At 44.2% G+C, this 71894-nt stretch overlaps 3 protein-coding genes and 2 long non-coding RNA genes across 7 annotated transcripts in view; 1 reads left to right on the top strand and 4 right to left on the bottom strand.

The window, feature by feature from the left end:
- Positions 1-15787: 15787 nt before the first annotated feature.
- LOC124648464 (cytochrome P450 89A2-like) lies at positions 15788-17152 on the bottom strand. The gene is made up of 2 exons (XM_047188230.1): positions 16197-17152; positions 15788-16097 (listed from the first exon to the last, which is right to left on the bottom strand). The coding sequence occupies exons 1-2, from the start codon at positions 17150-17152 to the stop codon at positions 15788-15790; spliced, it is 1266 nt and encodes a 421-aa protein (XP_047044186.1).
- Positions 17153-28427: 11275 nt separating this feature from the next.
- On the bottom strand, positions 28428-62798 carry LOC124707362. Of its 2 annotated transcripts, none has more exons than XR_007004811.1 (2): positions 62698-62798; positions 28428-28594 (listed from the first exon to the last, which is right to left on the bottom strand). It is a non-coding gene; the product is annotated as an uncharacterized LOC124707362 (long non-coding RNA). The 2 variants fall into 2 exon arrangements; XR_007004810.1 differs by lacking the exon at positions 62698-62798 and adding an exon at positions 28673-29833.
- LOC124707359 (ABC transporter G family member 48-like) lies at positions 30668-39915 on the top strand. Its single transcript, XM_047239018.1, has 17 exons — positions 30668-30788; positions 34055-34107; positions 34191-34481; positions 34567-34657; positions 34767-35667; positions 35763-35923; positions 36042-36145; positions 36264-36429; positions 36764-36879; positions 37014-37346; positions 37455-37661; positions 37866-37949; positions 38133-38266; positions 38419-38646; positions 38759-38930; positions 39310-39564; positions 39646-39915. The coding sequence occupies exons 1-17, from the start codon at positions 30668-30670 to the stop codon at positions 39913-39915; spliced, it is 3687 nt and encodes a 1228-aa protein (XP_047094974.1).
- Positions 62799-64143: 1345 nt separating the features above from the next.
- LOC124707361 lies at positions 64144-65976 on the bottom strand. 2 transcript variants are annotated; one of them, XR_007004809.1, is made up of 6 exons: positions 65799-65976; positions 65468-65705; positions 64837-64928; positions 64616-64708; positions 64293-64538; positions 64144-64195 (listed from the first exon to the last, which is right to left on the bottom strand). It is a non-coding gene; the product is annotated as an uncharacterized LOC124707361 (long non-coding RNA). The 2 variants fall into 2 exon arrangements; XR_007004808.1 differs by having other exon boundaries at positions 65791-65975.
- A 4612-nt stretch (positions 65977-70588) lies between these two features.
- Positions 70589-71894, bottom strand: part of LOC124649956 (DNA-directed RNA polymerase III subunit rpc3-like) — a 10796-nt gene continuing 9490 nt past the window's right edge. Inside the window, exons 13-14 of the mRNA XM_047189524.1 lie at positions 71358-71507; positions 70589-70726 (exon numbers count right to left, since the gene is read on the bottom strand). Of these exons, the coding sequence (XP_047045480.1) occupies positions 70589-70726; positions 71358-71507 (288 nt within the window). The remainder of the gene's footprint in view (positions 70727-71357; positions 71508-71894) is intronic.

Below are 71894 nucleotides of genomic sequence, written 5' to 3'. Positions count from 1 at the left end.
TTGTCGTGCAGGCTGCGGCCACCGATGAAAGCGTTCTGGTTCTTGCTCACAAGGCTGTTGAGCTTCGGGGCCAGCCTTAGCGATAGCACCTTCGCGACCACTTTGCCAATCAAGTGCACGAGACTGATGGGACGGTAGTCGCCAAGCGTCTGGGCATCTGGGCGTTTAGGTAGCAGGGTGAGCAGCGCTTGGTTGATCCTATGGAATCCCCGTCCGCGTAGATCATCGAACCGGTGGAAGACGGCGAGCACGTCTTGTTTGACCACGGGCCGGCATGCGCGCAGAAATTCGGCGGTGAATCCGTCGAGGCCCGGGTGCTTTGCGTGCGGGTAAGCGCTTGATCGCAGCCCGGATCTCGTCCTCGGAGAATGGCTCATCGAGCTCGGCTAGATCAGCGAGACGGCGTGATCAGGCTGGTCGAGGTTTAGGGTGCAATCTCGAACAAACTCCGTGCCAAGCAGGTCGTCGAAGTGCGAGAAGGCCGCCTCAGCCATCTCGGCAGGTTGGTCGAGCACGCGGTTGCCAACCGTGATACGGCGTATCCTATTCTTCTGCCGGCGGTATGAGCACTGCTGGTGGAAGAACGCAGTATTGGCGTCTCCATCCTTTAGGTTAGCGATACGGTCCCGCTGGCGTGCGATCGTGCGATCGAGCGACGCAAGGCCAAGGTGGGAAAGCTTGAGAGCTTTGTGCAGCCACGATTCGTGTGGCGTCAGCGTACGGCCCTCCCTGGCCTTGTCAAACCGGAGTATGAGCTCACGGCAGATTGCCAGCTTGTGGCGCACGTTCCCGATCGACTTGGCAGCCCAGCTAGTCAATTTCCTCGCAGTGGCCTGTAGTCTCAGCATCATACGCTCAAAGGGGTCGACGCTCTGGACCGAGCTCCAAGCCTCTGCCACTGTCACTACAAGAAAAACCTTCCATAGAGACATTTTACTAGAGATACTTCCTACTTTGCCTCATTAAAAATCACATCAAGACACTTTGCATATTGTAGTGGCACTTTTTGAGACACTTCAGAAATAGTCTCAAATGTAGGGATATTAGTTGAGACATTTCTGTAAGGTATTACAATTTTCATTCTATAGACAACTTATGAGACACTCCAAAAGTGTCACAGATAAGTTATCAAGAGGCAATCGATGAGACACTTCATTGTATGTCTTTACTTTTACTCTAGAGGCAATGTCTGAGACATTTTGCTTGTTCTCTAGAGACATTTGTTATATGTTTGGGCCATGGTGGGCAATACTAATTAGAAATTTGTTCCAAGTATCAACATATACTTGTGAAAGGGTGAGATGGTTAATGGATTAAGTCTTAATCATTAAGGTCATGAGTTCGAGTATTGCTTTTCACATGGTTTCTTCACATTTATTTACACTAGAGACACAATATAATGCCTCTTTTATGTCTTCTAAAATGTAAAGACATTATTACTATTGTCCTTAGCACGTAGAGACACCGCCCGTAGTGACACTTTTGAGACAATATCAAAAGTGTCACTATAATTACGTAAGAGCAATTTAAGTGTCTCTACTGGACCAAAATAGTGTCTCTACATGCCAATTCTCTTGTAGTGTGTTTCCTGGAAGCCATCGAGGCGCAGCCAGAACTCCTCAAAGTGGAACCGGCGGTGCGTCGGTGGCGAGGGAGAGCAATCCAGCAGAAGAGGGCTGTGATCAGAGACGACGGACGCCAGGCAGCTTAGGCTGCACTCACCAACAAGTTCCTCCCAATCAGCAGTGCATAGGACGCGGTCAAGCAGCACCAGGGTGGGCGGATCTTGCCCATTAGTCCACGTATAGCGGCGGCCATTAAGGTATACCTCTTTTAGCGCTAGGTCGTTGATGCAACGCCGGAATCTCCCCATCATGCGCCTGTCCAAACGATCATTGTTCTTGTCCTCGTCCCGATATATCGAGTTAAAATCGCCACACAACATCCATGGGCCGGGGCATAGGGGCGGAGGTCACGCAGTTCCCGGAGAAACTCGATCTTGTCGGCGTTCTCTTGCGGTCCGTAGACTATGGTGATCCACCGGGGCATGGTGCCGGAGGTGGTGACCTTGGCAGAGAGGGTGTTGGCGGTGAAGATAGGATCGGTGATGGACACCGTCTTACTCGCCACGCAAGAAGGATGCCGCCACGGGTTCCATCGGCAGGGAGATACGTAAAGTCGTCAAAGTCGGCGCCAAGTGTTTCCGAGGATCGAGGCCCGAGTAGAACAGATCAATCTTAGTCTCTTGAAAGCATACAATGGAGGCGTTAGTGGTCGCGAGTAGAGCGCGGATGGCGATACGGCGCGGCTTGGAGTTCAGCCCACGCACGTTCCGGATGACAATCTTAAGGTTTTCTAACATGGGGAACGGGATCGACGACGAGTGCAAGCAAGCGGCTACATCTGCGGCGGGCAGCCGGGCAGCACCGTGCAAGGTGGCACTGCGGGATCAACGGGAACCTCCCTGTCGACAATGGCGGCGATGGCGCGCAAGATGTCTAGCGGTATTGGCATCGCAAAGACTTTGTCGTAGGCTCTCATAGTTTCCTCCGTGATCTTCTCGTTGAGGTCGAGCAGTCCCAGGGTGCGCAGGACCTGGACGTGGGCACGTCTCTCTGCTGTAGGTGGCGCGGTAGTGCCCGAGGTTGTCGTCGTGCGCCTGGAAGCTGATCGGCCTCGTCTTGGGGAGAAGACAAGGGGGCGGCGGGGTCGCTTTCCAGGGGTCGGAAGGGCAGCACTAAGCTTGCCGGTGGCGGCGGTGAGAAACTCGCCCGCAGTCCGGGAGCTCGGAGGTGCTTGCTGCGGACGCGCGCGCTGGCGGCGGCGCATCACCACGAGCGGGGACTTGAACTTGCCCGGCGTGGTGGTGGTTTCTGCTGCATCCGGGCCATTAGCCGGGGAATGGGCCGGGCTGCCATGGGCCCGGGTCTCCTCCACGAGCGAAGCAAGGGGTGGCGACGTTGCGGCGGGCGATGCGGTTTCGGATGGTGGCTGCATGGCCGTTTCTTCCCGCCCTCCGTCCGTGGGTCGGGGCGTTTGGTCCACGAAGCGTCCAAACCACTAGCGGGCGAGGCACGGGAGTTGCCCGACAAGGGATCAGCCTCGGGTGCTGCAACCGCTCCAATTTGGGAGTACGGTACCTCGCTCACATCAAAAGATGGGGCGGTCTGCACTTCTTCCAGGTCCCGACAAGGTGTGGGCGCAGTGGGATTGGCGCCATCTGCGGTCGGTGGCAGCGTGGGAGTAGAGCTGGTCGGGGAGGCAGCCATAGAGGCTGTGCCATCTGTCCCATGTGCAGCTGCATCCGGGCCCAAGGGTGTACTGGTCGTAGCAGGGTCAGGGGCAGCAGCAGTGTTGGCAGGGGCTGCCACCTTCTTTCGCCAGAAACAGCGATTGCTTTTGCGCTGGCTAGCTGGCCGGCGTGGCCCACTTTGACCTGGCCATGGCTGCATCGTCCGTACACCGGAGGTGGCGCCGGCACGGTGTGTCAATGCCATCTGAAATAAGTCTGTTTAAAATGCGGTTGTTTGTTACTATAGCTTTCCAATATTTGCACATGTGGTTTCAATTCTCCTTCTCCAAAAATCATAAAGCTATATTTGTTTTTCCTGCTCTTATTTATTTGCACTTTTCTATGATTAGAATGTTGGGTCGCTACACTTGGAGGTGGGGCTAGTGAGTCTGGTGTGATGGCACAAATATCAATCTCTTGTGTATCCTATTTAGCCTCACTGATCCCATCTCTAAATATTAATAGTTGTTTCAACCAACAATGTATGAGGCATTTATTTAGTTGATCCTAGTTGGCTCGTATTTGAGTTGGCCATATTTGTTTATTTTGGTCTTTCTTAGAGATAGTGTTGATGATTAGAATATTTGGTCACAATACACTCTGGGGTGGCGCCAGTGAACCTGGTGTGATAGCACAAATATCAATCTCTTGTGCATCGTACTTGGCCTCACTAACGCTATTCCAGAATGTTAATATTTGTTTCGACCAATAAAGTATGAGGCATGATTCTATCTAGTTGATACTACTTGTCTCGTATTGGAGTACGCCGATGATTAGAATGTTTGGTCACCCGTACACTCTGGGGTGGGGCCAGTGAACCTGGTGTGATGGCACAAATATCAATCTCCTGTGCATCCTACTTGGCTTCGCTGACCCCTTCCCTGAATGTTAATATTTGTTTCGACCAACAAAGTATAAGGCATGCTATTTAGTTGATACTACTTGGCTCGTATTTGAGTTGGCATTCTTCGTTTGGTATTTCTTCCATTTTTAGTTCCAATGATTAAAATGTTTGGTCACTACACTCGGGGTCGGTGCAAGTGAGTCTGGTGTGATAGCACAAATATCAATCTCTTCTGCATCATACCTGGCCTCACTTAGACCGTCCCTAAATGTTATTATTTGTTTCAACAAACAAAGTATGATGCATGTTGATACTACTTGGCTCGTATTTGAGTTGGGATTCTTCGCTTACTTTGATCTTTTTTCCATTTTAGTCACTACACTCGGGAGCGGTGCAAGCGAGCCTGGCGGGAGAGAGGAGGTAGTGGAGGAGGGACCGGATGAAGACCACTTTCATCACGTTGATGCTCGTAGTGACTCTCGTCTATTTGTAACTAGAGATGATGAACTTTGTATCAATTAAAACTTGTATAAAAATTTGACACTTGGAACTATATGTATATCGGGTTGTAAGTAATGTGATGATATAGTAATGTGTATGTATAATTCTTGTTTATATTATACATGTATAATTTATGTATAAAACATGTATTTATACATCGGGCAATACAAAAATTGTAATACATGTAACTAATTATGTGACGCACCTATTTTTCTGACGCATCACATACTCATGCGCCACTAAACATAGCTTATGTGGTGCATGGGCTGGTGCGCCACAGAATCACTATTTTAGTGGCGTGAATTCTGGCGCACTGCTCATGGGTCACATAATACCATTTTTAGTGCATCACTGAAGAGCCTTTCCCTACTAATATTAATCAGCACGGGCACCATATTTTCCATATTCCGTGGTTGTGCTTGTTTCAAGCCAAGGAAAATAACCCTGAATCTAACCATGCCGTCATCTCTAGTTTCTCTAGGGAAGACCAAGTAGATAATCAACGAGCCTTCTCAAGCAGTTGAAGTCCCTGACATTTTGAACCCGCCTGGAGGTTTTTTTCGTAAAAGTTGTCATCTTCATCGGAACATTTTTGCTTCTCAATTTTTCGTAAAAGTTGTCATCTTTACCAGAACATTTTTGCTTCTCACTTCCTTTCCAATTTCATAATTCTCAAGAACAACTTCTCTCATCCTCGGTTCTTTTGAGTTGGTATCTTCCTAAATTCCATTTATCATTCCCTTTGTAAATGCCTATTTTTCCGGGTATCTTTATCAAAATGTTTAATCCGATGGTTTTGTCAAGGAAAGGTTTCGCTATACAACAACAATGAACTCACTTCTGATGAAACTAGATTAGCGTCAGTAATGAAAACGGTATAAAAAATATCCATCTGCGAGTCTCGATTAATTTCTTATTCCCTTTAGTCGAGTGGGCGCACAACGGATCCTCCCAAAAACCTCATCGGTACTATAAGAATAAAAGTGTGGTGAGTGTGCTACGGATTAAGAATCTCTCCGCAGCCTCGAGCATTGATCCTGCAGATTTCAGGACAAGTCCAAGATCCAGCCAAGGGAAACAAAGAATGGGAGCACGAGCTCAGGTCAAAATGTAAGCAAAAAAAAATCTATGAGGTGTTCTTCGGTGTCCCACTAATAGAAAATGGGTCTTTCGTTTGGAGCTGCAAGAAGCATTAGTTCCGGCCGTAATTTGATTCAGGACTATTGTTAGCAATAGTCCCGGTTAGTCCCGGTTCCAACGGCTAAAACGCGAGGCAACATCTAGTCCAGTTAGTGACACAAACCGGGACTAAAGGGTCTGCATGGGGTGCGGCGGGTTGCGAGCACCTTTAGTCCCGATTATCCCCAACAGGGACTAAACAGCTTATATTTACGCCAAAACCAAAGACCTTTTATTTGCACCAAAACTAAGTTATTTTTTATATCTGTTGAATATTTGATAAGTGTTTGAATATGAATTTGAATAACTGTTGCATACTTTCGAATATGAACAAACTTTGAACGTGGGAAATATTTGAAATTTGGACAAGCAATCAAAAACTGGGGCGGAACTTCCGAAGATGTCCTAGGGCGCGTGCACCAACGTCATCTTCGAGAAGTTCCGCCATGGGAGATTCCAAAACCTTTCCTCGATGATTTTCTATACACACAACTCATATATTCATATATGATCTTATTCTTTATAGGTCAAAGACAGGTGGGGGACATCCTACCAAAGCCACGCCCATGACATCTTTAGGAGGAATTGTCGGAATTTTGGCTTACGGAGGTCATACCTGAAAACGGAGAATACTATTACCCATTTAACACCTTGTAATTCAATGATCTCCATGTAATAGAATAGATGCATCAACATGTATGATCGTCGAGTTTCCATGGCTACCAATTGTAAGTGTGGTCGTAAGAGAAAATAAGTTATATATATTCATCAACGTGTGCAATATATATATGTATTACCATAGAATATGTAATGAAAAATAATTGATTGAAAATGAAAAACACAAAATACAGGGGCTAGAACCCTAAACCCTGGCATGGACTTTAGTCCCGGTTGGTGTTACCAACCGGGACTAAAGGTCCGCCAGCCAAAGCGGTCCATCGCTGCCACGTGTATAACCTTTAGTCCCGGTTTGTAAGCCAACCGGGACTAAAGGTTAGGGCTTTAATCCCGTTTTGGTAGTCCCGGATGACCTACCAGGACTAAAGGCCCTTCCGAACTGGTGGAGAAGACCTATTCTCTACCGGTGTCTTCCCCTCCGCTCCCACCACCAATAAAGTTGAGGGGATAAGTTAGCCAACGAAGGGGTATCGATAGATCATGGCCGTTCACGGGAAGCTAAAGTTTGCAAAGGGGGTGACACTGAAGGAAAACCTTTTTTTCTATATATTTCATTGCAAAACACACAGTAATACATGTCATCTTATAAACAAACGGTCAATAAAATTTGTATGACATTAGTGGAACTCTATGTGTAATGATTTACGTCGATAATATACATTACAATAATAACATTGCTTGCTGCCTTCTCTTGTTAATACGACTGGGAGTTTGTAGATGCGTGACATATGGAAGGGGATGAGACCTAGGCCTTAACAATGCATTGTACCCCATCCAACTTTGCTCGTACCTCTCGACATGCCATCGGATAGCAAAAAAATCAACTAAGGGGTGCAAGCGGGTGGGAACTCTGCCAATACGCGATGTGTACCTCATACAATCTTGTTTGTACCTTCTATTGGAGCGATCAGAGAGTAGAACGGTAGAGATTGGTAGCTAGACAGAGCACAGGGACAAGGAGAAAAGAACCATCGGGAAAAGGCGATGGTTGGGGTTGTTCCGGTGGGGGAATGCGATGGTAGGAGAGATTCCGGTAAATCTCCGCACCGTCGTGTTTTTAGCTCATCATCACCATATTTCCTTCTCCCTGAGCGAGAGGAAAAAACAGAGAATGCTGCTAGGAGAAGGAGAAAACGTGGAGACTAGGAGAGTAGGGGAAAGGGCGAACAAGCGGAGGGTGCACAAACAGAATAACTGTCCGGAGAACGCCACCTCCCGTGAGTTTCCATTGCATCCAACATGGCTCGTACTCTCCAAAACTGACCTGTAAAGAGGACGGCAAGTGGTGGGCAACATGGAACAGAGTGAGGTGGTGTCATGTTCTAGGTTTTTGACGGCATCCATCACTCTTTCCCGGAGCGATTGGAGAGGTGGACTAATGGTGTTGGCCACTCTAGAAAGTATGGGGCTGGGGCGACATCTTGCAGTAAAAGAAAGGTGAGCAACAAGGGGTGGGCTACGAAATGATGGAGAGACGCGAACCAGACCTAACTTTTATACATCAGATGGGCTAAGTGGCCCCACATGAACCATGGAGGCTCTCCCACCTGGCTTGCATAATGTAGCGCATGTGTATGGCCGTCACACGTGAAACCGAATCATGGCGCAAAGGTGTGACATGCACTCACTCTCTGGAGAAGGGTGCATGTTGAACATCGCTAGAGAGGATACACGAAAGTAGGTCTATCATAGTGGGTTTTGCCCCTTGATAAGGCCCACGTCATGGACCCACGAAAGAACCTTACCGTGAGGACCCACGTACATCCACGACCCGAAGAGGCAACTTTGGTCCGCGTTGAGCACACGGGAGAAGCGAGCTCACGTGGGCTCTGGACTTCTCTCACTGAGAGCACTTCTAACCGCGGTAGATGACATGAGGGTCTGCGTGGAGGTGTGGATGAGTGTCCAGCGTTGCGGGCTTGGGCATATGTGTGTGGGAAAGGCACGGGGGGAATCTCGTGACAGAACGGTTGATGGGCCCAGTTTGTGAGATGGGGTCCCGTCCCAATGGCTCTACCTGCTCCTTGGGATCATCATCAGATAGCGCCCTCCATTCGGGGCATGTGGATAGCCAAAATCACTGAAACATTTTAATACTCTTATTGAATTATATATATTGGCTAACAATTTATCCTTACTCATTAGTAGTAACCAAAGAGGTTTGCATGCCACGGAATAGTGCTATTGACGAAAGTGTGGCTACTAGATGTGGAATGATGATCCCACCCGAGATTCACGTTATTCCATTTATGCTAATCTCTTGTAGACAGTGGTGGTAACTTCGGTTTGCTCTTTCAGGTCCTTTTCTTTGATTCAATTAGATCTTGTAAATACCCACGTAAGTATCGTTAAGGTCTAGCCTATAAATACTATTGAACATGATTCTTATTGAAGTTCTCTGAGAGATTATATCACAACAAATGTCTTTATTATTTTGGACGCTAATGCAAAAATACTATTGAATATTATTCTTAATGAAGTTTTCTCAAGCTTTTTTGGATAAAGTTGATCTTGGCTTCTGGGCAAAAATAAAAAAACACAGCCCCATAGTTTATTAGTATATGTGGCTTAGCACAGGCAAATATACATAATTAAAAGCCATAAAGATGGTTAATTACATGTAAGAAATTAAAAATTGGCGGATAAAGTTCGATAAAACCTCTTTAATAACCAACACACATATGTGTCTCATGGAGTATGGATCAGCACAACAACCAGTTTATAGTACCGAGGCATAGCCTAGTAGGTACGTGTTTTGTGAAAAATCACATCGTTGTGACATAGAAAATGGTCCCACAAAGCACAGCATCCCACATGTATAAGTGATTTCAAGGCTTGATCAATCCTATCAAACCATGTGACATTCTGTTTTTAAAATACTAGTGCGTGGGAAGATAATATATGAAATGCCAAAATATTGTAAGTTATCTTGACTGGATACAAAGTATTTCTTTGAAAAAGGGTACTCTAAGAACAAATACTTTATGGTCTCTTCAAAGTTGTAAGAAACGACATTTTCCATACCATTCTCACTTGCACTTTATTAGATTGTCCCTTTTCAATACAAATATCCAACTTAGGTGCGATTGTTTTTCTTAAATGGGACTTTCATCTCACATTGGAATTTACCATGACATCTAGGAGATTTATCAGAGAGTGCTTTGTACATCCATAATAAAAAGAACTGCCAAATTTTGGTAGTTTGCAACTAAAGGTGTCATCGGCAGCTGATAATTTAACCAATAATTACCGCAATATCCGATCCCACTTTTTGGCGTCGATTATTGGTTAGAATTATCAGCTGCCGATGACACCTTTAAAAACCACAGTTATTTTGTACCATGGTCATCCACATAACATCATGTGTATGTTCAGCTGCATGATGATGATATGCTCACATGCATTGTCCTTCTTCTATTTTCTATGTAATGTTAGGTGTAGATGTTTTGTATACTTACATTTAGTTGAATAGAGCACCATGATGGGCACTTTTTCCTACATTTTGTTTTGTTATGTATGTCAAACAAAAATACTTCAACTTCTTGCGCTGACAAGGTGCCCATGGGGAGAAACGGGACGCAACACTAACCACATGCTTTTATTGTTTATACAAAACACGTTGAAGCCTGATACAGCTAATTCAATTTTAGAGTAAACATGTTGAACGAATGAACCAAACATGTCATGGTCATACAGTTGATGTGTTGCACCTCATTCAAATTTAATTGTGTAATGTGTGTAGGTGGCGACTTTATCTTCTAGCTAGTTGGCTATTTCAAATTTGCAAGGTAGCTTCAACTAGTTACTCCTATTGATCACATGTCACCAATTTATTTTAATTAGCATATATGAGCTAACAGTTAAGGGACTTCCAAACTAGAAAACAAAATTTGTTGCCATCTCCAATTGGAATATGAGCCACTCTTTCATGGATATTTGATTCCTTTTCATATCATGATAGTTTTGGAAGAAACACTTGACTCTAGGGCTGGTTTTTCAATCTAACAATTTTCATTTTCAATAAATATATCTTTGGTCCTGGCCATCATTTTAATTTGTTTGCATACATTATTGAAAGATTGTTGATTATTTCTTACATCTTAATGAGACACCTCTCTCATATTTCTGATCGACTTCGTACTCCTCTATGTAATTTTATAGGCCGCGTCGGGGCCAACTTGAGTCACGCCGTTTAATCTGATCTAGAGGGAGTATGTAATTGGGCCTCTCATTTTTCGGGAGCCAAAACTATTGCTCCTTCCATGCGTGGGGTTAATGCACGATACTAATCCCGATCAAGATGAATGCATGTGGTCCATGCGTGTAAACCAAAACAGACCGGTGTTTATGCCTTTTTTGTACTCTATTATACCGGTTTATTAGGGTACCACACATTTCGAGGCAACGAAAATATTAGTTATATGTTACAAAAATATATATCATTGGATTCATATTTTAAATATGTTTCCAATGATATAATTTTTGTGATACATCACTAATATTTTGTTGGCTAAATAAATAGTCCAAATTTTAACTTGAATTGCATAATACCCTCATAAACTGGTATGGAGGTAGTCCAACGCATTGATTTGATGAAATAAAGAAAGGGTGAATTGGGATGGAGAGATTTACCAACACGAGTTTATACGCTGGTGTAAATGCATTATAATTTAATATATACACGAATTAAAAGATACATCTACACATTCCTCATAAAAATAAATTAATTTCATTTTAAGGAATGTGTTAAACAATAATCTGTGGTTAGTATATAGGAATATAATATTCTAATTTGTAACTCCATGTGGTTATGAGCCATGCCATATCAATCCACGTCTTCAAAATTAATTGGAATATTAAATCCTAATTATACATTAATATTAACCAATATACTAAGTAATCCAGATTATTCCGATATCTCATTTAAGGATTTGGCACTACTAGAAATCCCGATAATACCATTGGATTGTAGCTATTTTATTCTGGACCCGATATTTTTTGCTAGACCACATATTATTGCAAGTGTAATATCATTGTATTTAATTATGCAAACTATTCTGCTAGTACTTACAAAACATGCATTAGTGTTATTTAACCATAATAGAGGAATGCTCATCTAGAAGACAGCAACATCTCTGCAGCTTTTGTCCCTCACTTTGTCTCACACATTGGCAGGTGGGTATTAGATGTATGAAAGTAAATATAACGTAGCTATGTTGGTGGAATCGGATGTGCACAAATATGATACAAGTAAATGTAAGGGTCTGACCTAATCATTGGCCAGCATCGTGTGATTGTGCGCACCTCTTGTCAAAGTTGGCTACGGATTATTATGGGTCACATGTGACACACTATCGGAAATAAAGACTTTTCCATGTGTCCATAAAACACGGAAAAGGTCATTCAGAACATGGCAATGCCTTTGTTGTGTGTCATTACACGGCGAACCATTCACAACATAGATTGTCGTGTGTTTTCCACCCGGAACATGGCAAAGGTCTTTGTTGTGTGTATTTTATGTTAGCTCGACAGAAAAAAGTAATTGACGGTTTCGGGGTGGGTTGACGTTGCCCCCAGTTTTTTTTGTGTACCCCCAATCAACCCATGAAAAAGTTTGAAATATTGTCGTGTGTCTCCTCTCCCCACAGGAACTTCAGATCCGTACGTGAAGGAAGTAGTCGACGTGGCAATAAATCTTTAACGAGTGTCCATTCGGAGACACTCAGCAAAGGCATTTTGTCATAACGGGTCCATGAAGGGTGGTCACCATGGGTGTCAAATCTTTACCGTCTGTTCTTTTTTGTGTGTCTTTGTTGTGTATCTAGTTCTCTGCACCGTGACCAGAATGTTGCCATGTGTGTTCTCTGTTCTTTTCCGTGTTCGTGAGCATTACCGAGGTTTTTCGTCCCCTTCGTATCTTTGCCGAGTTCCGCAAGATTTGACACAAACAAAATACAATTAACCATATTCGTTAACTTACAAATACAATTAACCATATTCGTTAGTGTTTAGCATTTGCTTACATCTTGTACTTCCTTGCATACATGTCTACCTCAACCATACTTTATATATATACACTAGTAGAGAAACCCCCCTTTAGTACCAGTTCCAAAGGGCCTTTAGTACCGGTTTTGGAACCGGTACTAAAGATTCGGTACTAAAGGCCTCCCACCTTTAGTACCGGTTCCTTACGAACCGGTACTAAAGGTGCCTCCACGTGGGCACGGAGGATCCCGCGGGGTTAGAGACCTTTAGTACCGCACGAACCGGTACTAAAGGCTATTTCGTTTAATTTTTTTATCCATTTTTTCTAATTATTTTTCACTCCCTCTTTTATTTTATTTTTTTCACTCCCTCTTTTTTTTATTTTTTTCAGAATTTCTACTATTTTCGTTAGTCTCTAACTACACTTTATCTCTAGTCAAATTACTTACCCGTGGTCAAACTTCCCGGTCGGTCACCCATCCTCACACTACTCCCGCACTAGCACGCTTAACTTCCGAATTCCATCTCGTTCCACTTCCAAGTGCTTCGCGCGCATGTATGTGATACTACTATCATATCAATCCTATTAACATGTTGGTCGATGTCACACTTCTTTATTGTTTAAAATCCAAATATCTTTTAATAAACAAAAGTAATGATGTAATAATAATATTGAATAAATAAATTAAATTAAATTTTATAATTTGTATTATTTTTAATTATTTTTTTAAAAAAATATTTTTTTGCCAAACCTAAAACCTGAAAATTTGAAAATCTTATAATTTGCTAAAAGTAATAGTAATATTTTAGGACTCAAAAAATCTTATAACTAATAATTTTAATTTTTTTAAAAAAATATATAAATTTCTAAATTTTTGGAAAAAAACTAAAATCTTCTTGCTTTCATATTTTCATTTGGAATTTTGAGAATCTAAAATTTGGCTAACCGGGTAAACCCTGGTGAATTCGGATGTAACTTTTTCTCACGATGATTTTGATATATTATACGCATTTTTCCGACGTCGTATGCAAAAATTAATGCGATTTTACCATTTTTCAAACTTTTTTTGCAAAAAAAGTCAAAATTCGAATTTCTTAATTTCACCGAATAGTAGGTTGCATAACATACAAGAATCTGAAAACATTTTATTTTTTGAATTTTCTTTCATTTTCATTTGTATTTTACAAAGCAAAAAAGGCGTGGGGAGCAGAAAAACCTTTAGTACCGGTTCGTGACACGAACCGGTACTAAAGGTTTTCTGCCTGACGCTAACTCTTTAGTACCGGTTCGTGACACGAATCGGTACTAAAGGTCCTTACGAACCGGTACTAAAGGCCTGAGCAGTGCAACCGGTACTAATGCACCCTTTAGTACCGGTTCGTAAGGAAACCGGTACTAAAGGTTTGGGCGCTGGAGCAAATTACTTGCTACTTGTTTCCTTCTCATTCTAATGCGGTGATGCACATGTGCAGCATCCACAAAGATTGCATGCAAGAACACTTGTAATTAGGCTCTTGACCAACGTGAGTCGCTGAGAATTTGACTTCCGGTGTGCTGTTTCAAGGATGCCATGTAGCATGACTTGGCTCATATTGGCCCCATGTTGCATGTTTTGAATAGAATATGTGTTGCGTTTTTGCGTTTAGTTGAACAGAGCGACTTGATGGGCTGTTTTTCCTCCAATTTATTATTTTATATTACGTTCGGCAAAAATATTTTTCCTTCGTTCGCTGACTGCAACAGAGAAGCTGCATGTGGAGGATGCGGGTGTAAGGCTGACAACTATGTTTCATTGTTTATCCAGAAAAAAAGAGTGTTGAAGCCCTGACATTGCCGATTAGATATTAGAATAACCATGTCGTGCGAATGAACCAAACTTGACTTGTTGATGCTGTTGATGTTGCGCCCCTTTCTAAGATATTTTATACATGGACTAAATTAAATTGACTAATGGGAGTAGCTGTCGAGTTTGTCTTGTTGTAGCCTGTTTGAAGGATGCAAGGCAGCATAACCTAAAGATACTTATATTGGCCACGTGTGACAAGTTTTTTTATAAGCATTTATTGCCTAACATCTGATCAGCTTGTGGACTCAATGACACTAATGGCAGGTGATTATATCGAACTTCTCATACAAGAATAACAAATATATGTGGCTTAACACAGGCTAATATAAAGAAGTAAAAGCTACTCATCTGTCAGTAACTCAGTATAATGGAATCGGAGTGTTCCATCTCAAAAAAAAAACTTGTATGCATATGCCACTAGAATATGAATAGCTCTTAAAAAGCCAAAATATCTTAAGGTCTGAGAGAGTTTATATACAAGAATAGCAATATTTACGGCATCAAATAGGTGTATTATTAGCTTAGTTCTCACGTCATCAAATCTCAGTTACAACTTATGTTGCAACTCATGACTAGCACGAATCATGAAGCAAATCTAATGCTTGAGGGCTTTTTTTAGTTGCATCCCCATGTGCAACATAGAAAATCGGAGTTGCAACTTCACTTGAAACTAGAAAAAACTCAGTTCTAACCCAACTTGCAACTCATATGCACGAATCACCATGCAATTGAACAGTGTAGGACTTAACTGAGCGCTAACTTGAGAACTAGAAAAACCAGTTTTGATTTTTTTACACAAAAAACAAGTGTATTGTTATTAAAAATATACTGATTGTGTGCCTTAAATGTTGAGTTTTACTTATAAATTCAGTCAGATTTAAGATGACATGAAAAAAACGAGCTAGATTGACTTTTAGTTTGCGATAGATGGAGTACATCTTAACAAGACTTCTACAATATTTCATGGTTGCCGCAGAGGTATATTTCCATGAACTACACTATAATTCATATATCGAGGTAATGTACCTCAACTAATTTCACAACAGCATGCAAACAGCTGTGCCAGGCTTTTTTTTGTTGGTGTTGAAACTTTCACCGGTGATGTAACTGCAGGACCAAGAGATGGTGGAAAGTGTTGGAAATATTAGCTGCTCATCGATTTCATGTTTGAACAGACGAGCTACCATATATCTGGGTATGAAGGTGTACTAATGCATGCATGATAAACTATGATCCAAACATGAACAGCCCCTGATTTCACTTTGAATATGTATGCATGCATGGGCTCCTTTGGTAGTATACATCATTTTCTGGACCCATGGCAAGAGAGAGCCAAACATTTACAACTGACGTCACATAAACAGAAATTAATCAACCCGCTCTGCTCCACTATAGCATCGCAAGAGAAGGGAAGTTGTGGCTGACCACTTATTTGCTTACCGTAGATAGCTGTTTCTAGGTCTAGGGCAACGCGCGTGGAGTGACGCGCACACGCAGCGGCTTCTTCATCACGTTGTTAAACCCACCCACCTCCGTCAGGTCGACGCCGCAGCTGGGCGGCGCAAACTCAAAGTGTCGCACGAGCGCGGTCAGGAAGAACTTGGCCTGCAGCATCGCCATATTGGATCCCGGGCAGAACCTCCTCCCGCCTCCGAACGGCATCATCCTGATCTCATTCCGCCCTGGCATCTGGCCGACGTCCTCCGCCTCGCCTCCCGGCAGGAACCGCTCCGGCCTGAACTTGCCTGGGTCCGTCCACGCACTCCCGTGCCTTCCAATGTCCCGAACCATGAAAATGATCCTTTTTCTCAGCCTGCCGGTGGCTCCGGAAGCCGCTGCCGCGAGGTCGTGGACGCCGCGCGTGACGAACGGCGAAGGCGGGTGCACGCGGAGGCTCTCGAGCACGACGGCACGCAGGTACGGCATGTCGCGGAGGGCCTTCTCGGATAGCCATGCATTGGCCTCACCTTCCACCGCCTCGTCGATCTCGCGGCGCAGCTTTTTCTGGACCTCCGGCTGGATGGCCAGGTTGGCGAGTGTCCACTCGAGGCAGGCCACGATCACCCCAGTGTTGGTGGCGAGGAACTCGGCCACGAGGCCCAGGATCTCGTCGTCTCCCAGTGCACGTTTGGCGTCGACGTCGTTTGGGATGCGGATGTCGATGAGCGAGTCCACGTACGACTGTCGGGAGTCGGTGTTCTTCCGTGCCCGCGCCCCCGCAATGAGTGGGCGCACCAGCACGCCCAGCGGGACAAACAAGCCGAATAGCCGGCGCAGCGTCCTCCAGTGCGTGATCTTGCCCAGTGTCGAGCCGTCGAACGAGACTGTGTCGTCCATGGCTTGCGTGATGTCGTCCATCACGCGCTGCATGGCGCGCACGCAGCTCTCCTCCACGCCATCACCGAAGCACAGCCGCGTGGCCATCGCAAACATGGCGCGGTCGAGGTGTTCCCGCATGACCACCTCTCCCGCGGACAAGCCGGTGACGAGGTCTTGGGCGGCATCACGCTGCAGCGGGGCGAGGGCGGCGAGGCGTGAGGGGCTGAGGAAGCCGGCGGTGAGGTTGGACCGGAGCGATCGCCAGTGCGAGCCGTAGGTCGAGGTCGATATGGTCTCTGTCCGATCCGGACGGCGAGTCCAGGTCGCCAGAGCAGTGAGAAGGCCAGCGGACGGCCGGTTCGATAAAGCGTCGGCGTTCTCATTCAGGAGGCGGTGGGCAACGGCAGGGTCCCTGACCAGCTGGACGGCAGGACTGGTGCTTCGCCGGAGGACGGCTAGGCAGAAGAGCACGGCGGCTACGAGGGCAAGAGCCTCAATTGTTTCCATTGCAAGGATTGTTGTTTGCGCTCCAAGCTGTTAGTGATCTTCCCAACGCCACCACACCCCGGAACTATATATACAACTCCTGTGCCGTGCGTATGACTATTCCTCAGTCGACATGGGCCAAGTAATCTTGCTGCATGGGCCTTCTTTTTCAATAATGCTACACTTTCCTTTTTCTGCCGATTCTGTAAGAGAAATTCCACTACACCAGACAAATATATAGGATCCAAACCTACTCTCAAAGCAAAGGAGCCAAACAACTCATTTGATAAGATTTCGTGATTCTTTTTTCGAGGTTAAAGGCACGCGTCCGATTTAATAGAAAAGATTGTTATGTACAAAGAAGGTTCAAAGAACCGGTAACACGAGAATCAACCAGAGGTTGGGTGGTTAGGAGGATGGTTGTACCCCCAGCCCACCAAAGTTAAAATCCTAGGTTTGACATCTGTGTGTCTCATAAAGGCGGAACATTTCCCTTAATAGGAGGCGACGTTCTTGTCGACAGCGAGACGCGTGTGATGACTTCGTCAATTTCAAAATCCAATCCGCCAGCTCAGTCTTCCTGAGGTGCTCATAGCTATGGTATGGTGTGCGTGTGTGCGTTCATACGAGTGAGTGTATACGCGTATATTTGAGCGTCTAATTTTACACTGCGTTTCTCACAAAAAAAAAAAGAGCCGGTAACACTCGACATGTCAACCAAAAGAGGAAAATGCCCCCGACCTAAACGCCTACATGGCCGCCTCCACGTCTCCAGGATCCTGAGTGTGGGCCTAAGCCCTTTGCACGATCTCCGTGACGGCAAGAGGTAGGATTGTGGTGTTTTGAAACACTCACTAGTAGAAAAATGTCTATAGGCTCCGGCTCACTGGTAGCATGCCAAGGTTTGGGTACGCTCCTGCTATTAGTGGCAGTGTGCGGAAACTGTATATGCTACAGGTATTTCCATACTAGTAGCGTACGACAACAATGCTAGACGTACGGACAAATCCTAGGGAATTTGCTTACGGACTCATCGTGCAGCAACATGATTGGACTGAACGAGTGCAGTTTGGGTCCACCAAATTTTCACGCAGCAGCAACCTGATTAACACATCAGCACGTAAACTAATTCCGTAACAATCTGTTCCGTAAGTATAGCATTATTGAGCGTACGACGTTGAACCGCATGCTACCAATATATGGTCCCCAGCTGCCCACAGGTTCAAAACTTTATCTACAATGCACGAACCTGCGAGCACACTACCAATATGTATCTATCAGTAGTGTAGGCTCTAGGGGAGCAAGCTGCTAATATATTTGATTCGGGCTGCCGGAGTGGGGCCAACATACTGGTAGCGCACCCTTTTGTGGCATGCTACCGGTGGTATAGTACTGGTAGCATATCATGCTTTTGCATGCTGCCAGTGTTTTAGAGGCTTGTGCTCAAAAGTGGGCCCCGCTTTTTAGATTTTGGAAATAAAATTGCCATGTCAACCTATTTGGGTATTAAAAGATGTTTACAAATGCTTTTTAGTTATCTGTATGTTGCCATTTACAAAAACAAGTGCCTAGGTATCCTGTAACTTAGAATGAACTCTAAAATTTATTCTAAGTGCATTTTTGGTCCTCTACATGCCAATATTTTTTTCATATTTTTCTAAATTTTGTAATGGAGTTTCAAAATTTTTTTTACTGCATCTCCTGTTTCAATGTTTTTCTTTTAGTTACTTAAGTGACTCTTTTGAGTTCCATTAGATTATTTATGGTTCATATGGTGTTGTTAGGTTGTTATCTACTTAATAAAATCTCTGAACATATCAATAACAAATTTATTTGGGATTTTATTCAAAAAGTGCTATGTATATTATTGCCACTAACCTTGCAGAAAAGAGTGTGGACAATTTGTGTAGTGGAGTTTTTTTTCACATGGAATGAAGGCAAAACAAATAAAAGTTCATCCAAGAATGTTTCAAACAACAATCCAGGGGATTCCTCATGCATCCCTCTACAAAAACACAATTCTCACTTTGAAAAACTCCAAACTTTATTTTTTAGCACTATGAGAAAATCTATGAACTTGGAGCGTCTTTTTTGATTATTTTTGTTTTTTGCTTGCTTTTGAGTTGCACCTCTAAACTTGAATAAAGACTACCACCAGTCTATTTTTCACATGTTATAGCTCATAACTAAATTTTTATAAATAAAATTGTTTTGAAAGCTTGGGGAATGTGTAAAATAATGAAAATAAATTAAAAGTGTATTATTTTGTTTTTGGGTATTACTTTTATTATGAATAAAGAATTCTTGCAAATCTTGTCATTTAGTGATAGATCTCTTAACTCAAGGTTATAAGCTACATAATTTATTTTTCATCTAAGAAGGTGACTATCCTAATAAGCAATTTTGCATCATTTAATGTAGAAGATCAAGCCTCCATATAACACAAAACATGAATTCTGCCTATATAGCCAAATCCTTTGAGTGAAGTTAAACATGTATATGAGTCCACTATATCTTACCCAATGGTAGCGGTACCATAACAAGTAAATTATGCATAATACTATGGACTTTGATTCTAGGTTCATTGGTGTGTCAATGTTTATTCTTAGAAAGAGTGTTAGTTACTTTTTGATGTCTTGTACCAAGCTTTGTTTGCAAGGCCCAATGAGCATGAATAAAGTTAGGGCATCCACTGGCCAAATCTGACAAAACACAGTATTTGGCATCGGAACTACATATGGCTACACTTCCACAATGTACCATCACTAAATATCTGTATGGTGGGTCCCGTTACCGAATAAAACCATCGGAAAAAAAGGGTGTTCTCTCCCACATCGGACCCTTCGCGCGAGTTCGTATTCCCCTTTCTCCATCCACTTCCCCTCCATGGATCTGCCTCATCTTTTCTCCCCTTTCCTTCCGCTCTCATATCCGGCAAGGAGTGACCACAGCAGACGATTTGCAGTGGTGGGTGGCTCTACGGCGGCGAGCGAAGCAAGCGCCCTCGTAGCCCAGTCGCCTACTCCGGCCGCAGCCGCTGACCCGCTCGTGCCAACGGTGCTCGACCAGATGAGGAGTACGCGTCCAGGACTCTTGACCAGTCCCGGTCGAACCTGCAGCCAATCTCTAGTCTAGTGCCGCTGAATGTCTGATGCAAATAGCACAGACGCAGATAGCAAGGTTTGCTAATCTAATCTGGTATTCTCGTAGCGTGTTTATGTGTGAACTTTAACAGCGATGAATGCATGCTTCTCTGTGTGCTATTGTTGTATCACTTGCATATAATTTTGTTGAATCACGACTATTCCTAAATTTCTAGCCGTTGGCAGTTGGAAATGAAATGAATATTTTATTGTGAGGGGGAGATGCTACTTGCTCCTGTTCCCAGTTTTCCTAGCTTTGGAACTACCTCCACAATGTAGGGAACTAGTTCCAAAAGCCAAAATACACAAATAGAACTACTTTTAGCTACACATTGTGGATGCTCTTATTGCTTTAATTAAGCCGAGAGTTGGCAAATATAATGCCCGATTCCAATTAATGTACTAATAATAAAGTACTGCTCCAAGGAAATTGAAAGTTGGTGGGTACCCGAAAAAATTGGTTAAGCCGTGATATGTGTTTGAAGGTTGGGAGGAGTACTAAAAATAATAAACATGAGCCACTCTAAGTGAACCTAGCCTGGTTACGAAAGATCGCATATTATTTACATATTCTAGTTTTCACATGAATGTTCCAACATCTAATCTCATGTCTTGTGTATATGTATAAATTTCTACTTCCCTCTACGCAGGGCACATCATATAATACCATGAGTAAAAATTCAATGCTTTTGATCCATTATTGTGACCAAATAATACGAAAAGAAAGGACTAAACACTACACACATACACTTGCACTATTCTTTCTTCATTGCTTATTTGCATACTAATGCTTATGGTGCAAGATATTGTGTGCTGCATAGCATCTTGTTGTTTTATGTAAACTTTAACTTTATGAGTTGCTTGAAATTATTGTTTACTCTTAATATTTTGCATACACGTTGCATATCAACGAACATTAAGATATGATAATGTTAAGAACATTAATGTTCATGATTTTAATCACCTGTATATATGCTCAAAGATGAGCATAGCATAATCTTGGGGATGTTGATACATTGAAAATGTATCCATGAACTTTGGTGATATGGATACAATATTTGCATGATATGTGAGGTTGCCTAGTTATTTTATATTGCTTTATGGGGATTCACAACAAAGTCCACTTTTGTTGGTTTTCAACATTGCAGAAAAGGAAAACATTGTTTTGCATATTTTCGAGTTTCAGGAACCTTACGAACATCAAACATCAAATATATCCAACTTTTCGCCACCCCAGATTTTGAAGAAATATGACCAAAGAAATCGAAATAGAGAAGGAAAGGTCCTGGGGGAGGCCCGGAAGCTCCTTGTTTTGCATATTTTCGAGTTTCAGGAACCTTACGAACATCAAACATCAAATATATCCAACTTTTCGCCACCCCAGATTTTGAAGAAATATGACCAAAGAAATCGAAATAGGGAAGGAAAGGTCCTGGGGGAGGCCCGGAAGCTCCTCCCCCCCCCCCCCCCCACACACACACACACACAAAAAAAATGGTAGAAACAGCAAAACAAAAACGCTCATAACTTTAGCAAAACAAAAAAAATGAATTTGCGCTTGTTTATAATATGCCGACGAGGTCTAAAGAATCATGTAGTGAAACATGCATCATGGTCCAATATAGGAGGAAAAATCCATAAGACGAACAGTTATTCCACTCTAAAAGAGATAAAACAGTAAAACCTCCGAAACCAAAAAACACAACAAGTTTCTCATAGGAAATCCATTTTTGATGAACTAGACCTTGTCATGAGAATAACCACAAGCTCTAAATCACCACGTAGATAAGATCCAAATAACAACCAAGAAATATGTTGATAAGGATGCAGAAGTTTGAGCTCTCTCTGAATGATACAATCAAGATACTCATTCGAGAGACCCTCTTGATAGTACGACATACTATTCTATAAACCAGTCTCTCAATTAACACCGCGATATTGTTAAGAAATGAAACCTATCAAGAACAAATATTTTCCTTGCACATATTTCACTTGAGCTAGATGATGAAGATCTTGACCGCTTCAAGATGGAATACTATTCTTGTTTGTGCTTGCTTGGTGAAGTCTTGTGAATTTCCCCCCCATACTTCACTATGGGATGCATCTTATTCAGCAGATATCCACATATCCATGAACATCATATGGATGGAAAACTTAAAATATGTGATCACTTCTAGATGGCTTAGCTTGAACTTTGCACTTTGTTTCTTCTTTCTTCCATCCTTAGCATGAAAATATAAGTTCAAGCATTGCATATGGATAACTTCTACAAATCTAAGTCAATGCAATCATTAGTCCATAGTGGTTGACATTAATTACCGAAACCACACATGGCCACTCCATGCACTTTCACCCGATCCGCCGATTATGTTCTTGACCTTCTACAATCGCATTTCGTTTTATTCTTCTTTATCTTCTTTAATCGATCTTATATCTCTTTCAAATACATCGTGAGGTTGCCAACTTATGCCGCTGGGATGATACCATGTAGATCGATGACAAGGTTGTCTGCATCACGAAGATCTTCTAACCCCAATGTGATAGAGCCGTGCAAAAGACATATGTGTTCAAGGACTACAAACAAATATACGAGATTTTTCCTAAATAGGGCTTATCTCGTAGTTAGTTTCCTATGTATAAATTTAGGCAGAGGACAAGCACTAAGCTTTAAGGAAATCTTGCATTCAAAGCTCCACCTAAGCAAACTAATGATGAAGTCATCCATGTAATGGAATTCTATATCTTAAAATAATGGATGCAAATGAATTTTATATCTTAAATATTATGAAAGTTACGATTTATATTTAATTCACCAATAAATTATTATCCCTAATTGTAATTAAGTATTTTGCACGATGATGGGGCCTTATTGTTGCAAAATATTTGTGCATCATACCAATTAAGTATCTTGCACGCTAATGGGGAACTAAGTACGGGAATTCATGTTTGATGGGTCATGCGACGTACATATGGTTCTAATATATGTTATCTTTGCTCTGTTAAAAGCATGTGTTACTTCTTTTGGTCATAGAGTCGCCGATGTGTTACATGTTGTTCCTGCCCATCTTGTGCAAGATGCAAGTATATATTTAAAAAGTTCACAAGAGGATTTTAGGAACTTGGGCTCTAAATTATGCACAGTCCGTTATGGTCACACATCATGATTGATCAGTATCAGAAACTGAATAATCCGTATCCCAGGTCCCTGAAGTTTACTATCAAGGAGGTCTTGGGTATTGGATCTTCCTAGGGTGAGCTGAAGGTTAATTCTGCATATTTGCGGGGGCCTTCTTGCAAATGTACCATGGACTTTGACTTATCGACTCCTGCCCGAATGTCAAAAAAAAAAGGGACTTCTGTGGTAGTACTGGAACGTCAAATGAACTTCTCTGGTAGTGGCGGGACGTCCAACTTCATGGGAAAAATCCACAGTGATATGATTTTATGTAGTTTAAACACTCAAATTTTCATCTTTTGGCACGTCGATCGGTCGTTGGTCAGCGTTCCATTTGCTTGGAGGGAGCGGCAAGCTGTATTAATTAGGATCAGCTAGCTTATCTTGGCGCATATATATATCATGTGACGACGAATTAGCTAGTGTGATCAGAGTGCAGATTTTGACTGTGACCTAACTAATATGCTATTGTGCGGAAATTCAATTCGGCTCCCGGGTGCATATGCTCCCTCTATCAAAAAGTTATATTTCGAAATGTCGAAAAATTTTGACAAAAAATTCTACATGTACATCTCCACAATATACGTAAGTTCGTCAAGTTTCAGTCAGGAACCAATATGTTTTGTGGTCTGTGTAAAAGGAGAAAATTTATCTCCCGAAAAGCCTTATTTTCAGCATTGAATTTTGTCTTTTTTACACACGTCACACGACAAGTCGGATTTTTATGAAACAACTTTGTGAGCGTGTAGCACGTGAAGATGTACGTTCGAATTTTTCGTTTCAATTTTTTGAAATTTCAAAATATATGTAACATGCATTTCAAAATAAAGGGAGCATATGCTCCCATGTGCCAAAACACCATTCCCGCTATTGTGTAGCTAATTAAGAGCAATGTGTTAAAAAGTGGTGGACGCGGCGCGGGGCTTTGTCCGCTTTGACAAAGCTGAATATCCTTCCGTAGTTTACTTACCTCGTGCGCTTCGTGCGCTTGCTTATATTGCACCGCCCTCCCATCTAGAAGCTATCAAAAAATTAGGATATGATGCCAGCCATCCGGAGTCAGATCGATAGTGATATGGAAGATCAATCTCCATTCTAATCAGTTCTCACCTCCTTCTCCTCCGTTAGCATAATACTACTAACTACTCCTTCCTTTTATGCACTCTCCTCTGAGCTAGCTAAAACAAACTAGCTAGCAGTGAAAGCAAGCCATGGAGGGTCCGGGTCTGGGGGACACGCTGTCGTCCAGAAGCCGCGGCAGCGGCAGGAGCTGGGGTAGCTCCATCTCGCACTCCTTCCGCCATCAGGGCCTCCAGGCCGACACCGACGACCCCTTCAGGCGAGGCTCCCGGCGGCACGATGACGACGACGAGGAGAACCTGCGGTGGGCGGCGCTGGAGAAGCTGCCCACGTACGACCGCATGCGCCGCGCCATCGTCCTCCACGAGTTCGCCGACGGTGGCCTGGTGGAGATCGAGCACCTGACCAGCGGGGAGGGCGGCCGCGCGCTGCTGGAGAGGGTGTTCCAGGACGACAGCGAGCGCTTCTTGACGAGCCTGAGGGACCGGGTGGACAGGGTCGGTATCGAACTCCCGGCCATTGAAGTACGCTACCAGGATCTATCCGTCCAGGTGGACGCCTTCGTCGGGAGCCGAGCTCTTCCCACGCTCTGGAACGTTACCACCAACTTCCTTCAGGTATCCCATTGTCTCATGCATCATGCTCGGCTTCATCTTAATTTTACGAGTGAATTTCACTTTTTACCTTATAGTTGTGCATTTGTGACACATATCACCCCATTTAATGCAACTTTACAAAAATATCTCATCTAGAAGTTTATAAACATGATTTTACCCCAATTTAGCATTTTGTTTGTTTAGGACCGTATTTCGCCGATGTGGTGCGACAAAATGTGTAAATATCGGAGACCGCATCTACAATTATGTCCAGATTTCTCTTATCCAATTGTTTCATTTCTCGTCCTCGTACTGATATTTTTGAAAGTAGGTAATCACCTCATAGCTTGCCCAATGAATACGCACCAGAAATCGAGGGTCCAAATATTCTAAAATGCATAATCTAGATGATTTTTTATTCAACGGGGCAATTAGTGTCACAGCTGCAAAACTACTACGGGGTAAAAAGTGGAATTCACTCTAATTTTACCGTCCCCTTGTTGTCCGGCAATCTTCAGGTGCCAAACCTATTTTGAATATCAAAGTGTCTTGTTTGGGCCGGCCGGTCACGAGCCTAAAATCGGCTATGTCTTTTCTCTTGTTCGCTTGGGTCAGGTAGCCCAGCAGCTCTGTGCATTTTGGTCCGCTCTCACCTTTTACATTTTTTTTACTATTTCACCAAAATATGCCAAATATATGAAATGAAAAACACCACCAAAATTGAATATAGTGCTAATAAATCACCAATGGGGAATCACATTGTTCATACGTAAATACTACAAAATCAAAGTGCAAAAAGGCACAAGTTTTATGCGAAATAGATAAACTGTGATAGATATGTGCGATCACGCATCACGTTGACTTCTTGATGAGCCTGATGGACTGGGTGGGAAGAGTCGGTGTCGAACTCCTAGCCATTGAAGTACGCTACCGGAATCTATCTGTCCAGGTGGACGCCTTTGTCGGGAGCCGAGCCCTACCCACGCTTTGGAACATTGCCACCAACTTCCTCCAGGTATCTCACGGTCATATTGCCCAAATAATGGCTCCTCGTCCATCTAGAAACCCTTGCATTGGGTCTCCTGCTTGGTCCCAAAGCCCTCATCTCAGATGAAGTCGCCGTCATCTCAGATGAAGTCGTCGTCATTGATCATCTTGTGCATGTAAGCATTATGCTCCTCGGCATAGTAGGCCTACGGATAATTGGACATCACAAACCTACTCTCAAACGCAAGTGGATGAGTAAATAGATGACCAATGGCCATAACTAGTCGGCCGATGTAGGGAGTGGCATTCCCTCGAACACCTTGCGGGGCACGAGCATGTTCTCCAGCGTGATCGCTTGTGTCTTCTGGTGTGCGGTGATGACGATCACGACCAACTTAGCCGAGAGGGTGGAACCTGGACGTGCTAGGCAGGGCATGTTTTTCCTGGCAGTAAAGTGGGCGGCCGCCGTACCACAAGCGGCTTTGTGACCTAGGAGCTGATCGAGCTTGTCGAAGATGTGCCGGCGGCAGCATGGACATGATCGGGCGCCTCGGCGCCGGATCACCATGAAGGCATGGGCGGCAGCTTGAGAGGTGAAGAGTTGAGTGGTGGCATTGGCTTGAATGCCCAAGACAAGCTCAATGTTGGCCTTAGTCGTGGGGTCGGCTTATGTCCGGGGCTTCTTTGCTTTCACAATATCGCGTTGGTCACCACTTCTTAGTCTCGAGCGCCCGCTCGCCTGCATCAGTTATTTCTTTGGGGTCTTGGCCTTTATATTGCGATTGACGACGCGCGGGGGTAGGGGTCATAGCGGGGACGAGGTTCAGGCGGCGGCCTCAATCCCAATCTAGGGATTTGGCGCCACTGAAATTCGAGTAGAGTGGCGGGAGAGGAACTAGCTTATGTGCCACTGGCGATCAGCCCTGCGATTAGAAGAGGGGGACCCGTGCGGACGTGATTGTTATCGATGCTAACAGATTTCCAACCTAATTTAGGCTTAGAATGGGTCGCCATGGACAGCTCATTCCGTTTGAGCCAGGCCGCTGGTATGGAGTTTTTGTGTGCCTCATGTCTGGGCGGAGGAAAATAGACAGCCAATGAACATTTACCTTGAAAATTGTTCATCTTTGCTGAAAAATATTTGCTATATAAATAAGTACATACACTTACCTCTATGGATGTATGCACAACAAATTGATTTCACGGATCTTGAGATCAACGAAGTTATCACATACGCCTCCCTATCGATAGAAACATCGCCTTCCACTAAACAAAATTTCGCTTTTATGAGAACTTAGGGATCTAAGTACAAGTACACACATGTGTCGTGTTTGAGCTAAGAGAAAAGTTTGAGACTCAGTGAGTGTGGCTCTAGATCAGCTCATTTTGTTAGCTTGACTGGATATTGATGGAAAAGAAATCAGCCGACTATGTGTATTTTATACAACTCGACTGAAAAACAAGCTGATTTTGAGCTAACACCAGCTTGCTCGATTTAGCTTGACAGCTCAAAATATGATTATGCATAATATTTTATGATATATATTAAAGTGAAATAAGGTAATTTATTTACTTATTTGTTGCGAATAGAGTTTATTCCTTCCAACGTGGATGGAATTTTATGAAGAAGATTTGGAAGCTTAATTTATTTCTTCTATATGGCATAGATGGGATTTTTCTTCCTCTTATATGCAAGGAATATCAGTTTTCTATTATTTTTCTTAGCTCAAAAGTACATGGAGATTAACTTCAGATTTTTACAGCTCGATCCTTCATTCGAGTCAGTCTGAGCTCGCTAGAATTAATATGGGCTAAGCTAAATCTAGTGTAACCGCCTGAACTTGACTCATTTAAAGAATTACAGCCATTGTAGTGTGCTACTCGTTTGAAAGGAAGAAAAACGAGTGACCTGTTCCGTTGCATACGTGGAAGGCCAACGAATATATCCAGCACGTTCCCTTTTTTTCCAAGACAGCACAGACATCACATTGTATGGCGTTGTCAACAGAAGTCATATATTCTGCATCCAACGTTTGCTTCCCTTCTCATCGATCTCGGTAAAAATGACACAGCCCAATGCAAGAATAAACCCAAAAAAAAACAGTTCGGCAATGGAGGAAAATAAGGGGAAACACACTCATAGCCATAGGTCTCGTACAGATTTTACACTCTATTTAGCACTACATTTAAGCAAACACTTGGCTTGGTATTGTTAACAAAAGTTCCCAGCTTTCCTCGCAAAAAAAAAAAGTTCCCAGCTTCACCAAACAAAAGCGCAGCGCCCAGCTTAATAGAGCAAAAGAACAGCGCCCAGCTTAACAAAGCAAAAGAGCAGCGTCAAACTACATTCAGTTTTGGCGTTGTAAATCAAACTGCACAGTTACAGTTTGCTCCATGAACAAAATAACACAATGACAGTAATTACTAAAAGAGAGGCCTAAAGAAGATGCTCAAGTCCTAAATCAGCAAGCTGACTATGACCCTGCGATGATAAATGAACAAGTGAGCCAGAGAAAAATAATTTTGCATCAAAATTGTCAATTAAACTAGGCTATATTACAGTCAGAAGTTCAATGTAGCTAGTGATGCTACCCATCTCACTGAATTGTTCCAAGTCATCTTAATTGTCGGTACAGCAGGAAAGCTGCATGAAGAAGTGCAACTTGTTATTCTGCGTATGTATGAATAAGAACAAAAAATGGCAAGTTCCTAAAGGAACATACGCTAGATTTAGTAGAAACTTTCTTTTTGAACTTGTGTAATTTGTCAACCCAACTTATTTTTTGTGTCTTAACTTCTTGGTTGAACCTCCTTTTTCTTGAGCCATGCAACACTAGGTAAATCTTATTCTTGTCGAACATCTTGGGCGTTATGTGAGTTACTTGCCATACTTGAAGATGCATTGATTTTCTCCTCAAGCTGCTTAGGAAGACTATTAAGTGCATTATCTACTAACAAGGACACTCCGGAAAGCCGGCTAGAGCATACACCAAGTTCAGACATTTATGTGAGAAACCTATAACAGCATCCAATTTTGGATATTCAACAATGCTTCTTCCTCGATTGTCTTGTATCATTCCACAACGTGCCTCCCTTGTCCATCACTTCAAAATACTCCGTATATTGTTTCAGCGACAACTTGATATTCATCAAGTCAAGAACTTTCAAAGCATGACAACACAGTGTGCCAGTTCTTGTAAATAGCCCACAACTATATAAAGTTATTTGCTCTAAAGGATTACCAACAACAATCCGCTTCTTCTCCACAAAAGCTAAACCACCATCCCCACTCCCAATTGCAACGGCATGTGTTATATTCCTCTAGTACTATTGTGTATGCAGCCATTGATCTTTCATATTGACCTTGAAACGGTTCAAATATGGTGGCAGTGTACAATTTGCTTGTTTCCACCAACATAGGTACCTTAATTCTTATCACATGATCGTATGGGAGATTATTTATCACACAATCTCGGTTGTCGATAACCCACCTTTGCACAAACATATTGACATGAAGTCACCTTGCTATCAGACTTGTTTTTACCTCTAAGCCTACTTGACCTCCATTATAAACCCAAACGGCCAAGCATGATCTAGATTTCTAAATCTTGCACCAACTTGATGTACAGAAGTAGGATTCAGACCCTCCCTATGGAAAATAAACAAATTCTTGGTGTTGGACATCTACTTGCAAGAAAGAACAGAGAACTGAATTTTGAGATGGAAACGTCCCTTACTTAATGTAGTGTGCGATTGAGGATTTATTAAAGACAAGAACTCATGCCATGCTGCAGCCATGAAAAAATCAAAGCAATTTTTCAAATGAGCAGACAAATAGGGAATTAGGAGAACGGGGAAGGATAAGAAAAATAGCAGCAGAACCGACCTGTAAGAGGGGACGCGGGAAAATCAGTAGCCGAACCAGAGGACGAAGTTCACAGGCGCTGGCTCACCTGCGGAGATCTACCTCAGTCTGGAGCGCTCGTCTCCTAGGTGCCCACCAAAACCAGAGCGTTTCCCAGCAAAAATCAGCGACAGTGTGCCTCTCTTCCACAACATGGGCTGACTTGGGCTGATGTTGAAACAGAGAGCTGAAACAGAAGAATGTCAGGCTACGAGTGTGTTTTCCCTCTGTTATTTTTCTCCATTCCCGAACTGGGTTTTTTTCAGCTTATTCTTTGCATTGGGCTGTCATTTGCACTGAGAGCTGAGAAGGGAAGCAACTGCTGGATGCAGAACGTATATGGCTGATGAGATAAGTCAGCCAATGACTTCTCTTCACAACGTCAGCCAATCTGAGCCCAGACAAAAGGCATCTAAATCGGCTGCAAACATGCTCCGAATTTCTCACGTGCTAGTGCATTGCCAATGACTTTGTGCTGGTGCTTCCCGAGGGAAAAATAACTCTTTCTTCTTAGGATGCTACGTCACCCAGATTTCTCAAATTTTTTTTAATCATCAGCTAGTGCTACAAATAGCTTGTCGTTGATAGCTCACCCTTTATTTTGTATGCCGTACCGACTCAATTACTTCTGTATATGCATCATCCTCAAGCATGATTTGCTTACACAACGCCTGGCGTGGCGATCGCAGGGTCTTATTGGACGACTGGGATCCTCCAACAAGAAAACCATCAACATACTTCGAAACGTCAATGGCATCCTCAAACCATCAAGGTAACAAACTACTCATCGCCCCCTTCTCCTTACTCCTTCTACTACTGCTTTATTACGATTAATTATGCCACAAACAGCAGTAGCCATATTAGCAGGTCCATTATTTCTCACACTTGTATCTCATCCATCATGAGCCAATATCACTTTGGCACAAGTGTTTCTAGATAGGCCAGGGGTTCCCGAAAATAAGTTCTTGGTATCTAAAAGAGTATGAGGTTAGCATAATGTGTTGGTTGTTCTATTTTAAAAAAACCAAGGCAAAAGCTTTGCATGTTCATTGATTAAGAAGAAGTTGCCTGGTTAATTGCGGAAAACCAGGCGAAAACCGGTACATCATCAACACACACACCGGTCCCGAGACCATGCACCAAACGAGCCGCCAGCCCTGTCACCCAAGCAACCGGAGACGACACCCTACGCACATGAGCCGCCGCTCCGACACTCACATCGGCCCCGAAGCCGCGCACCTGCCGAGCTGGTAACTCTGGCACCCAAGCAACCAGAGCAACCACCCTTCAAGAATTCAGAGCCACCGCTCCGGCTACAACACCAGCACCACCATCTTTCGTTTGTCACACCGGTGGAATCACAACTCCAAAGACTAAGCCCACAAGAGGCAAAACGACACTGAAATGCCGCCATCATCCGATCGCAATGATCAAGGGTTTCCCCCATAGATGACTTATGGGAGGGACAAGAGCTTCTGTCGGGGTTTTGGTATCTCAAAGGAACATTGATACCTCGGCAAGACCCTTAAGGTTACCAGACCACAGTGGGCTAGAAGCAACACTCCAAGCTCAACAAAGCCATGGCGACGCCGAAGAGAGGTGGTAGCAGCACGACAGAGAGACATAGAGTTACCCAGGTTCAAGGCCCTCACTGTGAGGTAAAACCCCGGCCCTCACTGTGAGGTAAAACCCCTACGTCTTGCCATGGAATGGTATTGATATCTCTCCGAGAGGGAGTATGGTGTTACAAGGTGGTGGCTTGGTGAGATCTCCCCTAGATCTGGATCTGCTCTGCTCTAGGTTGAAGATGAAGTTGGGGAAGGGAAATGGTATCAAAAGAGGGATCAAACTAGCATCGGCCGAAGATCCTTTCTACTAGGCAACTGCCCCTCTATAACCTTTTATAGAGGCACCAACCCTCCTCCCCAAGGAAACTTGGCGGAGGGGTAACCACAGGCGTGCCCAAGGAGGACGCCAGCTATCCCTGACTATGCTCGTGGACTTGGTCCATGGTCACACCAAGCATCTTGGTCTACAGGGAGTGGTTGTGGACGATGCCAACACTCCCTTCTGTACTGCGCCGTCCACCCCTAACCTTTAGGGAAAGGAGCAACGGCCACCCATGCAGGCAAACTTGGGGCTTCTCTTATCTCCTTGTGCGCGTCATGGCTTGCGTCATCCTCCTTAGCTTCATCCCTACGCAACTGGCTTGTGGAGGGGTTTCGTACGGCATCTCCTGGTGCCAGGCGCACCCCCTCGCGAAGGGAAGCCCCACGAGGTCTTTGCGTCCTCTGGAAATGGCTAAGTCTTGGACCCCTCGCGAGGTACTCCCCCCACCCCCACCCCCACCCCTCGCAGAGACCTCCTGTCTCGTGGAGAGGAGAGTCTTCGTCTTTCGTAGATGGGCCGCCGCGAGGGCCCAACAGCAGGTGGATCGTGGTACCGCCGGTGCCACTACACCAACACCTTCACCACAATGACGTCTCTAAGAAGGAAACGGCGCCCAAGGGCGTCGACACCGTTGACTCTGGCCACCACCTGAGACAGGGTTTTCACCCGGATCCAACTCGCGAACCTCCACCCATATGCCTCCATCGGACTAAATAAGCTCCACACGCCGACCCCGAGGTCTAGACTAGCTGACGGCTCCGCCACCCAAGTAGCCGGAACCCACACCACAGAGAGTCGCTGCTCCGCCTTCCACACCAACTCAAAAAGCCACACCCCGGACTAGCTGATGGCTTCGCCACCATAGTAGCCTAAACCAACACCAAAGAGTCGTCGCTCCGCCTTCCACGCTGACCCCGAGGCCAAGCACCCAAACGGATCGCCGTGACGGTCACGCAAGTAACCAAGCACGACATCAACAAGCGAAGGAGCCGCTGATGCAACTTCCACGCCGACACCCAAGCCGCGCTCCTGCCATGCTGCCGACACCTCAGCAGCAACAAAACAGTCGGGAACCGCCAAACACGATGTACGCCAGAGAAGGGCCTCCGGTCGGCACGCCTCCTACGCCCCTGCCCCACAGAGGACGTCACGCGCCGCTCCTTGTCCGGCCACCCGCAGCAGCCGGCCTCCACGCGCCGCTTGTTGTGGGTATACTTCATAGGTGTACCATCGACAGGGTCCAGATCCGGCAAGCCCAAGTCGCTCACAGATGGTGGTGGTGGCATATGGCCCACCGGGTGGTCCAGTTGTTGTTGATTGAAGATGAAAGATGTCCAGCCCAGGAAGAAGGAGCTGGATCTAGTCCAGCCCAGGAACAAAGAGCTGGATCTAGCCTGACCAGCACCTGGAGTCGGATCCTTGAAGGCCCATGAAAGAAGCCGGATCCATGACGACAAGTTAGGAATAGGAAGATCCTTGACGTGCACGACAATGTAATATTCCGTAGTTAGGCAACTTGTATCTGGGTAAGACTCTCCGTAGAAACCCTAGATCCGGCCTCCTTTATAAGCCGGATCCTGAGAGCTCTAGAGGCACAACCACAACTCATGTAAGCTGGGTAAATCGCGTACCACCGTCCCGATAGCTCTCCACCCTTTGGCCCCATCTTCTTCCTCCTTCCGTGAGGATACCTCCTCCAGGGTATTGTCGAATAGGCAATGACATTGTTCCTCGCCCAGCCACCGCAGCAACCGGCCTCCACGCGCCGCTCCTCGCCCGACCACTCGCAGCAGCAGCCGGCCTCCACATGTTGGCCCCAACACCACCACGTCCCCCTGCAGGAGCCCAGTTCCCCTCGTTGGTTGTGTATTGAGGGTCACGGGCGAGTATCTATAGGAGACTTGGAGGGCAGAAAACCTCTCCTAGAGTTAAGGTAGGAGTTGGATTACAAATCCTACACTAACAAATATGAGTACATCAAATATATCTCCAACATTATCTACTTATCAACTTTAGCTTCCTCCCAAGTAAATCCACTGATTATGTTTTTGTTGCTTCCATCTAATTGTATATAATAATCTGAAAAGAAAGTATTCAACATGTATGTTGTTTTCAGAATGACTCTTCTTCTTGGACCTCCTTCTTCAGGAAAGAGCACATTTATGCGAGCCCTTGCTGGCAAGCTTGACAAAACCCTCAAGGTTTTAACTTATCGCGTTTTCCTTTCTTTGTGCTTTATGGACGCATGCATATAAAAAGAATCACCATCGTATGGACATTGCAGGTATCTGGCAACATCACATATTGTGGTCATACACTTTCGCAGTTCTACCCAGAGAGGACCAGCGCATATGTTAGTCAATACGATCTCCACAATGCGGAGATGACTGTAAGAGAGACATTGGATTTCTCAAGGCGCTGCTTAGGCATTGGTGCTAGATATGACATGCTTGTAGAGCTCGCTAGGAGGGAGCGTGCTGCTGGCATAAAGCCAGATCCTGAGATTGACGCTTACATGAAAGCTACTGCGGTGCAAGGAAAACAAACTAATATTATAACCGATCTTACTCTCAAGGTGAGATTCTCACTATTTTGTTCATTTCACGGAACTCTCTAACAACATTGTGCTAACTGAATCTATTAAAAAACATTACTGTCAGGTGCTTGGGCTTGACATATGTGCTGATACCATGATCGGTGATGACATGATCAGAGGAATTTCCGGTGGGCAAAAGAAGCGTGTCACGACTGGTATGCACGCACACCTGGATAGAATAAGCACAACATCTTAACTCTTTGTGGACAGGAGTTCTTCAATTAAATTATGTTATAATCTGAGTTTATTTACTTTTTATGTCAGGGGAAATGTTAACCGGTCCCGCAAGGGCTTTGTTCATGGATGAGATTTCCACTGGTTTGGATAGTTCTAGCACATTTCAGATTGTAAAATATGTGAAGCATTTGGTCCATGTGATGAATGAGACTGTGATGATCTCCCTCCTACAACCACCGCCTGAGACATACAACCTGTTTGATGACATAATTCTGCTATCAGAAGGTTACATAGTGTACCATGGGCCACGTGAGAACATCTTGGAATTCTTTGAATCTTCTGGTTTCCGGTGCCCTGAGAGAAAAGGAATTGCTGACTTTCTTCAAGAGGTCATTTCCAAGAAAGACCAGCAACAATACTGGTATCTTGAAAACGAACAATATCGTTATGTGTCAGTCCCAGAGTTTGCTGAACGTTTCAAGTCATTCCATGTAGGCGAGCAGATGCTCAAGGAGGTGCAAATCCCTTTTGAAAAATCCAAAACCCATCCTGCCGCGTTGACCACCAAGAAGTATGGCCTATCAATGAAGGAGTCACTCAAGGCAGTGATGTCAAGAGAGGTGTTGTTGATGAAGCGCAACTCATTCATCTACATCTTCAAGGTCACCCAGTTGATCATCCTCGGGCTCATGGCCATGACTGTGTTCCTCAGAACAAAGATGCCCAGTGGGCAGATTTCTGACGGTACCAAATTCTTTGGAGCTCTCACTTTCAGTTTAATCACCATCTTATTCAACGGGTTAGCTGAGCTACAACTGACCATAAAGATGCTTCCTACATTCTACAAACAAAGGGATTTCTTGTTCTTCCCTCCATGGACCTTTGCACTGGCAAACCTACTCCTAAAAATTCCTATTTCACTTATGGAGGCTGGGGTATGGGTCGCCCTCACGTACTATGTGATGGGTTTTGCACCTGCTGCAGGAAGGTAAGAATCCATGTATAATTTGTGTGCCAACTTAGCCATTATGATTTTAAAATTCAAATTGATAACTCCATTATCCATCCATCTGCTCACTATAGGTTCTTTCGTCAACTTCTAGCTTTCTTTGCTACTCACCAAATGGCAATGGCTTTGTTCCGATTTCTTGCTGCTATTTTTAAGTCAATGGTTATGGCCAACAATTTTGGGATGTTTGTAATCCTTCTTATTTTCATATTTGGAGGATTTCTCATCCCTAGAGGTAAGCTTGATGTCATACCAAAATCATTTGTATCTAGCTAGCTAGGCAGGATAAGTCAGCAATGTGCAACTGCATGGATGAATGCAACCTTCTCAATTCTAAAATTTGATGTGGACAGGTGACATCAGACCTTGGTGGATTTGGGCTTATTGGTCATCTCCTATGATGTACAGTCAGAATGCAATATCTGTCAATGAATTCCTTGCTAGTAGGTGGGCCAGTGTAAGTTCTTCTCATGACCCAATATTTTTGGTTTATTCTCAAAACTAAAAGACCATTATATCCTAGTGTTGTAGGAGAGAACATCTCAACTAATGTGAGTCTTTCAATGTTATTACAGCCAAACAACGACATTTCTATTGATGAACCAACAATAGGAAAGGCTATTCTTAAATCAAAAGGCCTTTTTACTAGTGACTCGGGCTTTTGGCTTTCTATAGGAGCTATGATAGGATTCACTATTTTGTTCAACATCTTCTACATTTTGGCCCTTACATACTTGAGCCGTGAGTACCATTATTTTCTTTTGTCTGGCATTATTGGCTAATGACTTGAAGAGCTAGGTGCTTACATTACATATAACTTTTTACCTTCCAGCTAGCGGCAGCTCAAACACACTAGTTTTGGATGAAGAGAGTGATAGTGAGAAAAACAAAGAACAAATGTCAGAAGTCAATGCATCATCAACTACGGCATCTTCAATACCGATGGGTGAGGTCATTTATAAGTATCTATGTTATAATATTGTAACCTTTATAATATTATTATGTTTGTGTACTATTTATCAAGCCAATTAACGCCTTAATAACAATAATAATGTGTCAATGTTTGCACTTGCAGTTTCAGTAGGTACTAGTGAAGCCACAAATAGGCCAACTCATTCAGGAATTGTGTTGCCTTTCCAGCCTCTTTCACTTTCTTTTAACCATATAAACTATTATGTGGACATGCCTGCGGTAAGCCTACCTGCCTTCCTCCTACCACATAATCTTAGGACACAACTTTGTAACTTGTATGATAACCTTATCTACAGATGTGGACAAGAAAATATATTTGTTCCGGCATTAAAATGTTTCATCTTGTCTTTCAGGAAATGAAGGAGCAAGGTTTCGCGGAAAGCCGTCTTCAGTTGCTCACTGATATTAGTGGTGCTTTCAGGCCAGGTGTTCTGACAGCATTAGTTGGGATGAGTGGAGCTGGGAAGACCACTCTAATGGATGTCCTGGCTGGAAGGAAAACCAGTGGATCTATTGAAGGAAGTATCACCCTCTCTGGTTACCCTAAAAACCAAGAAACCTTTGCCCGCATTAGTGGATATTGCGAACAAACTGACATCCATTCACCCAACGTTACTGTATATGAATCCATTCTCTACTCTGCTTGGCTGCGTCTTTCATCAGATGTTGACGACAAAACAAGACAGGTAAAATTCAAGCCATGTTTAAGCCTCAAGTACAGATGTATGGTTCTATATACCTGAGACTTCAAACTGTAATTGTTTTTATTAAGATATTAATCTTCACCCACGCAGATGTTTGTGGAGGAAGTCATGACCCTTGTAGAGCTTGATGTGCTGCGTAATGCTATGGTTGGTCTCCCTGGAGTGGACGGGTTATCAACTGAACAAAGAAAGAGATTGACAATTGCAGTGGAGCTGGTATCAAATCCTTCAATCATATTCATGGATGAGCCAACTTCAGGGCTTGATGCTAGAGCAGCAGCAATTGTAATGCGGGCAGTGAGAAATACAGTCAACACCGGGCGTACGGTGGTTTGCACAATCCATCAACCTAGCATCGATATATTCGAGTCATTTGATGATGTACTCTCTCTATATATACATATATTTCTCTTTTGCTTTCTCTCTCTATATATTCATGTGTATCTCTCTATTTCTATGTAGTTCTCTCGTTATCTAACTCACAACTGGTTCCTTTTGTAGCTTCTACTTTTGAAAAGAGGAGGGCGGGTTATTTATGCTGGTGAACTTGGTCGCCACTCTCATAAACTAGTTGAATACTTTGAGGTGGGTTGCTTTATGTACATGTGTTGGTTTGGGGTAGCCCGGATTTCACTAATATTGAGTTGAACACCTTCTTACAAATTTGACTACTGGGATCAGAAAAGCCATTGAAGACTAAACAGGTCGTGAACTCTTTGCTGGAGTAGCAAAAGTATAGAAAACTAACCGATGTTTCTGTCATTGCAGGCAATTCCAGGTGTAGCAAAGATTACAAAAGGATATAATCCTGCAACATGGATGCTTGAAGTTAGTTCCCCTCTAGCGGAGGCTCGCTTGGAAATGAATTTTGCTGAAATATATGCTAATTCTCCTCTTTATAAGTAAGCACCTCGTTCGTTGGACGTAACTCTGCCATTTTTAATAAGTTGTCATTTACACTAAACTAAATATATATATCTGCTTAAAAGAGCAGCAAAAATGTTGTTTTCATTATACTATCACCACTAAGTTCCCGTTTGTTAAATATGATCAGGGAAAACCAAGAACTTATTAAGGAATTGAGTGTTCCACTGCCAGGCTATGAGGATCTCTCATTTCCTACAAAGTATTCTCAGAATTTCTACAACCAATTTGTTGCAAACTTCTGGAAGCAATACAAATCTTATTGGAAGAATCCACCCTACAATGCCATGCGCTATCTTATGACGGTGCTCAATGGACTTGTATTTGGCACAGTGTTTTGGCAAAAAGGAACAAAATTGTATGATCCCATCGTGTTGCTATAATTGAGAGTAGAGAAAAGTGTTGGTGAAACATGATACATTAGCTCCTATGGAGGCACTAATACTTTTTTGTGTTTGATTTGTGGGCAGAGAATCACAACAAGATTTGTTCAATCTACTTGGAGCCACTTATGCTGCTGTCTTCTTCCTTGGGGCTTCCAATTGCATCACAGTTCAACCCGTTGTGGCAATAGAGCGAACAGTTTTCTACCGTGAAAAGGCAGCTGGGATGTACTCTCCATTATCCTATGCATTAGCTCAGGTAATTTCTTGATATTCTTAATCTGGTCTCATTTCGATTGGAGTATCAATGTTCGGATTAATTTATGAGTCATCCTATTCAAACTATATTGAGCATAGATTCCAAAGTTGCTATGTTCAGGCTTAATCAGCTATTAAACTAGGATACAATTAGCAACCCTGAGATTATGTATGGCAGATCCAAAACTAGAGAAACAAGAGAATAGACATTAGTACACTTGCTAAAACAAGAATAAAATTGAATGAGTTCGAGAAATTACAGGTGGTGAAAGGTTGGATTTCTCTTGTCTAGTTTTTAATGCATCGGTTTGCTGAACATTTTGGATAATTACAAATCTAAGCCCATCCATTCTCAACATTGCAAATATTGAATTGTGCAGACAAGCGTGGAGATCATCTACAATATCCTGCAGGGGTGTCTATACACAATCCTCATCTATTCAATGATTGGATATGAGTGGAAAGTTGACAAGTTCTTCTATTTCCTATTTTTCATAATTGCAAGTTTCAACTACTTCACATTGTTTGGCATGATGTTGGTGGCATTGACCCCATCTGCGATGATCGCAAACATACTCATATCCTTTGTACTCCCTCTTTGGAACCTATTTGCTGGATTCCTCATCGTCAGACCGGTAAGTAAGCTAAGATTCGTCTTCGATTGAACCAAATTTTCTGATTGAAGATCGTGGTGATGGTTGGTGTTATTGTTGAAGGCCATACCAATTTGGTGGAGGTGGTACTACTGGGCCAACCCAGTGTCCTGGACCATCTATGGTGTCGTTGCATCACAATTTGGCGAGAACAACAATTCTCTTTCGATCCCCGGTGGGAGCCCTACAGTGGTGAAGCAATTCTTGGAGGATATTTTGGGCATCAAGCATGATTTCCTTGGCTATGTAGTGCTAGCCCACTTCGCCTATGCCATTGGATTCTACTTCATCTTTGGCTACTCCATTAAGGTTTTGAACTTCCAGAAACGTTAGGCAAATGTGTAGTGCTCCCTCCAATCAATAATAAGTGATGTGCTTTTAGTTCTAATTTGAACTAATTTGAACTAAAACCACGACAGTTATGGTGTGCTTTTAGTTCTAATTTGAACTAAAACCACGACACTTATTATGGGTCGGAGGGAGTACTACTTTTGCCTCCCTGAAGCAGTCTAGTGTGTGTGTATATTATGTTTATCATAAGCAGTAGGAGGATTCAGAGGCATGCATAGTGTATTTTATTGTTACTGAGACTTGCCAGCGATATGCCTATTTTTACTATCAATGCTAAATATGGAAAAATACATTTGTTCTCTGAACTATGGTCAGAATCTAAGTTTGGTCCTCGACTCTAATATGGTCATTCCTGTCCCACAAGTGTCGAAACCACCAGATCACCCAAACCATTTTGTATGATTCAACTTTAACTGTGCTACTTTGTGGTTCTCCTCCAAGTTGCTTCTATGCTGACACATTTTTTGATAAGATTTTTAACAATTGATTAAGTTATTTTGTGGAGAACTCTGTGGCCAACTTATTTCTAACCATGAAGGCGGTAAAGATAAGGATTGAGATTTTTTGAAAAATTGCATGAGGCAACATATTTTATATATGACTGACGAGGCACTAAAAGCTAACTCTACAAGCTCAGGCCAGGCATCATTTTTTCTCAGGCGCCCAGGGAAGCAACCAAACTAGTGCATGGGTAGTTATATAGCACTCAATTTGCTAGCCTCTCTTCATCCATCAGTACATGGATACCCTACATATAAGTAACCAACTACTTCGTGCAGTTACAATAAACACTCAAAACTGTATAGTTGGGCTAGTTTGCTTCTGTAGTTTGATAAGCAGAGCAACTGAGTGAGTCCTGAGGAAGGGTAGCAGCAGATGAGCAGAATGATGAGACATCTTGAGTGGCAGTGATGGTTCCCTGCATGATAAGATACTGCTAGAATGGGATGCACCGAGATTTTTAATTGGGGAGCAAGGTGGAAGCAGTAACCGAGCTTGTACTTGCATGCCTTCCTGACTACTTTTATCACTCAAGAACGAACTATGCAAAACCTCCCATTTCATGAGAACCACACGCCAGAGAACTGTGCTGAACAACAGCACAAGCATCATCTTCTCTCACACTTAAGCAAGCGTAGACAAACTGCTAATTATTACACATCCATTAAATGGAGGCCACAATAGTATTGGTGTCTAGCGTCAATGCGTACAAAATACTAGCAAACTGATCATCGGCTATAGGAATATCTGTACAATCATGCTCCTAAAATGCCTTAATTCACTGATTTTTTATTTATCCATATTTATCTGCCAAGTGCCTTTACTATTCTTTCACTGCCTCGGCTCTACACTTACTAGCTATTACTGTACTAAACAAGAACTCATAGAAAGCTCGAGATTCAGTGCCCACTGTTGGTAATTATGTTGAAATCTAGTTATCCCATGACACTGTGTGAAGGCCTCATTGACATAGGCATCCCAAATGGGCCTGCCAAAGATAGTACCCGGGGTTTAACGAAGGCCTACTACCCGAAGAATAAGAAGGTTCGACAGCCCAAGATATATTAAGGAAAGTAGAATTGTAATAGGAAGTGTTGTTTGTAAATCTGGCGGGATGAGTTAGAAACCGTCCCGGACTCTGTAACTTGTACAAAACGAAACCCTCGGCTCCACCTCTTATATAAAGGGGGAGTCGAGGGACGAGGAGATCATCGAATCATTGTCTGCAAACCCTAGTTTTCATAATCGTCGAGTACTTTTCGGCTGAAACCTTCGAGATCTACTTGCCCTCTACTTCTAACTAAACCCTAGCCTACAATCCATAGGCATTGACAAGTTAATCCCTTGTCAATTGGCGCCGACCGTGGGGAATTAGAGGCGTAAGGATCTGATCTCGATGGCACGTTCAAGATCTTCGACATCGTCAACCGGAAGCAACACTATGGATCGAGGTAAACAGATCGCTGCTGGTCTTGTTGATTTTGTTCCTCACCCACCCTCCCGTTTGGATGCATATGCGTATCTGGCGGAGCCCTTGGAGATGACGTTCGGAAGGTTTCACTTTCGCATCGAGAAGGAAGGATCGTATCGTTTCGAAATTCCGATTTCGTCGGAATCATCGGCGGTCGATTCTGATTTTTCAAGCTATGCATCGTCAACTGAGTCAGAAGAGGAAACTTCGGCAACACGTTACGTCAATATCAGAGCAAGAGAGAAACTCGCCAAGATCTTCAGCGACACATCGTTTGAGTCATCTGCGGACTCATATATAAGCGATGGCTCAAGCGATGTCGACAGTTACGACTTCATCGACAAATCCATCACAGTGGGCAAGGTCTTCATCAATCTCAACAATGATGTCACCAAACCCAACATAGATCTGAGTACAAAGTATCATCAGATTTATGCTATCGAAAATCAAGAAGAAACATCGGAGGCTTTCGACGATTTGGGGAATCCATATGTCGATCCCTCAGACCTAAGGAGAGGTATGGGCACTAAATATGATGGGCCCACACCACGTGTCAGAGTTCAACTTCCGCAAGCAGCCTGGGATAGAGCCGCAAAAGCCCTAGATGGTTCGGAGCCAATGACGACAACGACTACAGCTCAAGAACTGCAAGCTTATCAATATAGGCTCGCACGAACTGCTCGAGAAATAGAAAAACGAGACGACTGAGTTGAACGAGGAGAAAGGAGGCAGCTTACGCATCCGAGCGAGAGAAGGGCAGATCTAAGTGGACAATCTAGAGTTTCGGGTGATAGCCACGGAGAGGCTCGGAACGAGAGGAAGATCAAGGTTACAACACATACCCGAAGCGGAAAGAGAGCACTTGGTTCAAAACCTCGACATGTCCTTTATGTCGATAGATACAAGAGGAAATATTATCCCTAAGACACCGTAAGCTGGGTATATGGCGACACAAGCTTACATCCTCGCATCCGGGCCACCCCTGGGAGATCCAAGGGAAACACTATACAACATGGCGTTAGCGAGGGTTGGAGCTATGGGGACAGCGTTCGTAGCAACGCCTCCGGAAGGAGCGGCAAGGCAAAATAGTCCACGACTCGCAGGCGGCGGCAGCGGCAGCTCTCGAAGGACCAAGCGGAGCAAGAGACACATGAGCACAAGCAAGGGTCGATAGAGCGAGACAAAGCAGAAGGGATCATCGGCAATCCCCGGAGCTTAACGATGAGGATATGTGCGGCTTGCCGTGCTTCACAAGGAGAGTACGAAAAACTCGAGTCCCGTCGGGATTTAAGTTGCCCGATCACTTCAAAAAGTTCGACGGCTCGCAAGATCCGGAGGATCGGCTAATTGATTACCTCGAGACGGTGAAGCTAACCGGAGGAACTAGAGCAACAGCCATGCAAAGTATTCGGGTGCACTTAAGTGGAGCCGCACGATCTTGGATCAAAAAACTTCCGCCAGGATCCATCGACAGTGGGAAAGTTTCGAGGACGTATTCGTCAAGAACTTCGAGTCCACGTGCAAAAACCCTGCGTCGTTAGAAGAGCCGAGGGCGTGTCGACAAAAGCCGGATGAGTCAATGAGAAAATACTTCCAAAGGTGGAACATCATAAAAAACTCGGCGAGAAAATATATCGTACGAGAGAGCAATAGATGCGTTTGTCGCGAGGAATTAGGCGTGGAGATTTTGTCGAGGACTTGGGAAGGACCAATCCAAAAACGAGTATCCGCGTTGATGCGAGATAGCAAATAGATGGGCGGACGGAGAAGACGCTGTCCACAATAAACGACACGAGTCGCCGGAGGAGGACCGTGGTCGAAATTATCAATCGAGGCGACGATTTCCTCGACGGTATCCAAACTATGACGCCCCGGGGCAAATTTCGGCAGGATTTCGGGCAAACACAGGAGGAAACAACAGAGATGATTATCGGAGAAGCAATGAGCGAGCGAAGCGATAATAGGGACGACTCCCGCAACGGACAAAATAGTGGGCCGAGGTTTCCAAGACCTTTCGTGTCCCCAGAAGAAATGCTTGAACGGACCGTGCCGGATGCACTTCTTCCTCGACGACGAACGGGAAAAGACAGTCGGGGCACTCGCGAAAGAGCCGTCGAAATTTTCGAGCAATGTTCGGATACGCGAGAAAATGCTCACGCTCGAGCAGCACGAGAGAAATCCTCGGGAGCCCGGGAGCGAAGTTCACCTACCGCCACCTCCCGCGATTACGGACGACAATCGGCATCGGCTCGGAATAGCGGCAGCACCTCCACCACCACCTTACGTTGATCCTAACTCAAACGAAGCGAGTGTCGATGATTCGAAGGGAAGGCCGTCCAACGGAACTCAAAAAGTAATCTCGAGACGAGTGTTCATGGCGGAGAAAATGCCTCCACCAACGATTGAGTACCTCAATTGGTCGGGGCAAGACATCGGTTTTACCATAGCGGACCACCCGCGACAAGTTCCTCGACCGGGGCGGTCGGCACTTATTCCGCCGGCGGTTATTGCGGGCTTTGATGTTTCTCGAGTATTCATAGATGGTGGCGGCGAGCTTAAACCTTATGTATGCGGATACATTGAGGAAGATGAACATATCCTTAGCAAACTCGAAGCCAACGGACACAAGGTTCCACGGCATCACACCGGAGAAACCAAGCTACCCATTGGGGAAGATCAACCTCGACGTTCGAGTTTGGAACCCGAGAAAATTATAGAATCGAGAAGCCGGAGTTTGAAGTCGTGGATTTTCCATCGCAGTACCACGCTTTGTTGGGACGACCAGCATATGCTAGATTTATGGCAGTACCACACTATACATACCTGCTGTGGAGATTGCCTGGACCTAAAGGACCAATCACAGTCAAAGGGAGCTTTGCCTTAGCAGATAAGTGCGACAAGGATTTCCATCGGTTATCAGAAACTTTCGGGATGCAAGCTGAGTATTTGGCGTCGAAAAGTATGACTGATTACGACGTACTGCCAGACGTTGGAAGGCCAAATAAAGAATCAACTTTCAACACAGAGAAAAATTCTAAGGAGGTGCAGATTCACCCGACGGACCCAAAAAGACGACATCCATTGCAAACAACATGGATATCGCATAGGAAAGCGCGCTCGTCGAGTTTCTCCGTGAGAACTGGAAAATCTTCGCATGGTGTCCAGCTGACATGCCAGGAGTACCCAGGGAACTTGCCGAGCACCACCTAAATTTGGATCCAACAGCGAGACCAATCAAACAACCTTTGCGGCGTTTTTCGGAACCAAACCGCAAAGCTATGCTGTCAGAAATCAATCGACTACAAGAAGCTGGTTTCATCAAAGAGATATTCACAGAAGCCACATGGGTAGCAAATCCCGTGATGGTGCCAAAGAAAAACACAAAGGTCCTTCGCATGTGCGTCGACTTTACGTGTCTCAACAAACATTGTCCAAAGGATCACTTCCCCTCCCGAGGATCGATCAAATTATCGACTCCACGGCTGGATGCGAACGTCTTTCCTTCCTGGACGCGTATTCTGGTTATAACCAGATCAGGCTAAAAGAAGAAGATGAAGTCAAGACTGCGTTCATTACACCTTATGGCGTGTTTTGTTACAGAACAATGCCTTTTGGTCTAAAAAACGCGGGAGCAACATATCAGAGGATGATGCAGAAGTGTTTGGCGACACAGATTGGGAAAAACGTGCAAGTGTACATCGACGACGTCGTCATAACATCAAAGGAAGGATCAACACTGATAGAGGACCTCAAGGAAACGTTCGACAACCTCAACAAATTCTGTCTGAAGTTGAACCCGACGAAGTGTTCCTTTGGTGTCCCGACGGGAGAACTCTTGGGGTTTCTAGTCTCGGCAAGAGGGATTGAAGCAAATCCCGATAAAATACAAGCTATTGTAACAATGAGAAAGCCAACAAAGTTGAAAGAGATACAACGAGTTAACTAGACGAGTCGCGACTTTGAGCGGATTCGTCGCCGAGTCGGGAGAAAAAGCGTTACCATTTTACGCTTTGATAAAACAAGGAGACAAATTCCGGTGGAACGAAGAGGCCGACGAAGCTTTCGAAGATTTGAAGCGCAAAATCTCGACACCACCAATTTTGGTGGCACCGAAGGAAAAGGAACCTCTCCGTTATATATCGCAGCCACGCCCCAAGTGGTGAGCACAGACTCGGGTTGTCGAAAGAGAAGAAGAAGGAAAACTCCACGGAGTACGGAGGCCGGTTACTTCGTTAGCGAAGTTTTATCACCGTCAAAACAAAGGTACCCTCGAGTACCGGAAGCTAGCATACGGAGTGTTCACAACGAAGCACGAAAATTGCGCCACTATTTTTCGGCACACCCGATCATAGTGGTCAATGAGGCTCCTTTGTCAAATATACTCGAACAATCCAGAAGCTACGGGTCGTGTCTCCCTTTGGGGAATAGAACTTTCCCCTCGGGACATCACGTATGAAAAAAGAAAAGCAATCAAGTCGCAAGTTTTGCCGGACTTCATCGCGAGTGGATGGAGCCGCAAAACACGGGACCCCAGACCTGTCGAGAACCTGGACCATGAATTTTGATGGGTCCAAGAGAGTAGAAGGAGCTGGAGCAGGAGTCATACTTATATCACCTGAAGGCGACAAATTGAAGTATATCCTTCGGATGACGTTCCCTAACGCATCTAATAATGCAGCAGAATATGAAGCCCTCATACATGGGATGAAGATGGCGAAAGCATGCGGTGCAACTCGACTAAAAATCTTTGGCGACTCACAATTGGTGGCCCAACAAGTTATGAACCAATGTGATGCAGTCAATGATAGCATGGTAGCATACAAGGAGGTGTACAATGAACTCGAGAAACTATTCGATGGATGCGAAGTAAACCACATCGATAGATTGAGCAACGATGAAGCCGACGTCCTCGCAAACATCGGGTCGCGAGTGCCTCCCGGTCCCGCCGGAGTGTTTTGGGAAGAAATATCGGAGAGATCTACAAAGCCAAAAAAGGTGCGAAAAAAGAAAAAAGTTCGACACCCTCGTCGAAACCACGGAGGATGAAGATGAACAAGAGCTTGTGATGATGGTACAGGTTCCTTGGATGCAAGCATACGTATCATACATCCTCAGGAAAGAAATACCCGACGATCCAGTTGAAGCAAGGCGAGTAATTCGACGATCTAAAGCTTTCACGGTGATCAAAGGAGAACTGTACAAGCGAAGTATTTCAGGTGTCCTGCAAAGGTGTGTAACACCCGAAGAAGGAAGAATAATTCTGAAGGATGTGCACGAAGGCATATGCGGCCACCACGCGAGTAGTCGAGCCATCGCAGCCAAGGTTTTTCGGGCAGGATTCTACTGGTTGACAGCAATCGAGGACGCCAAAGAAATAGTAAGGACTGCGATGCGTGTCAAAGGTTCGCCGCAAAACCTCACTCTCCAGCGAGCGAGAACTAGCACCAATACCTTTGTCGTGGCCCTTTGCACAATGGGGACTCGATATGGTCGGCAAGTTACACAAATCATGGCCAGGAGGAAAGGAATACATGCTAGTAGCTGTCGACAAATTTACAAAGTGGATAGAAGCAAAGCCGATAAATTCGCCAGATGGAGCATCCGCAGTAAAATTCATAAAAGGCCTCGTCTTCAGATTTGGAGTGCCTCATAGCATCGTCACGGACAATGGCGGTAACTTTACATCCAACGAATTCAAAGATTACGCAAAGAAGTGGGTATCAAGCCGCACTTTGCGTCGGTTGCACATCCTCAAACCAACGGGCAGGTCGAGAAAGCCAATGGCATTATCCGCAATGGCATCAAGAAACGTCTGTTGGGACCACTAGAAAAAGCTCGACATACCCGGCTCGAAGAACTACCAAGTGTGTTGTGGAGCATCCGAACAACACCAAATACGGCGACACAAGAAACCCCGTTTTTTACGGTCCATGGCGCGGAGGCGATACTACCAATAGAAATAGAGCACGACTCCCCTAGAGTCACGACGATATGATGAAGAAGCTTCAAGGACGACATTGGAAGACGATGTAGACGCACTCGACGAAGCTCGAGACGAAGTATTATCAAGGGTCACCAAATATCAACAGGAATTGAAGAATTACCACAGTCGACGTTTGCGGCCAAGATCTTTTCAAGTGGGGGACTTAGTTCTTCGGCTCACGCAAAAAAGTCATGAAAAACTCGAGTCACCATGGCTTGGTCCCTATATCGTCACGGAAGTAATTGGAGGAGGAGCATACGGGATAAAGGACAAGAAGACGAGGGTAGAGGAGCAAAACCCCCGGAACGTGGCGCAACTCGGGCGGTTCTACGCCTAGAGCTAAAATATAGTCCTTGTAAAAACTTCAATGTACTTGAAACGCCCACGAGTTTTCGGACGCACTCTTTTCCTTTTTCGGGGCACCGAGTGTGGCGGGAAAGGTTTTTGATGAGGCGGGCTCGTGGTGCTGCAATATAATAAAGATAGTGGAGATATACTTCTTATTTTTCGACACGCTCGGGGGCTCAACGCCCAAGTCTCAAAATACATACAATATAGATTCACGAAATATTTCGCCTTGGTACATTAATACCTCGCCAAATATAAAAAACGGAAGCCGAGTAATCATAAATATAGTGTACACATCAAAAATCTTAAGTGCTTTGGTCTAAGAACCTCGCAATACAAATATAGAATTTCAACATCAAAGGTACTCGAAGATTGGCAATCCATCCAAGGGACAAACAAGGATGTCTTATTACAACAGAAAAGATAGATTTCAAGGAGGAAAAAATAGTGCAACCTTCGCCCAGTTAGGCTCGGGGGCTTCAACAACATAGAGGACCTGAACAATATACAATAAATTCCTTCGGAAATACAAAAAAAGAGGAGGGAAAACAAAAAGAGTGAGATACAAGGTTTCCAATATAATACAAGTCAGTTAAATCCCAAGATAGTATCTACGGACAAGCCCCTGGTTGTTTTATGTTCAGCATAAGAACCCTTGGTAAAAAACTCCGAGTCCATCCGAAGAAGTTCATCTATCATCGATTCGGCCACGGGAGCTACCATCGCATCGATTGAGTCAATATCATTCTTCCGACGCGTTTTCTTGGCCGGACAACCAGGCAACAATCTTCGTTAGGTCCAACTTTGGATAACGAGATGTTTATCATAATCATGGCAAATCTCGCTCCAGGCAGTGAGTTGAGCCCGCACAAAGTTATGGATGCGGGGAGCATCTCTCGAAAACCTCCAATAATTCGGGAAGAGTTTTTGGAACCTCGTTTCGCGGAAATAGATTCCTATAGACAAGGGTTAATGTCGCCGTGCAAAAGCCGAGAAAATCGCGCACTTGGCAAGCACGATCTTGGAACCTAACAATTTGTTGGGTTCGTTCAGGAGTGGCCCAAAACAAACACCCATGATTAAGGGAAAGATTGACAAGAAGATTTGTCCTATCATTCACTCTCTGATCTTCGGCAGCAGAATCAAGAACTGAGCCTGGTAAAGCAACAGGGAAAGAAATTGGAAGAAAGGCACAGCAAAATAAAGAGAAGGCGCCTTGAGGTTGCAAAAACGTACCTAACATATCTGTGCTAGCTTCCGACATTAGCTCAAGCATACTATTTTCTCGGGTTGTGGCTCCTTTCGCTTCTAAGACAGCAGCATCCTTGGCAGCCATAGCTTCTTGGGCTTGTTGAAAAGCAAGTTGCTCTCGTTCAGATGCTTTCCGAGATTGTTCCATCATGGCCAAAGTTTGTTTCTTCATAGATCGAAGTTGTTGTCGAAGTTCTTGCAAATTTTCCGACAAATGTCCGCTTGATGAACTCTCGAGGAGATTATGGTCGATCAGTACTTTCTTCGAGAAGGAAGATGCAGGTGAAGCAGCGGCAGAACAAGGAGGGGTCGAGTAATTATCAAATATTAACTGGAAAAGAAAGGCCCAGGATCAATGAAAAGCACGAAGGGAAATTTCATTACTTGTTAGAAAATTTACACAGACATTACAAAAGAAACTTCTCCAGGGGGACTAAGAGGGTAATTGTCGCCAAGGCTAGAATGGCGACAAGAGCAAAAGAAACAGAAAAAGAAACAACGAGGCATGCAACTAGACCTCCGGCCTCGACGAGCTAGGAATCGAAGATGGCTTGATCCCGAGATATGCCAGGATCTTCTTCGTGTTGGGCTTGGCCGCCTTAATCGGTGACTTCCATCTCGATCGTTCTATTTGATCGGTGTCGCCAACCTTCATCCGAGTCAAGAGTCCGTTGGTCGTCGGCAACCGGAGCAACGGTATTTTCGACGACCACCTTCATATTTTCGTGACGCATCTTCGGTCCAAGGTCTTCCGATGAATTGAAAAGCTTGGCAAGGGCAAGGAAAGTCGAAGGTTCCTCTTTCTTCGGGAAGAAGTAGGGGAACAACGCCGACAAACCTGCACTGGCATTGGCCACGCCTTCACGAATTTCACGCCCATGAAACTCCAGAAGAGAAAGTGCGTCAAGGAGAGGGTCATTGACGGGATTCTCCGGATCAAAATCTTGGTTTGTTTGGGCTGCCACACGAGACAAAACATTAGTCGAAAACCAAGAAACAGGAAGTACAATAAAATAGAAGGGATTGACGATATTACTCGGCGTACGTCGACTTTGCGACTTCGGACGCTTGATGATCCCTTGCTCACGTGCGGCTTGTGCGGCTTTACGCTCATCTAAGGCAGATTCGAGCATCTTTGAGCCTTTTCGCGGTTCCTCGACACTAGCAGCCTTTGCTTTGGCATCATCGGCCTCGGCTTTAGCTTCGCTAGCGGCAAGTTCGGCTTTCTCGCGAGCCGCCTCACTCGTGCTCTAGTTTGTGAGCAAGTGCGTCGGCACGCTTGTTGGCCTCTGCAAGTTTCTTTATCAAGATAAAAAAGGGGAAAGAAAGATCAAAAAATTGCGACAAACAAAAAGGAGCAAAATTCAGGAAGAACAGTAAATATAGAAGTTATTACCTTCGGCTCCTCGCGGTACCCAATAAATTGGGACCCGATGCGGATAAGATCCTTGATCATAGGCTGTCAAAAAAGAAGAACGAAGGGGAAAACATCGGCATTAAAAAAAAGTAAGGGTCTACAAACGCAAAATAGAAGAAATATAGACATCGACAAACTTACATCATCCAAGAGCTGCGACGAAGAGCTGCTCAATTGAGGAGGAGGCTCAACGATCATTTCAACCCTTGCCCTTTTTGGCGAAGGGACAAGGGGGCTCGAAGGAGGAGTAGATGTATCAACATTTTGTTGAGGAGGCGACGATTCTTCTCTTTCAACGGGCTTCTCCGAAATAACTAAAGTGTGTGACGTGCTCGTCCGAGGAGCTACGTCACGAGGTGGTACTTCTTCCTCGTCGTCACTGCGAGTAAGGATCAATAGCATAAAAAGCAAGACAAGAAAAAACTTCGACTACGTAAATAAGAGAAAATCAAGGTAACTTACGAGCCGACGAGGGATGCAACATAAGGATCATAAGTCGCCTTCGGATGGGAAGGAACAACTTCCTCGGCTTTGGATGTGCCGAATCTTCGACATCGTTCCTCTTCCTTTTCCTTTGTGGGGAAACAACGGGAGGAGGAGATTGGATCGACGTAGTGTCCTCGGAAGATCCCGCAGACTTTCGAGAATCCACGGGATCATTCACAAAGGACTGGAGCTTCTTGATTGTCGTCGCAATAATGCCCATTTCTTCGACTTCTCCATCCTCGGGAAGAGGAGGAAGGGAAGTCATAGTAGGGTGATTCTACAAGAAAATAGCGGCAAAGGGAAAAATAGAGAGATATCAATGCAATGAGATGCGAGGAAAATTCGAACAAGATAAAAATTCGAGAAGACAAAATACCTCTGGGAGAGGATTGGTGGAGTCGTAGGGTTCCACGCGACAAGAGGAAGGAATAGGATCCCTCTTGCTCGGCGAGGTAATTCTTCGAATAAGCTTCTCCAAGTCCTTCACGTAAAGATCATTGGAGAGCCTATTGGCGTCATTGGCACCGAATACGTCCAAAGGGGATTTTTGCGAGCCCGAAGAGGCCGCACTCTAATCCTAAGAAAATAGGCAATGATTTGGACACCGGATAACTCTTTGCCTCGAGTATTTTGGAGCCGGTGAATACGAGACATAAGAGCTTCTGTCGCCTTCTTCTCTTCTTCGGAAGCTTCGGCGTCCCGAGAGTAGCGGCGTTGAATTTTTGCGTTTCCGTCGAAAGGAACTATGTTGTGTTCCACGGAATTGGCGCTTTCTTCGTGTATATAGAGCCACCTTTTGCGCCATCCTTGGACAGTAGTCGAGAAATTTGACGTCGAAATAATCGACATCGGTTCGGACACAGATAACAACACCACCTATGTTGTAGGTGGCGTTGTGAGCGCCATTGCGGCGAAGGCAGAAAATGCGCTTCCAAGGAGCCCAATTAGGAGCAACTCCAAGAAAGCATTCGCAAAGCGTGATAAAAATAGAAATGTGAAGGATGGAATTGGGGGTCAGCTGGTGTAGCTGAATCCCATAGACAAAGAGAAGACCGCGGAGGAAATCATGGATTGGGGTAGAAAGGCCGCGGATGAGATGATCAACGAAACTAACCCGGTACTCCATTGGAGGCTTGGGGTAGCTTTCTTCAGCTGGAAAGCGGATGGCGTCTTCCTTCTTCATCAGGCCGAGCCTCTTCAGCATATTGACATCTTGGTTGGAGATTTTGGATCTCTCCCATTCAAGATCCTCAGCGGCCATCTTGGATTCCGGAGTGTTGTGGCGGGTGAGTCGCGTACGCGGTGGCATCAACAGCACTGGAAAAGTAGTGTTCGTGCGTGCGGAAGATCAGAAAGAGTTGGGCGCAGAGGAGTTTTTGCAGAGGGGAGCAGATGTGCGGCGCAAGCGAAGGAGTGGACAGAGGTTGAAGAAAGGTTTATATAGGCTTCGGGAGAAGTAATGAACCGTCGGATGAAGAAATCGTGTGGTGAAAAGAGATCCAGTAGATATGAGGGTAAAAAGGTATTTTTACGGAGATGGAATGGAACAGGCGTTACCGAACGTGCGCCAGAAAAGCGGAGGACGTGTGTCCCCCACTTGCACGACGTGTCAACGTGGTGGGAACGATGGACCCACAAGGCAGAGAAATCTCGACCATTAATAGAGCTGAAGAGAATTTGACAAGGGAAAATATGTCGACAAGAAAAATAAAAGAAGAATGGCGACAGGATAAGTTATTTGCATACTTCGGGAGCCTTTGGTCAGAAACAAGTTTTTGCCCAAATGCTCGGGGGCTACTTCGATAAAATTAAAGTTTCGACTATGGTAAATATAGAAATTGTGGGAGCCTACAACCAAGCACAAGTTCTTGGTTGTAGCCTCGGAGCTACTCCCATCGGGAGCGACTGTTCGCGTACCCGATAGATAAAAAGAAGAGAAAGAATATTGGGAGATAATGGCAATATAGTGACAAGGTGGACTAAAATGTTGAGCCTACAACCAAGCACAAGTTCTTGGTCAGTAGCCTCTGAGGCTACTCCCATCGGGAACGCTGTTCGCGTGCCCGATGAAATATAAAAAGAAAAAGAAAGAAAGATAGAAAAGCAAGAGAGTATATTTCGAGTTATAATTAACTCGACATATACTCCCATCGGGAAATTAATATAAGTCATATTTGACTCGATAAAATGTGCCATTCCAACAGCCGGAAAAGCACTCGACAATATATTCTCGAACGCCAAAGTTGCGATCAATTTCGAATGCCGCAAATTTGCGAAGGTAAGACCCCGGATCCATTCTCGCTGGGCGTGGCATCGCCGAAGACCGCGCTCTGCTACTTTTATCCGTATCAACGGATACGAAGAAAAATCCTAACGGACGCGTTAGGTACTCGATAAATTTGACTCGGGACTCGACGAATGGTAAGACCTTAAGCGGCGCCCGTCGAAGTTTGCACTGAGTATCCCGAGATCATGTCCAGGGACGTGATCTTGAAGTAGGTTTTTGCGGATTGCCACTAGAGCAGCTTAACTAGTACCCGATCCGTCGGATGAACTAGCCCCAACTACCAATATCCCCGTACAATATAGAAATTTATATAAAGAAATATAGAAAAGTTTAAATTGTTGAATAAGAATAAGCAGTGGAGATTTTCCCCGATTCTACAATTCAAGCAAAATCTCGGGGCTACCGACATAGGCATCCCAAATGGGCCCGCCAAAGATAGTACCCGGGGTTTAACGAAGGCCTACTACCCGAAGAATAAGAAGGTTCGACGACCCAAGATATATTAAGGAAAGTAGAATTGTAATAGGAAGTGTTGTTTGTAAATCGGCGGGATGAGTTAGAAACCGTCCCGGACTCGTAACTTGTACAAAACGAAACCCTCGGCTCCACCTCTTATATAAGGGGGAGTCGAGGGACGAGGAAATCATCGAATCATTGTCTGCAAACCCTAGTTTTCATAATCGTCGAGTACTTTTCGGCTGAAACCTTCGAGATCTACTTGCCCTCTACTTCTAACTAAACCCTAGCCTACAATCCATAGGCATTGACAAGTTAATCCCTTGTCACTCATGGTTCCATATGACGCAATCAACCTGAGAGGGATATGCATACTAAATTTGAGCTGAAGCCATCTCAGAGTAAGCCGCACATCCCGTGCGCTGATTTTCTACAGAAAAGGACTATACTGTAGCTTGGACAATTTGGGATTAATAGTCGAAATTATGTGTGAATCAATTGAGGCACGGAGCATGGGTATAACCTCCTTACAAAAAAAAAGAGATACCATTTGGACATGTATCAGGTAATGTTCAGCAAAACCACAGTATGAATTGATAGACGGTTTCATGAAACGGTACTAGACATGACTTGTTCCAACGAAATTTGCATGACAATACAGTTTTCAGTGAAATCTATGTAACAGGTCTTAGTCCAGACAGATGCATCAATTAAAATTACAAAAATATGGAGGTCTCGTTAAAGACTCGCTAGCTTTATTTTGGTCTAAAATGGGGAGTCATTGTAGCGACCCAGGAAAATGCCCTATTAGATTTTTGATTGTTATTTCTTTGCATAATCATGGCATCATGCATATTTTTGCATCCCAAAATTATATTTTATTAAACCTTATTTTGTTGCTAAAACTAATCCCTCTCTTTTTATCTCAAATTAAAATATATTTCTTGCTAATTTTTCTGCTCCTAAAATCTATTTGAAAATGGTTTAAAAATAAAACAGAAAATAATAACAGCAAGATGTTTAAATAAAAAAAAAGGGGAAGAACCACCCCAACCGGCCAGGCCAAGTGGCCCAGCCGGCGGCCCAACTCCCGCCCATCTAGCCCACCGAACCCTCTACCCACCGAAACCCTGGCAGCCCACCGTCAGTCACACAGTGGCTAGCACCTCTGGGTATAAAACGTTTTCCTCCTATCCCTGTTTTCTTAAAAGTTTCAGAATAAGTACAATACTTGTCAAAACCATATATTTTAATCCGTAGTTCGGAATAGAAAGTGTTTAACTTTATGAGAAAAATATGATGAATTTGAATATTCAATCCATATACATGTTTGCATCTGGCATCATGTAGTGTCGTGTTAGTAGTATCGCACCTAATAAATAAACGCGGAGTATTTTGGAATTACCGGATAAGAATTCCCCGCTCTGTTTAATATTGAAGTAGCGCACCATGCCATGTCTTGCCATGCTAATCAACAATTAAATTGCGCTGTAGAAAAATGACTCGAACTTAATAATTGTTTGTCCGGGACTCCGGTTCCGATTAATTGGATAAGTTGCATCGCATTATCATTGCCATGTCATGCATATCATCTTGATCATGCTAGATCTTCTTTATTTGTAGTAGTAAGACTTGCATACGTTATGTGTTCCAGCATTTGCTTCTTCCCGGATAGGATCGCGAAGTGGTGTGGTGAGATACGACAAGTTCTCCGAATGCTCCTCGACAAGCTTTAACATGCAAGCATTTCCTAAACTTCTGTCTCTGCAGAAGTCGCTCACCTATTTTATTTTGCCTTCTCTCTTATGCTAGCCTTGAGTTGCGATCTTGTCACGTGTGAAAGTGCATAGAGCCCCCATGTGTGGTTTTGGTAATTAATAACAATCCCTATGGACTAATGGTTGCATTGAGTTATAGGTGTAAGAGTTGTCCATAGGCAATGCTTGAACGATTAGTTGGCGTCAAGGTTGCAATACGAAGAGATGAGGTGCAAGTTCAAGATGAGTCAACTCGAGGAGCTCACATGCTTGTAGCTTCCCATTCATATGTGCTCATGAATATGTGAAGATGCACCGAAGAAGAAGCTCTCCTATAATGGATTATGGGGGAGCAATCCGCAAGACATCAAGCAAGCACAATCAAGAACGGCGTTCCATCCTTGTTGCGGTCAAGATCATCATCATCGAGCTTAAGTGGAATGCGCAAGGTTAAAGGTTTGCTCTCGACAGGGTTTCTTCCTCAACGGTCTCGTGGTTTAGTTGAGAGACCGGTTTATAGGCTAAGTGTCGTTCTATCAAGAGGCTCTCGAGTAAGTAACTCGACCGTGTCATTCGGAGTGCGGTCAAACCTTTGCATCCTTGCATCATCTTGCTTTGTTGTTATTTGTATCTTATCCATGTGGTGTTTTAGAGCTTGTGTTTATTTCCATGACAAGCTCTAGTTCATCGAAAACGGATTTCGCGTATATCACTTGTTGCGTTTACGAGTTGGGTGGTTTTCTCGGTTTCTTGTATTGAGGGGTTGTCCCTCTAAAAATCATGTAAAATCGTCCTCTTTCCAACAAAATTGGTTTCGTCTCATTTGGATTTTCCAATCTCAAGTTATTTGCTTTTCAAGTTTGAGTTTAAAAGAAGAAAATGGAGAGGAGGGAGTAGTGGCCGGAGGTGCAGGCGGTACCACCGGCCTGCCCATGGCCGGAGCCTCCGGGCGTGGTACCGCCCGCGGTACCGGAACTGGCCAAGTGCCACAGATAGTTTCCAGGGTGGTTGGGGGGCTCGGCGGTACCTCGGCCGGTACCCCGGCCGGAGGATCCGGCCTCCCCCCTCCCGGCCCGCAGCTTCCTGGCCTGCCCGGCCACGTGTCCCGCTCCAACTCGCCGCGCCAGATCGACCACGACCGTTTTTTTAACGGGCAGATCTTGGCAGCCCCTTTTTTAAGCATTTTTCTCTCTCTCAAAAAGGCACTTCTTCTTCCTCCTCTCTCTTAAGCTTCTCTCCTCTATTGTTGTTGACCTTTTGAAGCTTGAGATCTTTCTCCCCTTCCCATGATTCTTTGAATCTATTTGAGAGAAAGATTGAGGGGATCTAGATCCACACTTTGACCAAACCAAATCATCTCTTTGTGAGTGAATCTTTGGGATCTAGATCTTAGAGATTTTTGTGTTCTCCTCTTTGTTCTTCCTCTCTTATTCCCCCAATAGCTTTAGTAGCTTTGTTGGAATTTGAGAGTGAAGGATTTGGGCATCTTTGTGGTGTTCTTGCCATTGCATTTTGGTGCATCGGTTTGACTTCTCCGCGGTGATACGTGGAGGTGAAAGTTCGTGAGATATTCACTTCGGGAGCTTGTTCCCGGAGCTTGTTCCTCTTGGGTCTTTGGACCCTAGACGGCTTAGTGGTCTTTGTGGTCTTTGTGGTGTTCTTGGGGACTCCAATTAAGTTGTGGAGATTCTTCAAGAGCAAGGCCTTTGTGGCGTTTTATTGGGAGCCTCCAATTAAGTTGTGGAGATAGCCCCAAGCTTTGTGCGGGTTCGGTGACCACCCTAAGGTTCCATAGTGGATCGAGGACATCCCTTTTGGTGGGAATTCTCGAGGAGAATACGGTGGCCTTCGAGCATTTGGAGTGACTTGTCCTCCACACCGCTCCAACGGAGAGTAGCACTCGCAAGAGTGTGAACTTCGGGATACATCGTTGTCTCCGCGTCACTTCGGTTATTCCTATACCCGAGCTCTTTACTTATGCACTTTACTTTGTGATAGCCATCGTGCTTGAAGTTATATATCTTTCTATCACATAGTTGCTTGAATTGCTTAGCATAAGTCAGTGGTGCACATAGGTGAACCCTAGTTATATAGGTTTTGTGCTTGACAAATTAAACGCTAGTTTTATTCTGCATTTGTTAAGCCATATTCGTAAAAGTTTAAAACCGTCTATTCACACCCCCCCCCCCCTCTAGGCGGCATCCGTGTCCTTTCAACGTGTCCTATCCACTTGTTACCTCAAGCAGCCTATATTGCCTCCACCAACCACCTACAGCTATTTTTTGGTTTCGGGTCTACCTTGCGAGTCGTAGTACATGCTAGTGTTGTTTATATCTCGTTACCGTTACCGCTACCGCTATCTTATCGGGTTATCTGTTAGAAATCATGACACATGGTTTATGGATATATCTGTTAGTAGTTGATTAGCGGAGGCATCGGTGGGTCAGCTAATTGTTTTGTGACGGCTCACTTGTGTTTCCATGAAATCTAGGACCCCGAGTTTTTGTTATCTGTTCCGAGACTGAGCGCTCTAACCACACGTGGGTATGTTTATTGGGTCTCCCCTCGACCACTGCCGGAATCTACAGCTTTCTCCAGTGGCCACAACTAGTTTCGTAATGTTTTACCTTCTGTTATTTGCGTGCATGCCAGCTTGTTACTTATTTACTTTGGGAAGCCCCTGGGTGCCTTGTATCCCTCCCTTGTTTCTGGTATGCACGTATAGGTTCGCGGCCTGCGCCTTTATCGCATGCTAAAGCTGGTCATTCGCCCTAGTGTGTGTTTTGACCCTCGGAAGCCTTTCTCGCAAACAGTTAGGTCCGTCTCAGAGATTCGGCCAGACTTCGATTCGGGTTCAACTTGGTTAGGTGGCTTCCTAGACATTGTTGTAGTAAAGGAGAGTGCGAGTTGTGATATCCACCTGTCGCAAGTGGGTTGATCGTGCGTGTGGGCACATTTGGGCACCCCTGCAGGGTTACATCTTATCGATAAACCGTGTCCACGGTTATGGACGACTTGGACCTATATGACTTGACCATAGACAACTTACACCTGTTGCTTCAATCATAATAACTTGTGTAGTAAGTTAGCACAACTCTAATAATAACTGGTTAAAACTTGTCAACCGTGTGAGTGTCTTTGCCAGTACTTTTTTGCGAAGGGGATCGCATCGGCTGGGTTTTGTTTGCAGAGTATAGAACTGTTAGTTTATGCGCTCTCTCACCTTCTCTGTTTAGACGAATGTTGTAGAGTGCCTCTATAGGTTTTTAGTGCTTGCGCGCTGCCGCTTAACCCAACCATATTGCCTATGACGTTCCTCTTGCGTCCTCTAAATCCCCTGCGTACCTCAAGTACAAAGGACGACTGGTTGACGAATGCTTATACGTCTTGAAGTCCTGTTAAGTACGAACCCGTACTTATTGCTGCTTTGGGACATATCCGGGCAGGTATGAAGATCGGTACGAAGAAGAACGACGCTAGCAAGGTTACCCTTCCAGCTTGGCCTGGGCAGGGTTATAGACGCCATCGTTTATCTTCAGGACTCTTAGTCCCATTTGTATCTTGCCCGTACTCGGACATATTTGATCTTCTGTATGATTTGGATCTTATGTTGTATATTTGTATCTTCACTCGTTGGAGTCGTTGTTGTAATATATCTGTTTCTTGTGGACTCTATTGTAATCATGTTGTAATGTTACCGCTCGTGTTAATTCCTCTGGCATCACGTGTGTGATCCTTCGCGCACGTCGTGTCGGAGGGCGTCTCAGAATCGATATCGTGCGGATTTTGGTGGATTCGCTGGGATCCTCATGGTACCGGTTCCGGGGCGTCACAGTCATTTTATCAATGGACAATCTAAGCGGAATTAGCATGGCACTTTGAGAGGTTTATCTTCAGGACTTCTGAGTTGCAATTATGGGAAATAGAAAACTATGAGCGTATAGAAGGGCTCGGAAAGTAATCAGAGTCTGTGTTGGAGCATGGTGAGGTACTTTGTGCTCAGTGCTATTGACTCAAATGAAATTTAAACACAGTCTAGACATCTCACACTTACTATTATGCAGGAGTGTGTAGCTATTTTACTTGGTACTTCTGAATAGTAAAATCATTTTATTTATCTGTATATGTGTAGACTTGAGGGGATTTTTTTAATCCAGAATACAGTAAGAAAAAATAGATCCATAAGGATGCACAATGCATCAGAAAACAAAATGCTTAGCAAAGGTGGTACGGTACATTCTTTATTATTCATTTTAATAACACTATTGCTTAACAAACTGGAGCAGGTTATATTCATGACATAAAAGGTACGAAGCTTACTTCGTGTAAGTCAGACTAGACTCATATGTCCTCAGTGAGTGCAGAAGGTTCGAAAGGTAAAGAAGATCAGAAAGGACAGAACATTTTAGAAACAGTTATGAGCTGGGTCTACAGAAAAGTGAAGCATCAACTTCAGTGCTTGGAGAACAACATCGACTTTGGTGCATGAGGAAATGGAACTAGTTCTGTAGCTTATCATTGGTAGAAGGTTACTGGTACATCTGTTGTATACAATGAGTCCACAGAGAAGCGAAAATTTACGATTAATAAAGACTACAATTTTTTTCAGATTATGATTGATTCATTTTATAGAAAACCTATTTTGCATGAAATGGGTACGCTTGTATCACTCAGAGAGCTAAATATGAATAATTGGTATGTGGAAATACCACCAAAAGTAGCAACGGATAGTAGTAACAAAAAAATCGCACATATTTGTTTTGTTGGTGCGCAACGCTTTTGATTACTGCTTACCAATGCATGTATGACCAATGCACCAGAGCCTAGCAACGGACGAAAACACGAAAACACAACACATCGATTATCTGTTGGTAAATGGCTACAACCGCTTACTGATCTTGGGCATGTCAGCTCTTAAGAAAATGAGTAAATTACATTTTTTACCCCTTAATTTGTCATTTGTGATAGTAATTATCCCATTTAAAAGAAATTCTTCCGGTTTACCCCATTTAGCGACATTTGTGCCAGCTCGTACCCAATTTAGCGAAACTTGTGCCAATTCTTACTCCATTTACACTTAAGCATGGTTCTTCCGGTATTTACATCCAACGGTAGTCCTAAACTCTCTCTTTGATGTCTTGTCTTCTTCTTCCCCACTTCCTGCACGTCATCGGCGCAACAGGAAAGGTCATTGCCGTGAAGGCATGAACCAACGTCACTATGAACCGCGTCTTGCGCTCTCTGACAAGGGACAACCATCCGCGGCGCGGCATATGGCACGGCAGAGTACGTCAATGTCCACGCCAGACGCCAGGTCAATGACGGGTCCTTCTGCTGAACATCAGACAGAGCACGGCGTGCATGGCATCCATGGCGCAGACCTTGACACTGCGGAACATCCACTGCTATTAGTTCCCTGGTCGGCGTCCCAAGGCCGATTGACAGGCTCTTTCGATTACTGCAAGGAAGAGCAGCTATCTGCTGCGCGCAGATGTATAGAGGTAGTTCGGCACTGCGACCTGATGCACATGAGAGGAAGAAGACATTGAACTCGCTGGAAGTACTTAGACAATACGTTTAGATTGAAGTATGACAGTATGAGACTAGATAGCTCTGTAGGTCGTTAGATGCAACTAGCGGGCAGATCAAGTTCATTACTGTACCGGCACAGTAACATCAGTACTGTGGATGATCCGTGCTCGCCGCCAGGAGAGGACGCAATGGAGCTAGGTGAGTACTAGGAAGGGAAAAGCTAGGAATAATATATGTCAGGAAAAAACAAACGCGTGAGATGTGGAAAGATATATTGCTATGACGATTGAATCTCACCAAGTAGAACAGTGTAATAATTTAAATGGGGTAAGAATTGGTACGGATTTCGCTAAATGGGGTAAAGTGAATAACTTTCTACTAAATGGGGTAATCATTGTCACAAATGACAAAATAAGGGGTAAAAAATGGAATTTACTCTAAGAAAATAGGAAAACAACCAGTAGGATGGTATAGGAACTTCCTAGTGTTAACTTATTAAAATTAAAATGGGGAAAATACCGAGATGTATCAAATGCTCTCATCTTCACCTTAATCTTCATAAAACATCCAGCAATGCCATTAAAGCATATGTACACTCTACACAGTTCTAACACATATCACACTGTGCAGCGGAATACTAACTTGGATTTTCCTGAGGAAAGCAGCAGATAGCCAATCAACGGAACAAGACAAAATGTCCAGGCACAATTGATACAGGAAGGAAATAAGCAAATAGCAGTATGCCACTAACTAAGAGAAGAAGATGAAGCACATATGCTGATCAAGGGGCTAGGAAAGGGGAGCTGCGCTAGAAGGATCACGTAACCATCAGCTTGTGTACTACTGCACTTTTCAGTCCACCGGACATAGAAACATTTGGCAGCCAGCAAAGCTTGTGTATTACTAATATTCAATGATACAATGAATAAAGTATCAAACCTAGATTACACAATTGTATATTGTCTGGTATATTAACCTATGCAGAGGAAACACAATTACCATCTACTGTTGTCGCTAGTACTACGGAGCTTACAAAATTTCTGAAGTATTTTCTCTAAAACAAAAAAAAAATGTGATCTGTGGGGCAGGAGATCAATTAGTATTTAACTTTAAATAACTTCCTCTACCGTATCTCTATACCCTATATACTCTACCGCCTCTCTATCTTAGTAAAACATGCTGATAAAATCCCTGAGGGAGACATTCATAAACTGGCGGAAATCCCCCTAAATTCCCAATGTGGGACTACACAACTGGAGTTGCAGCGCATCTTACCAGTAAGTAGCAGCCGGCCGGCGTCCTCTCTGCCTCCGCCGCGAATCCCGCTTCCGCATCAAGCCGTCTTCGCCGGCGTGGTGAACGGCCGAGACGTACCGACACTGACCCCCCGCGCTCCTCCTCCTCCCGCGAGGCCGCCGCTGGTCGCCTCCGAACTCGAACTGATGATATCGCCGGTGAGGAGAGTCGCTATATTTTCTCGGGAGGTCGCGCGGAGGCGGCGGAGACAGCCGCACTCCGGCGTGGTGGAGAAGATGCGGGGAGAGAAAGGGCATGTTTGGTTTAGGGTGTGTTTGGTTTGCGTCCAAGATTGTCACACCAAAATTTTGGCTTGGCAATATTTTGATTGAGCTATTTGTTACCCATAAATTCCGTAACATTGCAGAAATTCGTTTTGGCTCTGGGGTGTAGATGCTCCTGTTTCCAGAACCAATCACGTGCTGCCGTCTGCTCCATTGGTCAGTGTATACAACAACGTATCCCCTTCGTATCTCTCTTTTTGAACAGTGCTTGGGGCCTGTTGGGCAGAGATAATCAATGCTTTGCAGCACCACTTGGTCGAACGGTACATGACAAAGAATCTCTTATGTACATTCATCTTACTAATTTGGACCACCAGTATGCTTATTGCCATTAATTTAGCTGACTCCTCCCAGATCATCTCGGACGCATCCCGTAGCAAAAAAGAAAAATGTTTTCCCACATCAACTTACAGGTTACTATTGTTTTAGGTGGAACTCCTCCCATCATTCAGGCAACTTTGCAAAAACCCATTTCAATATTCCCGAAACATGACACCAGGCAAATGCTCTTTGAAGTGGTTATTTACCCTTCACAAACATGACACCAGCCAAATGCTCTTTGAGGTGGTTATTTACCCCTCACAAACAAACCAAATGCCAAAGTTCAAAAAAAAAAAAACAAACCAAATGCCATGTCATTCAAGTTGGTCTTGTATGTAATGTCGAAAGTTATAGCATACCAAAAGAACTTGTACCCCCTCGTGTAACCCTCCTCGCGTCCGCGCGGTGGCCGCCACGCCGAGCCGGCGCGCCCTTCCTCCCTCCCCTAGCCCTCTTCCGCGTGGTCTCCTCTCCGTCGCCGTCGCCCGGCAGACGACTAGGGAGATCACGCATCAGCGACGTTCGTGGTGGTGATCCGAGATGACTTTTGCCCGCTTGAACGCATCTGCAATTGTTTCCTGTCTACCGGCAAGAGACAACCGCTACCTTCTTCGAACTACTGGATGGCATACGCAATGCATGCCGCAGGTCGCCACACACAGCTACCTCTCCCGATATCATGTCTGAAATTGACTTTTTCTTCGGTGCTGCATCCAACAAACAAGTCGACAAGCTAAGCAGAAGCATTTTTCACCCGGCAAACCCAAGCTCTCCGACAAGCTCGCATGCTCTTATTTCAGTTACTACATACCTTTCTCGACGATGTTTCCTCTTGCTCGACGAAACCTTGTCCACCATGTCCACCGCACCCACTGCTCGAACAACAAGTTTTCAAGTCAATCGGTACTACCCCCGCGCTGAAACACATAGACAACTCTAAATGCGCAGCTCATTTCTGCCACAACTGACCTGCACATGCTTCAGCTCGTGCTTCCGCAACCCAGAACGTGGGGAACAGAGCTCCCACAAACTTCAGCTCCAGCTCCTTCCTTTCGGCTTCAACCTGTCCAAATACTTCTTCTATCTGCGCTGCCGCCCAGCTCTCGCTCACACTCCCATCAAGGCCAGTGCTGTTGAGCCCCCAAACCGCCTTCAACACGGCATCTTTCACCATAGGGAGAACTTCTTCCTCCACCAGCTGATCTTGCTTCTTACCTACATAGGAGACCCATTAGCTCATTTTCTTCATCTTTTTCATCAACTCATAATTCAGATAAGTTTCTTCAACTTACAGTTAAATCCGAAAAAGCCATCGTCGGATCGTGCCCTGATATTAAGGGGTGCCACCTCCGTGCCAAGCCACCGATGTAGTCGAAAGGTTTGGTCTGCAGTTTACAGAAACAAACATAAACATTTTTACTTATCACATAAAATGCTCCAAATTCAGCACCGTCCACGAATCTGCACAACAGCCATTCCATGAAAAATTAAATATGCAGCATGCTTACTGTACCTGGTTCCGTGGTTCAGCCCTATCCATGTCCATCATGTTCAAACGGATTAGTTCCTTAATTTTCTCCAGGCGGTGCACGGCCAACACAGACCCTGCAAAATCAATTTTTTTTCCTTTAGTATCTCATTTCTGGTCCGCCAACCTACAAGCTTAACACGTTTCCTCATGGTCATCACATCGACAAGTTCTCAACCCCCATCTACTGTAAATTGATTCAAAAACCTTTAAGTTGATTCAAAAAAACTGTGCACTCCCATCCAGCAGGTGTTCCAATAACCACACATAAAAACAATAGCTCACCACCCATAATCTAGGGGAGCGACCCACTGTGATGTTAATTCCTGACGCCCTAAAAATCACTGAAAACAGTTTCACTGAATAATTAATTGGCCCGTTACGTCATCGAGATGCAAAGATGTTCCCTACCCACATACTAATTTTCTGCTACCATTATTTTTATACTGAATGTCAGCACTCAACAAAGGTTTCCACGCACCATTTTTTATGGTAATCTCATGTGATCCATGGTGATAATCGGCTACTGATGCAGACTACTCAAGCACCATACTACTGGTCGGCTACACGATGCACTCGAAAAAACAACAGCTGCAATCTGCAAAAAATTGCATACCTCTTCTTCCATCCAGACGACTGAGGATTGTCTAGATTCCGCTGAATCTGCAGCTACTGGTCCATCCACGCCACCAAGCCCGCTTGCAAAATCGCCGACGCTGGTTGCATCTAGGATGTCCCCAAGCACGGTTGCTCCCGCCGGCGCCGGCGCCGGACCCGCGTTGCTACTGACCGAGTCCCCTCCTTGCAAAATCTCCACCGTCGCCTCAGCCGGGAACGCCCCATAAATTGGAAGGCTGCGATTAGGAACATCATAAGAACCACGCCCCCGTAAAAAGCCACTACCCCACACCCAAAAAACATCATAAGAATCACGCGCACCTGCTCACCGGATCCAGTGGGAAATCCATCACTGCGCGCTGTCTCCCACCGGCGACCACGAAAAAGACTAGGCAGTCAGCGGCCGCCGGAGAGAGGATGGGAGCACCAGGGCTGCTCGCCGCCACGCACAGATCGGGCCGGCCGCCGCACAGGAAGAAGAAAACAAGACGAGAGGGGGAATAGTTCTATTCTATATGGATCGGTCGAGACTCGAGAGACTACATCTAATTCAGCACCCCACCCCCTCACACCTGGACCACGGTCCTCCAATGTAAGAAGAAACTGTCCTACTGGTCCAGGTAGGCCACGCCGTCACGCGGCACACGCCCATCCCCGTGCCCGTGGGGCCCATCACATGTACACCTCCCTGTATTCGGCCCGTACCACGATTTTCCGACGAGCGTAACTGCACGCGTATGTCCACCCGCTCGAATCCCAAGACGCGAACGTCCGGTCCAGATAACGGGATCATCTGGACCCGGGTGCCAAAACGCCCCTCCCGTAACATTGGCTAAAAATAAACTAGAGTTAGTAGTGAAGCATTGGTAAATCAAAAAATTGACAACTATTCAAACAAGAATCAACCTTCTAGCTACAACCAAAAAATTGGTAGGATATGCTTTGATAGTAATCCAAACACACCTTTAGAGCTGATGCTAGCCTTGCCAAAAGTAGGCACGCGATCAAGGCTGTTGTTTGGTTGGCTAGCCTAGCTCGGTCAGCTCATATGCAGTTCACCTTTCTGCCAACGAACTGGCGAGGTCTGGGTGGCTAATTACGGGTATGTTTGGTTGTGCCCAATTTTATTCTATTAATATTTTAGCAGTCGGTGGTATTTTTTTGGATCTGTTTGGTTCATTACCCACGTTAGCCCCACTAAAAAAATGGTTGCCTGAATTTTGGTTTATGTTAGGTTTGTTGCCAAAATTTTGGCTGCCAATAGGTGTTTCACAATTTGTCTCATGGAATTTTGCCAAATAATTGGTCAGATCTAGGTGGAGCATTCCTTGACCAAACAATTGGCAAGCCAATTCTTGCCAACATTTGGCAGGGCGAGGTAGGACACAAACCAAACATACCTTTTGTTATTGTTCGGTTGGCTGCCAAAATTTTGGTTTCCTGTGAAATTTTGCCAAATCTTCTCACATTTCCTTCACAAATCTTACCAACTTTTTAGCTAAAATGGAGCTAAGGAATCTCTAACTAATATTTTGGCTGAATAATGGTTGCTAAAATTTTAGTAAGACATGCTATGTCATGAACCAAACATGCCCTGCACCGGGGCTCCTATTCCCCGCCATAAGAGGGCGCGGTGGTCACTCCCACCTAAAGCGCTCCGGTCATGGGTCACGCCGAATGTGGCCCGATAACAGGTAAAGATTTTCTCTTTTCTTCTTCTTGCTATTAAGATTTCAAATCCTGTTTAAATTTGAAAAATGATTAAATCTGGAAAATTCAAACATGAAAATAGTTTAGATTAAAAATGTTGAATTTTATAAAATGTTGGGATCGGAAAAAGTTAAAACTTGAAAGTTCAACCCTGAAGAATGTTCAAAATTGAAAAAAAAATCAGAATTGAAGATTATTCAAAACTAAAAAATGTTCAAAATTTTAAAAAATAAAAAACTCAAATCATGAAAAAAATAAAAATTGAAAGTGTTCAAACTTGAAAAATGTTCAAAGTTGAAAAAAAAATTGAAAAAGTTCAAATAAAACTCAAATCTTGAAAAGGTTCAAACATAAAAAAAGCTCAAAATTAAAAAATGTTCAATATTTCAAAGAGTTCAAAAGAACTGATGGGATAACTGGAAAACCCAGCTGAAAAAACAAATAAAACTAAAAAAAACTAAAAAATCTACTGAAACCGAAAAAACCACATGCAGCCCCACGCTAATGAGCCTGGCTCAACCTTCGCCTCAGGCAACCCCGATTATCAGGGTTGTAGTGAGCGGTGAATAGGTCTGGGCTATTGCTCCGTCAAAATTTAGTTGGGTCGATTGGGAAATGAACCAAACGTCCGATCTTACCTATTTTGGACATCAAAAGTCAGTTTTGGTCCTTTTGCATGGCTTCAGACACGAAAATAGTACTTCCTCCGTCCTAGAGTGTAAGTCACAATCCTCTAATATCTTGGCCCAAGGCGTAACGTGATTGGGGCAGAAATTGTGACTAGTTAGGTCGGACTGTGATGTTTCGTAACTGCAACCGCCAATAAAAATAGCCCCATAATTATTGCATGCATGGTGGAGTGAGTCTCCCCCATGGCTGCATGTAGAAGAGAGGAAGGTGCGGGCTGCATGCATGCGCTAATTAACTCCAATTAATGCAAAATTGTGTCTTATTTTACAACCTGAAAATGGGAATGTGACTTACATTCTAGGACGGAGGGAGTAGTTCGTTGAGGAAGAAGATATAAGGACATGGGGTGGGACCCACCTTCGTTGAGTGGGATCTGAGTAGCTAAAGGAAAGATAGACCCGTTAGTAGCGGCCCGGTAGTTGACATGCTCCATCAGGATGACGCTAGCACCGATATCATCGAAGAAAACATAAGCGTTTTTATTAGAAGTTTACATTTGTAAGTCATCAATTTGCGCTAAAATAGTTGTCGGACTACTAATCCAGGCAAGAGATATATGATTTTAATTCAAGTGACCAAAAGTGTAGCATAGCTAGCTGCACGATGGTAGTAAAGGATGTACATACTTGGCTACTTCACCGGTTCATGTGCATGATAAGTAATCCACTTTTCATAATTTTCTGACATGGTTTGTTCACTAGTAATAATATACTATACAATCAAATGGAAGAAATAATAGTTTGGGCTTTGTCGAGCCATATGCATGGACGTATGGTCACTATCATTGGAACAGCAAACCGTGATGTGACATGATTGCACTTACCATAGTACTAACAAATCAAATAAAATCTCTATCATAATTTCTTACCAAATACCCATGAAATCGTTGGTGGATATAGCTCAATACACTACTAGTCCCGTGGACTACTAGTAAATTGCACGGTAAAAGACCTCTTGTATAAAACACATCTGCTCTGTGCCCTCTCCAGCACAGCTCCGATCCATCTCCAAACTAAAAGGAAGCATCTTAACCGGTTTGTCCACCTATAGGCTATAGTTCCTTTAACTTGGAAAGTGTAATGGGGTGGAGAGTGGTGATAGATTAAGGGGCATACAATTCATCGAGTGACATCGATCCACGGTTCAGTTGCGATGTTCTGAGACTGGGATGCATCGAGAATTTTCGTTGGAGTGCAACTGAGACTATGCGCGTATTTGTACCTTTCGAACGTGAGCTAGCACATTCATGTCAGGTGTGTGAGAATGTTCATGAGACGGCAACTAGCCAACGACGGCCTGTGAGGGCAGGAATTTCATTCCGCGTTCATAGTTTGGGTCAGTCTATGCATTAAGCACAAGCAAGTGCGAGTATCTTTCCCTATGCCACGGCGATCCACGGTAGCCGCATTGCTCCTTTTCGTTGGGCGAAGGTTTGGCAGGCTGATTGCTTCATCTGGCGCATGGTTGTTGGCTACAGCCGAGCAAGACCGCACTGGTCGTATTGTACTCGTTGTCTCGTTTGTACAGTGTCATGGGCCCTACCGTCGCTCCTCACCCATGGATCCGCTTGCCTGTCTGGTTTTAGATCAATAAACAGGTCTGGTAGAGCAGTATTGTTCTACGCATGTACAGGTACATATATGTCTTGCTCTCTTCTACTCGGATATTAGAACAGCGCTGCCGCAGGATCTTTTACCCGCTGCCATTTTGTACGCGGATTTGATTGAGGTGTGTTGGTTTCTTCTTAGGGATTTCTTGTTATGTTCTTTGTGTGCTGATTTTTTTCTCGTTCGCAGGAAGTTGTTCGTTTCACCGCCCTAGATCACTGCTCGACGCTCATTCGTCTGTGATTTGTCGGGTATGGTTCTTCCTTGCCTTTATTTGTTCGACATGCGAAGGAGGGAAAAAACCGACTGAATGTTTCCTATCACTTTGCATCCACTTTTAGCAACTTGGTGTGCAGATTATCTAGGATGGGACTCCCAGGCCACATTGGTAATGGTAATGAATGGCTCAAAAGGGCTGATATGAACTTCATCGTGCATGCCGCAGACAGACGGGAGGAGATTTGGGTTGTTGGGACGCCGCGAATTCCCGAACCACCGATGACCTTCGTACGTCTAAATTGCATATTTTCTGGAGTCTCAGGCGAGAAGAACGGAAAAACTTGGTCCATCACGGAAGAAAAAAAAGTCCATTGCAGACACCCTAGTAAACACAAGGAGGATACCGTCGCTAAGACGCTAACCCTCTCTCTTCCACGTCCTCTAATTTCCTACAGCCGGCTGACTTGATACCAGTGAACATGCCATGCCCTTAGCTGTAGGCTTTCATGCATGTGTGCACATGGTTGAGATACGGTGGTGCACTTTACTGACGATTGGATATTCTGACAACTGACATCCCAGATGATAACAAGTGGAAAACAAAAGGATCGGTTCAGAAATGGGATTTCCCACTAAGATCTAGGGTATTTCACTAATAAGCCTGATAAAGAAAAGATGAATGGAACTCCAAACTCAAACTCACTGCCATCGCCAAATGTACAAAGTCTTAATGATTCATCCAATAAAATAACCAATCCCTTCTTAATTATATTGGTACGAGAAGTCGAGAACTCTAGAGCGCCTGTTGTGCATGATTATAGATTTTTTGCATTCTTAATATACTGACCCGAGAACCAAGTGAATCTGTCAAACTTTTAGGAAAGAGATCCATCTCAAAAATCATGGAACAACATGAGAGAGTCATCATGTCTAATGAGTGCTTGGATCAAAATGTCCCTTCTTCTTTCCAGCAGCTTTATTTTATCCTTTTGTTTTCGAGTGCACTCTATTTTATCCTTTGGACCCTGAGCCTGCAATATTTTTTGAAGCAATTCATGAGGTGAGGTTGCACAGTGCACACATCAGTGCAAGTAAAACACGCTTCAAGAAACCAAGCTAAATTTTAAGATGGCAAAGGTTAATTTAATAAGATGGCACGATGCTAGACTTTGTGTAAATAGCAACTATGCCCTGCTCCGGCAAAATCCCATATTGCTGACAGCCCTTATTCAACTACGAAGATCTTAATTGCATACTTTGTCTCGCCAATTGCTTATTCCATTTATTAACTTAATAGTTGTTTCTGAGGACGGTTTTATATATTGGAACACAGGAAATTATTGGCTCTTAATTAAATTATAAGACCCGTTATCATCCTGGCCTGCAGTTGGGATGAAGTAATGGAAGGCACATCCTGGTCCAACTAAAACAAGCCTACGAGGATATGAACATATGATTTAGTATTGAAACATGTGTACTGATACGATAGGGTGTACAATACATTATATAGCGATTATGAATCATGATCCACATATTGGGCATATATCAACCCTGAAGTGGATCATAAATTTAAGATAACTAAAACAAATAAAGATTGTGTAGTTTAGACAATCACAGCTTACAGCAAAAAACTGCAATGTTGAAAGATGATCAGAAGATAACCTCGAGTAGAAGTTCAACAATGTGGTTTACCACCTGGCGTAAGTTAAAAGCAGCATGATAGAGAATATCGATGAACTGTTCACGAAATGTATTTTTCGCTCTCCATACAAAAAACTGTGCATACCCTGTTCCTGGCGCGGAAGTGATTTTCTGTAAACATAATACAATTATTGTAAACAGAAGCACAAAAAGGGGCACTTTTTTGCCTCTTATGAACTTACCATATAGCAGTACACTATGTATGTAAATATTTCCACAATTTACTGAAGAAATGTAGTAGTTCAAGAACTGTTCCAGGGATTTAATTCGTCGGAGTGATCAGTGGACAATTCTTAGATTAGTTTGGCACTGGGGTAGCAGAAGTATTGTGAAAGTACTGAACTGTTGCTCCAGGAAAGCAACTGAAACTTAAAATTTTCTGTCGAAAAATTGTGTCTCCATTTAGTAATATTATTACCGTAAACTAAGTTTGATGATAGCGTAGTAATTGGTGACATTTTGGGAGCAAAAATCTTGTTCAGTAAAATAGAAGCACAA

This window comes from Lolium rigidum, chromosome 4, assembly GCF_022539505.1.
Source record: "Lolium rigidum isolate FL_2022 chromosome 4, APGP_CSIRO_Lrig_0.1, whole genome shotgun sequence".
Classification (NCBI taxonomy): domain Eukaryota; kingdom Viridiplantae; phylum Streptophyta; class Magnoliopsida; order Poales; family Poaceae; genus Lolium; species Lolium rigidum.
The sequence above is the reverse complement of the archived record's forward strand: the minus strand, read 5'-3'. Positions and strand labels throughout refer to the sequence as shown.

What these genes read in the sequence shown, in the direction of transcription:
- LOC124648464 (XM_047188230.1), bottom strand. Translation starts at nt 17,152, where the DNA reads ATGGAAACAATTGAGGCTCTTGCCCTCGTAGCCGCCGTGCTCTTCTGC. An exon ending in CGCGTGCACCCGCCTTCGCC is followed by an intron (nt 16,098 to 16,196) that starts GTTCGTCACGCG and finishes GGACATTGGAAG; the next exon opens with GCACGGGAGTGCGTGGACGG.
- LOC124707359 (XM_047239018.1), top strand. Translation starts at nt 30,668, where the DNA reads ATGATTTGCTTACACAACGCCTGGCGTGGCGATCGCAGGGTCTTATTG. An exon ending in GGCATCCTCAAACCATCAAG is followed by an intron (nt 30,789 to 34,054) that starts GTAACAAACTAC and finishes CTCCTTCTTCAG; the next exon opens with GAAAGAGCACATTTATGCGA. An exon ending in AGCTTGACAAAACCCTCAAG is followed by an intron (nt 34,108 to 34,190) that starts GTTTTAACTTAT and finishes TGGACATTGCAG; the next exon opens with GTATCTGGCAACATCACATA.